The sequence below is a fragment of the Manis javanica genome, chromosome 3 (assembly GCF_040802235.1).
Source record: "Manis javanica isolate MJ-LG chromosome 3, MJ_LKY, whole genome shotgun sequence".
In the NCBI taxonomy this organism is placed as follows: Eukaryota; Metazoa; Chordata; class Mammalia; order Pholidota; family Manidae; genus Manis; species Manis javanica.
In genome coordinates, this window is record NC_133158.1 from 187,247,112 (window position 1) to 187,319,200 (window position 72,089).

The following is a 72,089-nucleotide window of genomic DNA, read 5'->3' on the forward strand; positions in this document are numbered from 1 at the left end:
GTGGTCTGAAAAGTTGGTTTGTAGAATTTCAATCTTTTTGGAATTTTCTGAGGTTCTTTTTGTGACCTAGGATGTGGTCTATTCTGGAGAATGTTCCGTGTGCACTTGAGAAGAATGTGTATCCTGTTGCTTTTGGATGTAGAGTTCTATAGATGTCTATTAGGTCCATCTGTTCTAGTGTGTTGTTCAGTGCCTCAGTGTCCTTACTTATTTTCTTTCCAGTGGATCTGTCCTTTGTGGTGAGTGGCATGTTGAAGTCTCCTAAAATGAATGCATTGCATTATTTATTTCACATATGCTGGTGCTCCTGTGTTGTGTGCATATATATTTATAATGGTTATATTCTCTTGTTGGACTGAGCCCTTTATCATTATGTAATGTCCTTCTTTATCTCTTGTTACTTTCTTTGTTTTGAAGTCTATTTTGTCTGATACTAGTACTGCAACCCCTACTTTCTTCTTTCTGTTGTTTGCATGGAATATATTTTTCCATCCCTTAACTTTAAGGCTATGCATGTCTTTGGGTTTGAGGTGAGTTTCTTGTAAGCAGCATATAGATGGGTCTTGCTTTTTTATCCATTCTATTACTGTGTCTTTTGATTGGTGCATTCAGTCCATTTACATTTAGGGTGACTATTGAAAGATATGTACTTATTGCAATTGCAGGCTTTAGATTCGTGGTTACCAAAGGTTCAAGATTAGCTTCTTTAGTATCTTACTGCCTAACTTAGCTCACTTATTGAGCTGTTATATACACTGTCTGGAGATTCTTTTCTTCTCTCCTTTCTTATTCCTCCTTGTCCATTCTTTATATGTTGGTTGTTTTATTCTGTGCTCTTTTGTGTTTCCTTTAACTGCTTTTAGCAGGTAGTTGATTTTATTTTTTGTGTTTAGTTAGTATTTCATTGGTCTGCTTTCTTTGCTGTGATTTTATTTTCTCTAGTGACATCTGCTTAGTCTAAGGAGTGCTCCTGTCTAGAATAGTCCCTCTAGAATACCCTGTAGAGGTCGTTTGTGGGAGGAAAATTCCCTCAACTTTTGCTTGTCTGGGAATTGTTTAATCCCTCCTTCATATTTAAGTGGTAATCATGCTGGATACAGTAATCTTGGTTCAAGGCCTTTCTGTTTCATTGCATTAAATATATCTTGCCATTCTCTTCTGGCCTGTAAGTTATCTCTTGAGAAGTCTGATGTTAGCCTGATGGTTTTTCGTTTATAGGTGACCTTTTTCTTCTCTTTAGCTGCCTTTAAAACTGTTTCCCTGTCCTTGATCTTTGCCATTTTGATTATTATGTGTCTTAGTGTTGTCCCCCTTGGGTCCTTTCTGTTGGGAGTTCTGAGTACTTCTGTGGTCTGATCAATTATTTCCTCCCCCAGTTTGGGGAAGTTTTCAGCAATTATTTCTTCAAGGACACTTTCTATCCCTTTTTCTCTCTCTTCTTCTTCTGGTACCCTTATAATGCGGATATTGTTCCTTTTGGATTGGTAACACAGTTGTTTTAATATTGTTTCATTCCTGGAGATCCTTTTATCTCTCTTTGTGTCCACTTCTATGCCTTCCTGTTCTCTGGTTTCTATTCCATCAATGACCTCTTGCATCTTATCCATTCTGCTTATAAATCCTTCCAGAGTTTGTTTCACTTCTGTAGTCTCTCTCTGGACATCTGTAATCTCCCTCCAGAGTTCATCCCTTAGCTCTTGTTTATTTCTCTGCATCTCTGTCAGCATGTTTATGATTTTTATTTGAATTCTTTTTCTGGAAGACTGGTTAGGTTTGTCTCCTTCTCAGGTGTTGTCTCTGTTATCTTTGTCTACCTCAAATTTTGTCTTTTCATGGCGATAGAGATAGTTTGTGGAGTTGGCACAAGTGATGGCTGGGAGAACATCCCTTGTTGGTTTGTGGTCTTCCTCTCCTGGGAGTACAGCGACCTCTAGCGGCTTGTGCTGGGCATCTGCATGCAGACGGGGCTTCTGATTCTTGCCTGGCTGCTATGGAGTTTATCTCTGCTGTTGGTGTGGGCATCGCCTGCCTCGGGCTGCTGCTTTGATATGGTGGACCTGCTTCTGAGGGAAACGGCTGGGAGGCTGTTTATCTCCATGAGGTGCCTCTGACCTGCCCTGCTATCCAAGGGTTTAGGGTTCCCGGAGTTCCCTGCTGCTGGGCTAATTGTCCCATGATTCTTCCATCCAGCTGTGGGGTCCCTGTCCCTTTAAGACTTCCAGAAAGCACTTGCTTTTGTTTGTCCCCAGGGCACAGGCTGTGGGGACCCACCCACAGGTCTTACTGTCCTGCTTCCCTAGTATCTAGGACCCCACGCATGCAGTATGTCTGCGCTCTGGTGTGGATAGCTAGTTCTGGGTGTTTAGCAGTCCTGGGCTACCTCTCCCTCCTCGCTCTGACTCTTCCTCTCCTGCTAGGAGCTGGGGTGAGGGGCGCTCGGGTCCCTCCAGGCTGCAGCTTGTGTCTTACCCCTTTCGTGAGGTGCTAGGTTCTCGCAGGTGTGGATGCGGTTTGGCTCTTATCCTGTGTCTTCTGGTCTCTCTTCTAGGGAGAGTTATATTTGTTGTATTTTCAAAAATATATGTGGTTTTGGGAGGAGATTGCCGCTGTTCTACTCAAGCCACCATATTGGCTCCGCCTCTCTCTACTTCACTGTTTTTAAAAAATATTTTCTGTAATTGATTGTTTTTTATTTTATTTTATTTTTCTATTTTTTATTTTCTAATTTGGTATCATTAATCTACAATTACATGAGGAATATTATGTTTACTAAACTCCTCCCGTTATCAAGTTCCCCCCAGATATCACATTGCAGTCACTGTCCATCAGCATAGTGAGATGCTGTAGAATCACTACTTGTCTTCTCTCCCATCTTATCATATTAGCCCTCCCCATGACCTGCACATTATACATGCTAATTATAAGGCCACCTTTCTTTCCCCCACCTCATCTCTCCCTTCTCACCCATCCTCCCAGGTCCCTTTACCTTTGGAAACTGTTACTCCATTCTTGGGTTCTGTGAGTCTGTTGCTGTTTTGCTCCTTCAGTTTTTTCTTTGTTCTTATACTCCACAGATGAGTGAAATAATTTAAAACTTCTCTTTCTATGCCTGGCTTATTTCACTTTGCATAATACCCTCTAGCTCCATCCATGTTGTTGCAAATGGTAGGATTTGTTTTCTTCTTATGGCTGAGTAATATTCCATTGTGTATATGTACCACATCTGTATCCATTCATCTACTGATGGACACTTAGGTTGCTTCCATTTCTTGGCTATTGTAAATAGTGCAGTGATAAACATAGTGGTGCATATGTTGTAGTGTAGGATGGTTCCCTTTTCTCCACATCCTCACCAGCATTTGTTCTTGTCTTTTGGATGGTGGCCAACCTTATTGGTGTGAGGTGATATCTCATTTTGGTTTTAATTTGCATTTCTCCTTTGACTAGTGATGTAGAACATCTTTTCATGTGTCTATTAGTTATCTGAATTTCTTCTTTGGAGAACTGTCTGTTCAGTTTCTCTGACCATTTTTTGATTGGATTATTTGCTTTTTGTTTGTTGACGTGAATGAGCTCTTCATATATTTTGGATTTCAACCCTTTATCATATCTGCCATTTATGAATATATCCTCCCATACTGTAGGATGCCTTTTTGTTCTATTGGTGGTGACCTTTGCTGTACAGAAGCTTTTCAGTTTGATGTAGTCCCACTTGTTCATTTTGCTTTTGTTTCCCTTGGCCTGGGAGATATGTTCATGAAGATATTGTTCATGTTTCTGTGCAAGAGATTTTTGCTTATGATTTTTTCTAAGAGTTCTATGGTTCCGTGGCTTACATTCAGGTCTTTGATCCATTTTGAATTTACATTTCTGTGTTGGGTTAGACAATAATCTGTTTTCATTCTAATACATGTAGCTGTCCAGTTTTGCCAGCACCATCTGTTGAAGAGACTGTCATTTCTCCATTGTATGTCCATGGCTTCTTTATCATATATTAATTGACCATATATGTTTGGGTTAATATCTGTAGTCTCTATTCAGTTCCCCTGGTCTGTGAGTCTGTTCTTGTGCCAGAACCAAATTGTCTTGGTGACTGTGGCTTTGTAGTAGAGCTTGAAGTTTGGACGTGAGATCCTCCCTGCATAATTCATCTTTCTCAGGATTGCTTTGGCTCTTTGGAGTCTCTTGTGGGTTCCATATTAATTTTAAAACTATTTGTTTCAGTTTATTGAAGAAGGCTGTTGCTATTTTGATAGGGATTGCATTGAATCTGTTGATTGCTTTAGGCAAGATGGACATTTAGACAATATTAATTCTTCCTAGCCAAGAGCATGGGGTTAGTTTCCATTTGTTAGTGTCCTCTTTAATTTCTCTTAAGAGTATCTTGTGATTTTCAGGGTATAGGTCTTTCACTTCTTTGGTTAGGCTTATTCCTAGGTATTTTATTCTTTTTGATGCAATTGTGAATGGAATTGTTTTCCTGATTTCTCTTTCTGTTAGTTCATCGTTAGTATATAGAAAAGCAACAGAGTTTTTGTATTAATTTTGTATCCTGCAACTTTGCTGAATTCAGATATTAGTTCTAGTAGTTTTGGAAAGGAGTCTTTAGGGTCTTTTATGTACAAAATCATGTCATCTGCAAATAGTGATAGTATGGTCTTTTTACCAGTCTGGATTCCTTGTGTTTCTTTGTTTTGTCTGATTGCCCTGGCTAGGACTACCAGTGTTATGTTGAATAACAGAGGGGAGAGTGGCATTCATGTCTTGTTCCCAGTCTTAGAGGAAAACCTTCAGCTTTTTCACTGTTAAGTATAATGCTCATTGTGGGTTTGTCATATATTGCCTTTATTATGTTGAGGTACTTGCCCTGTATACACATTTTATTGAGAATTTTTATCATGAATGGATGTTGAATTTTGCTGAATGCATTTTTGGCATCTATGGAAATGATCACGTGGTTTTTGTCCTTTTTGTTGATGTGGTGAATGATGTTGATGGATTTTCGAATGTTGCACCATCCTTGCATCACTGAGATAAATCCCACTTGGTATTAGAGTGATGCTGGCTTCGTAGAATAAGTTTGGAAGTATTTCATTCTCTTCTATTTTTTGGAAAACTTTAAGGAGAATGGGTATTATGTCTTTTCTATATTTCTGATAAAATTCAGCAGTGAATCTGTCTGACCCAGGACTTTTGTTCTTGGGTAGTTTTTTGATTACCGATTCAATTTCTTTGCTGGTATTTGGTCTGTTTAGATTTTCTGTTTCTTCCTTGGTCAGTCTTGAAAGGTTGTATTTTTCTAGGAAGTTGTCCATTTCTTCTAGGTTTTGCAGCTTGTTAGCATATAGATTTTGATAGTATTCTCTAATAATTTTTTGTGTTTCTTTGAGGTCTGTCGTGATTTTTCCTTTCTCATTTCTGATTCTGTTGTTTGTAGATTCTTTTTCTCTTAATAAGTCTGGATCGGGGATTATCTATTTTGTTAATTTTTCAAAGAACTAGCTCTTGATTACATTTATTTTTTTCTATTGTTTTATTCTTCTCAATTTTATTTATTTCCTCTCTTATCTTTATTATATCCCCTCTTCTGCTGACTTTGGTCCTTATTCTTCTTTTTCCTGTGTCAATAATTGTAACTTTCGACTATTCATTTGGGATTGTTCTTCCTTCTTTAAATATGCCTGGATTGCTGTATACTTTCCTCTTAATACTGCTTTTGCTGCATCCCACAGAAGTTGGAGCTTTGTGCTGTTGTTTTCATTTGTCTCCATGTATTGCCTCATGCCTGTTCATTGATCCATTGATTATTTAGCAGCATGTTGTTAAGCCTCCATGTGTTTATGAGCCTTTTTGTTTTCTTTGTACAATTTATTTCTAGTTTTATGCCTTTGTGATCTGAGAAGTTGTTTGGTAGAATTTCAATCTTTTTTAATTTACTGAGGCTCTTTTTGTGGCCTAGTATGTGGTCTGTTCTGGAGAATGTTCCATGTGCACTTGAGAAGAATGTGTATCCTGCTGCTTTTGGGTGTAGAATTCTGTAAATGTCTGTTAAGTCCATCTGTTCTACTGTGTTGTTTAGTGCCTTTGTGTCCTTACTTTTTTTCTGTCTTGTGGATCTGTCCTTTAGACCTTTAGAGTGTGTGGTCTGTTGAAGTCCCCTAGAATGAATGCATTGCATTCTATTTCCTCCTTTAATTCTGTTAGTATTTGTTTCATGTATATTGGTGCTCCTGTATTGGGTGCATATATATTTATAATGGTTATATCTTCTTGTTGGACCAAGGCCTTTATCATTATGTAATGTCCTTTATCTCTTGTTACTTTCTTTGTTTTGAAGTCTATTTTGTCTGATACTAGTACTGCAACACCTGCTTCTTTCTCCTTATAATTTGCATGAAATATCTTTTTCCATCCCTTGACTTTTAGTCTGTGTATGTCTTTGGGTTTGAGGTGAGTCTCTTGTAAGCAGCATATAGATGGGTCTTGCTTTTTTATGCATTCTGTTGCTCTGTGTCTTTTGATTGGTGCTTTCAGTCCATTTACATTTAGGGTGATTATTGAAAGATATTTACTTATTGCCATTGCAGGCTTTAGATTCTTGGTTACCAAAGGTTCAAGGGTAGCTTCTTTACTACCTACGTGTCTAACTTAACTCTCTTATTAATCTATTATAAACACATTGTGGTGATTCATTTCTCTCCCTTCTTATTCTTCCTCCTCCATTCTTTATTTGTTAGATGTTTTATTCTGTACTATTTGTGTTTCCTTTGACTGCTTTTGTGAGTAGTTGATTTTATTTTTTGTCTTTAGTTAGTATTTGGTTGGCCTGCTTTCTTTGCTGTGATTTCATTTTCTCTGGTGCCATCTATTTATCCTTAGGAGTGCTTCCTCTAGAGCAGTCCCTTTAAAATATCCTGTAGAGTTGGTTTCTGGGAGGCAAATTCCCTCATCTTTTGCCTGTCTGGGAATTGTTTAATCCCTCCTTCATATTTAAATGATACTCATGCTGGATACAGTATTCTTGGTTCAAGGCCCTTTTGTTTCATTGCATTAAATATATCATGCCATTCTCTTCTGGCCTCTAAGGTTTCTGTTGAGAACTCTGATGATAGCCTGATGGGTCTTCCTTTGTAGGTGACCTTTTTTTCTCTCTCTTGCTGCCTTTAATACTCTGTCCTTGTCTTTGATTTTTGCCATTTTAATTATTATATGTCTTGGTGTTGTCCTCCTTGGGTCCCTTTTTTTGGGAGACCTGTGGGATTACATGTTCTGAGAGACTATTTCCTCCCTCAGTTTGGGGAAGTTTTCAGCAATTATTTCTTCAAAGACACTTTCTATCCCCCTTTCTCTCTCTTCTTCTTCTGGTACTCCTATAATACAAATATTGTTCTGTTCAGATTGGTCACACAGTTCTCTTAATATTCTTTTACTCCTAGAGATCCTTTTATCTCTCTCTGCCTCAGCTTCTCTGAATTCCTGTTCTCTGATTTCTATTCCATTAGTGGTCTCTTGCACCTCATCCTGTCTGCTCTTAGGTCCTTCCAGAGATTGTTTTATTTCTATAATCTCCCTCCCTACTTGCTCCTTTAGCTCTTGCATATTTCTCTGCAGGTCCATCAGCATGGTTTTGACCTTTCTTTTGAATTCTTTTTTAGGAAGATTGGTTAAATCTATCTCCCCATGCCCTGTCTTGGAGGTTGTCTGGGTAATTCTGGACTGGACCAAATTCTTCTGCCTTTTCATGGCAATAGAGGTAGCTGAAGGCAAGTATCGCATGTGTCTGCTAGGAGAAGAAAGTCCTTTCCTGTTTTCTGGTCACCTTGCTCTTCTCTGCTGCCTGTGTCAGTTACCCGCACTCCTGGAGCAGCCTCCAGATTAATCCCCTAAGGTGCTATGGGCAGGGTCACTGTCAGGGTAGCCCAGAGCCCTGTAGGGAGTGGCAGGTGCACCAGGTGTGTTCTCCTCTGAAAGCATTGCCCCTTCATGCTTTGCCCCAGTTTCTTCTGCCTGTGCTGGGCAGCTGCACACTGGCGGCAGCCTTTGGTCTGGCCCAGGTGGCTGCACTCTGGGAGGAGATTCTGGGCAGCTGCTGGAGGCACGGCTGCTCCCCAGCTGCTCCGCCACCACTGTGGGGGCACACAACCCCTCCTTGTCTATTGGGCCACTCTGTTGGGGACCATACCAGCTGGGGGAATGACTGGCAGGCTGCTCATCACCGTGAGGGATTTCAGGGCTGCATTGTCACCTAGGGGGATGGGGTGCTTGAATTTCCTCAGGATTCCCAGGCTGCTGGGCTGAATGTGCCAGGATGCTTCTGTCCATCTGTGAGGCCCTTGTTCCTTTAAGACTTTCAAAAAGCATTCGATTTTCTTTTGTCCCAGGGGAGTCAGTTGCAAGTATCCTCTCACAGATTTTGTTTTTCCATTTCTCAAATATCCAGCACACCATGTAATGTGTGTCTGCACTCCTGGTGCAGATTACTAGAGCAGGTTGATTAGCAGTTCTGGGCTTCCACTCCCTCCCTGCTCCAACTCCTTTCCTCCCAGGGAGATCTAGGGTGGGGGGGCACTTGGGTCTCACCGGACCGTGGCTTTTATCTTACCCTCTTTGTGAGATGCTGAGTTTTTGCAGATGTAGATGTATCCTGGCTGTTGTACTGTATCCACTGGTCTGTCTTTTAGGAATAGTTGTAATTGTTGTATTTTCAAAAATATATATGGTTTTTGGAGGATATTTCTGCTTCCCTACTCATGCCACCATCTTGGCTCCTCCCTTCTCCTTCATTTTTGAAGGAAATTTCATGAATTTGGAAATCTAGGTTGCAGAGTATTTTCTTTCACTATTTTAAATATTTTGTTTCACTGTATCCTCTTTTCACAGTTTGTAAGGAGAAATGCTATGACATCTCATTCTTGTTCCTCTGTATATAATAATGTGAAGCTGTACCTCCCTGCACCAACCCTAGCCTCTTTCAAGATTTTTCTTTGTCTCTATTTTTCTACAGTTTAAATATGATATACCTAGATGAATACTTTTTTGGTATTTATCTTTCTTAGTGTTTTCTGAGCTTCTTGGATATGTGATTTGTTGTCTGGCATTAAGTTTTGGACATTCTTCAGCCATTATTACCTCAGTAATTTCTTCTGCTGTTTTCTTTTTCCTAGTACTTTTATTATACATAAGTTATATTTGTGGAATTTTCCTGTAGTTCTTGGACCCCCTGCTATATTTTCTTTATTCTTTTCATTTCAGTTTTAGAAATGTTTTTTAACATATTATCCAGCTCACTGAATAAAGATTTTCTCTGCTTTCCAGTCTACTGATGAGACCATCAAAGGCATTCTTCAGTGCTTTTTATTTCTAGCATTTTCTTTTGATTCATTCATAGGTTTTCCATCTCTGCTCTTACATTATCAATCTGTTCTTTCATTATCCACTTTTTTCATTGGGCCCTTTAGTATATTAACATTTTGTATGTTTTTATTTAAAACTCCTCACATAACAATTCCAAAATCTCTGCATTTCTGAATCTGTTCTAATGCTTGTTTTGTCTCTTCAGAATTTTCTTGCTTTTTACCAGGCCATGTAATTTTTGTTCAAAGCCAGGCATGATGTACTGGATTAATGGAACTGAAGTATATAGTCCTTCATTGGGTGAGTTCTTGTTTACCTCACAAGTATCCATAGTGTGTTTAATGTTGCTGCAGTTTCATGTGTCATAAGCTCCAATTTCCTCAAGTGTCCTTGTTTTTTTTGTCTGCTGTGGTTAATAAATTTCCCTATAAATTACTATTATTTTTTTGGTATTATTAATATTCAATTATGTGAGCACCATTATGGTTGCTAGACTCCTTCTATTATCAAGTGAACTCTTTAAATAGAGTCTGTGCCTTCCAGTTCTCTCAGCTATAACCTACTGTTATTAGCCTGAATCCCTGTAGTGGTGGTGGTAAAATATTGGGGTAAGGAAGCATTCTACAATCCTTTCATGAAATCTCTGGTTTTTTTTCCCATAGGGAAGTGTCCTTGGACTGAGACTTTAAAAATAGGCTTTTAGCCTTTTTTCTCATTCCACTTATTTGAGACAAGAGGGCTAGAGGGGGCTGGAATTGTGTGTAACTGACATTCCTATAAGTCAAATACACTTTTATAAAGTAGTTTCCCTTGAGGGGTAGCCTCTGTTACAAAGAAGGTAGTGAAGAACAGAATGTTGTGTGTTTCAAAATTGCTACTTTTCTCTTCCCTTTTCTAGAGGCACCATGGGGCTATAAACCTGGTAAGTCTCCTGGAAGTAAAACTCAGGACAGTGTAGGGCTCAGATAAGACTGGGCCATGAGTTTTCACTCTCTAGCCAGTTCATACTGAGGCTCTAGCCATTCATCATCACAGTTTAAATGACCTTATGATTATTAGAGGATTCTTATGCTCCTGGTAAGGTGTGATTCTCTGTATTCACCCACATCTCCAGTTTTAGGAGCAGCAATTTGGCCTGTGACCTCAATTCTCTAAGGAGACTTATTGATTTTCACTTCCAAGTTCTTTACAGGTCAGAAAGGGAACTAGAAAACACCTCATGTTTTGTGTTGAAAATAAAGTATATAATTTTTCATCTTTATTTACAATGTTCTCATATATTATTAATTTGCTTCAGGCATAACCTGAAGACAAAATTATTAATATTTTTATTTAAAATATTTTATTTTATTTATATTAATATTTTATTAATATTAAAATATTAATATTTTTATTAATATTACAATTCTTTTCTGACAAGAAGCACTGGGCAAAGTTAGACTGAGTACAGTTTTACTGAGTGAATCATGAAATATCCCCCCAAATATGAAAATCATAAGAGAAAATAAGCAACATGGCCAAATAATTACCTAAAAGACTGTTTTTCTTTTGTCTATGAACACTGGTAAAATATTTGTACAGTATTCAGTAGAGTTTTTAAGCTCCCATGTATCTTGAACATTTATTGAGTTCAATATTCAAACTTCTGGAGTTTTATTTTCTATTTTAAATATAATATTTTACCAGTAATTCTTAATGAGTATTACTTCATATATTTAGGAAAATACAATCTTGTATTCTTTAATGGTTCTTAATGACCTTTCAGCTAACTTTCTTGAGCTTTGCAGTTATGAATTATCTGACCCAATCATCTCATCTGAAAATGACATTTGCTTTATTTAATATTATAAAATACTATATATTTACAGTACATATTTGTTTAATACACACACACACAAGCATTAATTTTGACTAACTGCATTTGTTAATATGTCTAGGATAATATTACATGAACATGGTGATAAAAAAAGAATCCTTGTGTTTTTTGACCTTTAATAGGAGCGTTTCTAATAGGAGTGTTCATAATAAATATTATGCTTGCTCTTGACTCCTTCCCTCTTCCACACATTTCTCTCCTTCCTTCCTGGCTCCTCTGTCTCTGTCTCTGTCTCTGTCTCTGTCTCTGTCTCTGTCTCTCTCTCTCTCTCTCTCTCTCTATATATATATATATATATATATACACACACATACACAATTGGCTAGCTGTCACATTAAGGAAGGATTCATCCATTTTTGTCAGAATGGAATTGAAGAATTTGTCAAATGCTTTCAGATTTTATAAAAACAAAACAATATTATCCTCTTCTATCAAGAAAAATATTAAATTAGAAATATAAGTGTCCATTTAATTGCATAAAAATCAGCATTAATTTAAACATGGTGGTGGATTTCACTTAGATATAAAAATACATTGCTTACAACCTCTTTTGTACATTATTTCATTTAGTTGTCAGAAAAGCTAAGGATTGGAGTATTTACAAACCATGAAGAAAAAAAAATAGAGTCCACCTGCTATCTAATGAGGTTGAGACAAACAATTAACTCTAAAATTGACTGTGGTCAGTTATAAGTGTCAGAGTGCCTGTATTGTATTTTACTCTCATTCAGTATAAAAAATAAGAATGATATTTCTTCCAAATTTTCTTATTACTGAGGCTGTCTTTAGTCAACTGAAATATAAACTTTAACAATGAGGTTTATTTTAACTCCAAAGACTCCCACTGTTTTGCTTGAGAGTTTTTTAAAAGTCATATTTTTTGGACTGGGAGTGGTAGGAAAGATAGTGAATAAAATACAGTACCTGTTATTATTCACTGAATTTGTAAATGAAATCACTTGTCCTTTTTTTTTTGTTTTCTTTCATATCTTTATTCCCCAAAGAAGTTAATATACCTCTCCAACATTTCTTTGTATATTTTGAGGTGGCTGAAATGTGCTTTTTTTCCTTTGTCAAAAACTTAAAAACAAAGCCAATAAACATGTTTTTGACAGTTTCTGAACCTAAAAATATGTAAGCTTGGTTTATTTTTCACACAGTAGATGTAAGAATGTCTCAAAGCTCAGGGCTTGTCCCAGTTTGAGTTACTAAGCTACCCATTCTCTATAAGTTATCTCATACATGTCTTAAAATACCATTTGAAAACTGGTGATCTTAAAATATCAAATCTGGCCTTGCTCTCTCTTCTGCATTCTAGAATTATATATTCAGTTGCATTTTTGTCATCTTAGCATGGATATTTAAGGACAATATTGCACTTATCTTGACAAAACAAAATGTTAATCCATTGCCCCATAACCAGGGGGTACAATGTTCCATTATCAGCATCATTTTATCATGCAGCAAGATGCTCAGCTCAATTTCTCCAAAATTATTCTTTATTTCAATCTTTAGGCACATGCTGCTCAGTGATCCTGGACAACCATCACTTGGGAACTTGTTTGAAATGCATATTATGTGCCCTAGCTCAAACCTATAGATTCAGGATCTGGATTTTGAAAGGATCCTCAGATAAATCATATACATATTGAAATTGGACAAATACTGTGACAAATTATCCCATGCATCCAATTTACGTCTAGTTCTAAAACAAATGAAGGAAAAATAAAGTTTTTATCATTCCCATTGTTACCACTCTAATCTTTCTCACCTCTGAATTGATCTACTTCCCAATTTTACTTTTTCCTCAATAGTCCTTTCTTTTGGATGTTTGATTAGACATCTGTGTTAGACTTTCTTATTCTATCTTTCCTATCTCCTAAGTTCTCTCAAATTTGTTTATTTCCTTTTACATCCAGAAGTTATTAAAGCCACTTTACCCACATTTAAAGGGTTCTGGTTCAGTGTGAGAATATCTAGTTTTACCGTGCACTTTCATGCTAGTCAAAAACTTTGTCAACTAACTGTAGAATTGATATTGGAGATTGCCCACAGGGGTCCCACCACTAATGGACACTTCCTCTCAGTTTCAAGTCTCAGTTCACAATCTCTTCCTCCCTACTTTTTGTTTTTAGGAGACCCTTATAAATATCTGGGCTGCCATACCTCATTTTATGCTTAATATTTCCACTTTTTCTTAATTTCATTTTCACCAACTTAAGAAGATATAATGTGCATTCTATCATATTCATCCACTTTAACTGGACAATTTTATGAATTTGAAAAAATGTTGATAGTTTGTAAATACCACAGTAATCAACATTTAGAGCATTTCTATCATACTAAATATGTCCTAATTCTCTTTTAAATTACATGCCCTTCTCCTGGCTTACTAGCCCATGACAACCAATGATGTTCTTGTTACCACAGTTTTTAGATTTTTCTCTTTTGTAAACTGAATGCCATTCACTCAGAAGACCTAATTTTACCTGGGTTTGTACTTTATCTTGCTTTCTAAGAGGATTATTTTTATTGTCTCTTTCATTTTCAGTATTGCTAAAAACAATTACCTCTAGATTTATCCATTCGACTTCTCTTTGGCCTAGAGCTACCAAATGAATGAGATCCGGAATTTATTGCCTGCCTTGGATACAAAAGTGATGAAGAAAGAATGTCGCTCTTCCCCAAGAGTGTCTTCCCTTAGGTCTGTTTCTATAGGAGTGTGCATGTGTGTGTGCGCATGTGTGTGTGTGCATGCGTGTATGTGTGCGTGTGTGTGTGTGTGTGTGTGTGTGTGTGTGTGTGTGTGTGTGTGTTCGGATCACTGTTTCTTCAGGGTTTCTTTTACCTAACTTTAATTTTTACACTTATATCCAGGGCAGAGGAAGGAGATCTGAAATCTGCATGGAACCAAATGAAAGAGACTTGTGAAAATACAAAAATGTAAAAATGCCTTTCTTTCAATGAGCCTTGTCTTCAATAAGATTAAAACATGGGGTTTGGCATCTTCTTTGTCTGACTGCTGTAGTGTGTTTTCCTGGCTTGCTTGTATGTTTCCATTTTTTATTCTTATTAACATTAGTTTCTATGAGGGGGATATTTAGAAGTCTAGCTTAACTCCATCATGCAACCCCCCAATTTTAATTTAGTGGTTTTGAAATCACATATTGAAGTAAAAAGGGTTAAATAAATTGAAGTTAAAAAATGACAATAAATATTCTTTTAAATAATATCAAAGCGATTTAGTTTTGTAATTTCATCAGGAGAGCTTATTAAAACACTACCTCAGTAATAAAAAGATTTGTAAAGGCATTTTTAATACTTTTCTTTACATTACTCTCCAATTAGTCTACAGACCTGTCTCTATATTATGCTGTAATTTCTTTAAAACATGTATCTTTTGCAACCCTGGGACCTAGTAATGTACATGGCACATAATGTAAGTTTAATAAAGAATTTTTTTTGGTTGAATAGAATATTGTGATTTAAAGGGAAGTTCCACCTCTGGTGTTTCACATGTTTTGTAATTATAGCCATAGGCATTAAAAAGACATTATTTCTGTTAAATAAACACTAGAATTTAAACTGTACAAAACAGAAATATCAACTCCTTACATCAGTTCTGAGAAGGAATTTGCCACTAAATTACCACTAAATTACTAAAGTACCACTTACTACTAAAGTAGAAAGAATGAATTTTACTTGCAATCCTGACTCTTGGAAAACCTCTATGTGCCTGTCATCAGGCGTTTCCATTTTTGGATGACTGGAATGGATTCTACCCTCAGGAAAACCTTCAAAGACATATTTTAAGGATGTCAGAGCCTCTATCAGCCTAGATTCCTGAACCTTAAAAAAAAAAAAAAAAGATTTCCTATTCCTGACTGCTAGGAAGTGAACCAAAAATTAATGTGTCAGTTTTGACCTTTATGCAATTGGGGCCTATTTATTACCCTAGCCTACTTTAACTAATATTACTCCTGAACCTAGTACTATCAACCAGACCTTAGAGTTGCCATCTTGTTATTTAAAAATCTGAATTAAACCTGTTTCTGCTTGGGCATTCATCTATCTTTCTGGCTTTCTTTTATATATTATAAATGAACAATACACAAATATTTATACAGTAAAATATTCTAAAGAGAGATTATTTAAATACAGGGAAAATATAGGGAAAGGGCAGTAGAGATGAAAAAAGTTACCTCATATTCAGAATAAGCTAGAAAAAATTATGTTATTACTTATTACACAAGTGAATTGACATGTATATGTAGAACACGATGCATAGATTTTTTAATACATATATTTTAAAGGGATTTTAATTGTACTGAAAGATCATTGCATTATCCCAGCTTAAGTTCATTTATATTTGCAAAAATGAGTATTTGCAAGATCAAATATATTTCATAGGCTTATCTTTGCTGGGTTGTGACTTGATGACTAGAGAGGCCACCAAGTGGCATTGCGTATTTTTTTTTTGAAGTGTCATTGATGAACCATAGTCTATTGGTTTCAAATATACAACACAGTGGTTCAACAGTTACCCATATTATTAAATCCTCACCCTCACTAATGAGTTACTATCTGTCTACATAGCCATTATGTTCATGTTTCCTAAATATTTGCTTTACATAACATATGTTTTCACCAATATTAGACTTTGTCACAGGATTTAAATAAATTAATCCATTGATTAATGTCTCAGGCAAACTACTTTTGCTTCTGCTAAGAGATAAAAAGCACTTTCTTTGTAGTTCATTCTGAATCCTTATATAACAAAAAACGTGTCAAAAAAACTCAGAAGGTAGAAAATTGAGACTATAAGAATAGGCATATTCACTAAACAGTTTTGATACATCAGTGAAACTGTTCTCTATGGGGCAACAACAAGGCATTCAGCAGGACTGTGTCATTATTCAGGTCTTCCGCACATGATCATTAGAGGCAGCAGAGGACTCCTGTTCTATGGAGAACCGCTGTCCAAGGCGCTCGCAGCACTTTTCATCTCACTCTTTAAAGAGGAACATGCAAAATGACATGTGTACAGTTTGACAACTTGCCCACAGGGGCTTCATTAAAAGCATTTACCATGAAAAAATCTTGATAACAGGCTTTGTTGGAAAAGGTAGCTGAAAGCTGTCAAATTCTGGTCATTTGCAGTGTATAATAAGCTGCTGCCATTGCTACATTGTCCTGACTAAAGCTGGGTTTTAAATATTTCTTTAGGAATAAACTAACATTTGTCCAATTTTGTGTAATTTGGAAATTTTGTTTGGAATGTTTATTATGTCTCCCGCCTAAGCTCTGTTAGTTGTTTATCCTTAGCTCATCCCCTGATACAAAGAAAAGGAAAGCACAAAAGCATGCAAAGATGCTCTTCCAAAAATACACCAGCCTCTCAGCTGTGGTTCTCATTTGAGTTAGTGATTTGTTCCATACTTTCTAGTTCCTGTCGCTCAAGAGTTTGAGTTTAACTTGTTCAGTTTTCTTTGTAATAACCAGTTCCTTTATACTTTCATTGTACCTATTCTAATATAATTCACAACACCCCATCCTCCCAGAAACCAAATTTTTTTTCTTTCCCTTAAAATTGAGAAAAATACATTCTATTTTAATTCTTAGTCTGTGGCAGTTGGTATGTACTTAAAATGGAACGAGTAGTTTGAAATTCTTTATATGTCTGGAGCCATTTATATACACATACACACATATATATCTCAACTTGAAGACAAAACAGTTTTAAAAATGCATAGTCTTACATTTTTTATTGAAAAATGGATTGCATTTTCAATGCTGAGGTATAATCAGGCAGGAATTTTTTTCTTATATTGTAAATATCCTTTCTATTCTCTTAGTTTATTCTTGATCATTTCCTTAAAATAGACCTTATTTACTGTCACTGGATTTCCCTGGCAATGTCTCTTCAAAATTCAATCATCTCTTGCAGTGCCTTTACTAATATGTTTGGGCCCATCAGAACTGACAATTTATTGACCCTGTTGATGCAGGGCAGAGACCTGGGACAAGCACCATGGTTAAATTTTCCTGCCTCTTGTGAAAAATGCTGAGATATTAACAGTGTAATAAGGACAGGAAGGATTCCATCTTAAATGTAAGATTCCATTTTTAAAACCAGAAAGTTAGGAAATAAGATTCCTAATGTATTCTTTAGCAAACAGACAATAACTCAATCCACTTTGGGGGCAGGTGGGTGGTCTCAATTAATATGTTCCCAGAGGGAAGCTGCCATCCTAGAGAGGAACTGACCAATTTTTTGTGTTAAGTTGATTTTGCAGAATTACCTGGAGGACTGGTAATAGAAGAGACTTAATGTCTTTCACTGGAGATAAGCATTTTGAGACTGTTTTACAAGTCTCTACACCCTGGTCCTTTGAAAAATGCTTAAAAGACAGAAACTCCAATCTTTTAGCACACCTCCCCTCTGAGGACACCAACACTTTTTCTCTCTTTAAATGCATACTTGTAAATAAAGCTTTCTCACTGCTCAACTTACAGTGTTTTGTCCTTTTGCTATTTCATTCTGTTTCCCATCTCCATTTCACCCCTGAATAGGGCAGGGCTGCTGAGAGCTCAGATTTGGGCCTGTAAGTTCCCGTCACCTGGGGGACCCATATGGAATGGCAGCTACAGGAGTCTGCCTGAAAATCTCCTTTCTTTGCAAAGTTCTCAGAACATAATCTCACTCCATCCCATGCTCCGCAGCTCCCCGAACCCTGGGGTGGTAAGGGCTAGTCCCCACCCAGTGTAGATTCAAGTGGACATGGGACACCAAGTGACACTGGCTTTAAGAGATAGCAAGGGAATCTGCCTATACCAAGAAAACGTTAGACAAACTTTCCCTCTGCATCTCTGCATTTTCCTGCTCTCAGGTGCCTGCAAGGCTGCTGCCATTCATTTCTCCTCTCATTCTAATGAATCCCTTCCTTATCTACACTCTTCTGACCTGCTCAAATATTCTTTCTAGTTCAGAGTAAAGAACCCCCCAAACCTCCATCCAGGTTGAGGTTTCACCTGGTACACAAGGGGAAACCTCCCAGATGCAGCTGCCAACAGCACTGTCACTTATTTCCTAGTCCTTGTACCCATCCTGTTTTCACTTTTCTCCACTTCCATATTAGAATCATTGGCTTACCATTATTATCACTCCCTTGAAACATCCTCAGTAGCCTCCTAATCAGTTTCACCCATGAAGCTGCCTAGAGAAGCCACAATCGGGGAATCTACCATCAAATCTGTGCCTGAAGAAACATACCCAACCTTGTTGACTGGTCTCATTTTAAGTCATGGCCACTAACTTTGGGTGGGCCCTCAACAGGGGCTCTGCAGCCCTCCTGCAATCCCCAGTCCAGTACCTCTCCCACTCTCTCCAAAAAGCATTTGACGCCATCTTCTCTTTCCTCAAGATACTACACCACCACCACTATCGCACCTTACATTTCTTCCGTTCTACTGAGAAAATAGAAATAATCACAGAAATACACTGTAGTGGTACACATCTCATTTCTAACTCATCCACCACTGTTTTCACATAGTCTAACCTTACACCTGCTAATAGGATGGATGGTTCTACTTGCTCACTAGATCCCATGTACTTCTCCTTACTCAGGAACATAATCCCAAGAATCATTCCTTCATTCACTCTTTTACTCTCTTTACTCATTACTCATTTTATAATATTCCACAGAGAAAATATTTTTTACACCATAACTCCACCAGCTATAGCACATTACAGCAAAGATGATCACTATCTCCAGGTTTTCTCTTAAACGTATTAATTTTTACTCTTCTTACCCAACAAAATATCTTCATTTATATCCATTTTGATAAATTTGGTGGTCAATTTTATGCTCACATTTTACTTAATCTATCATCTTCACTTAATTTGACTGGGTTTAAAATACAATCTCTTTGCATATGACTGACAAATACTTCTAATTGGGCTGTTTTCCCAGAATTCAAGACTTGTATATTAAGCTAGTTACTTGAACATCTCCACTCAAGCACATGAAACTTGACTCCTGATTTCTATCTGAAAACTTTCAGTTTTCCACATAAATGGGTAGACAATATTTTCCATTTCATATGTATTTTGTTTGCTTTAATTAATTGCCCTTCTAAAGCACTCAGACGTGTCATGTGGAACATGTCAGAAACTCAACTTTTGTTAATGTTAACAGTCCTTTTAAAAATTTTCCTCCTTTCTCTTGTGTTCTGGTTTTACTCTACAATTACATTGACATGAGTGTCGTGTTAAAAATATCCTTCCAACTATTTTTCTGTATGTTACCTAATTAAAAACATATTTAATGATATTAACTATGATAGAAATAAGAAACAAAGAGAGAAGGAAGGAAGAGGAAAAGAGAAAAAATGGAAGAATTGAAAAATAACATTAGTAAAAGGACACTTTAAAATAAAATATGTAAAATGTGAATATCATCACATAAACTGAGAGCAACAAACTTGGAAGCTTGGTAACTTGTCTGAATGGTTTTGTATTAGCATCGGCTTTCTTCACTATACTTCCCTGCAGGGGCTGAAAGTCTTAGAATTATGTGTACAGACTTTCTTGCATATAATATTCTAGATGCAGCTTACATTCTGTCTTTGTGTAAGAGATTTAGAAGACAGTGGCAGATTATGTGAACTTTGACAGATGTAGAGTTTTTGTGTACAACCTCTGCCTGCCAGTTGCCTACTTCTGCCTTTCAGATGGAGTCAGCAGCAGATTTCTGGGGCATTCTGGTGGCAGCAAGCAACAATAATCTATCTCTTCATTCTCGCCCATAGCTTTTGCGGACACCACACTTTCTGTGTTAATTCCTTTCTGCTTTAAATGTCTATAATGGTTTCTGTTTTATTGACTGAACCCTGACTAGAAAAACATTCCTCAAACAATGTTCATATTCTTTTGATATCATTTTCCTGGTCCAGGGGGTAGTTGGTTTTCACCATATTTGAAGTAATTCTCTTTCATTACATCATCTGACTTTACACCATTAATTCTTTCCTTTGTCTAACATCCTGTTTCCAAAATTTCAGGCTTTCAGGGGAAGCAAGGGCAACATAATCTTCTTTTCAATCCCATATGAAATGATCCTTTAATCACTATATATTAAATTTTTTGCCCTTAAACTTTCTACTTGTCCTAAAGTTTTTTATATGTGATATATCTATTAAAATAACTCTTACCTATTTTGATTAGTATTTGTCTTCTATGTCTTTTTTCATTTTTTTTCCTCAGTATTTTCTGTTTAGATTATGTCTATGGTAAACAAAAGAGAGTTGGAATTTTGTTTAAATGATAAAATTTGATAATATTTTAGCAAGGAATTCTAATCCAGTAACAATTGTGATTAACAATATATTTTAACTTGTTTCAACTACAACCAAAAGAAATGAAATGGGCTTTCAACATATTAATTATGCAGTAATGAAAAAGGTAAGAGATTGCTGAAATTTAAAATATCATATCCTCTGGGTATGAATAACAAGGATGTCCTACCCCACTGGTGAACTGAGTACTTCTTTAACTCGTAGCAGCTCTCTCCCCTATGCAATTTAGAAAGACCTTCCTGTACCTTTTTCCTGACTTTGGGAATATATTTCTTGTCCATTTTCCTATATTGTTATATCTTGGGCACTGAGAGAGGTTCTCCTCCTCAGACATGCAAGTCATTTACAACTCACTTCGCTGATACAAATTTGAAAGCCAAGAAATAAGATCATAGATTAAAAAGTAAAAGTGACTAATCACTAAGCCTCATTTGGCAATACAGTTTCATCAATTATTTATGTGTAAGTGGGTGAGGAGTGAGTTCAATCTAGTTAAGTGTAACTGTGGCCAATTGTTTTATCCAAAAATACTTTTTCAGACCTAGGAGTCTTGAAACTTAACAGAGCCCTGTGCTTGTCTTAGCCCCCAAAGCTCTATCTAATGGCCTGGAGAGAACTGAAGCAGTAGCATCAGGAGGAGAGGCACCTAAGCACTCACTTTTCAATGGTTATTCAACTGTTTTTCACTGCACGTTCACCTTGTCTGGGGTTCTTTTCTAAGTATTAAAAGTACAGGAGTAAACAAAAGAAAGAAAACCACGTTCTTCCTGGAACTTAGAGGGAAATAGGCAATAAAAATTTAGCAAGTACCGTACAGTTTGTTAGATTGCAAAACATGTTACAGAAATTAATAAAGAAGGATGGGGCGTAAGAAGAAGTGTGAGAAGCAGTTGTAATCTAAGATGCACATTCAAGGATGGAACCCAGGATCACTCAAAAGTGGATAGTTTAAGGAGATGGAGAGGAACTAGCAAATCTACAGGAACTAGATTGGAAGTTACCAGTAATGAATGAAAACCAAAGTAGTGTGGCACTTTGGATTTAAGGGAAGAATGTGTCCCAGGCAAGACAGTGGCACCCATTGTTCCCCAGGCTGCATGGAGATCAGTCGTAGTATTCAATGCACAGTGTTGGTTTACCCACAGGGAAAAAGAGCTACTTGCACAATGTTTAGAAGATAAAGGAGGAGAATCAAGGAGAATACTCAGCATGGGCAATTCTTTCCATATGTTTCTATAAAGGAAACACAAACAGGATTGATCTGGTGACAGAAGTGGGGTCAATAGGGTTTATGATGATGGAAGAAATAACAGAATTTTTATTCCTGATGAGGATGGCAGAGCAGAGGGAGGCATTTTGATAATGCAGAAGACAAGAAAATTAATACAGTTCTGTCACTGAGTAGGTGAGAGAGGATGGTTTCATACACACAATTTGAGGTTTAGAGCGCAGATAGAAGGAGTACAGACAGGTGATCATAGTGTCAGAAGTGAAAAATGAGTGAATACATCAGGGATAAGTGTAAAATTCCTTTCTTATTTCTTCAATATTCTGAGTAAGATAGGACACTAATCCATAAATTGAGAGTGAGGAACAGTGAGGAACAGTATGGGGATACTGGGGAGTGACTAAAACATAAACAACATTTCTAAGAAGTGAGAATGAAGAAGTTAGGGTAATACAGAATGATTGCCAAACAGATTTTACAGTCAATTTGATATTCGTTGTTACGAATATAAAGTAGATGAGTCAGCTAAGGGACATGCCAACACCAGCTATAAGGCTGGTAAAGGGACCGAAGTATCCATGTCCAGAGTAAGAAGCACTTACACGGTGATACAGATGCTTCAAGCCAGTGAGCCAGAACAGGGCCCTGATTGCGAGGTGTGTCACAGAAAGACAGGGTTTATGGAGAAACTTCAGGGAGAGTCCTGTTCTTACCCCAAGGGTGGCCTTACACATGCCTGAATAGGAAACACAGCGACGGCCCTGTCAGCCGCTCCTCTACTTGGCTCAAGGTTCTGCAAGTTCTCTTGTGCCTATAAATTCTTAATTTCTTAGACCATAAGCTCATATCAAAATAATTTATTTATCTTTTATTTGTGTTTCTTCTGTCAATCACTGTCACTCTTATGGCAACCATAACATCTCTATATAAATACCCACAGTGTGTTTCTTCTTTAATTATAACTCCCACTATTGTTTATCCTTATTTTTAAATTTAAATTTATCTGCTGTTTAGCACTACTAGTTCTTTGCATTCTGTGACTTTTCTATTCCACAGTTATTTTTCAAATATCTTGAAAAATTTGAGACACAAGTTAGAAAGGCCAGTATAATTAACAGACATGTACTCATCACATCACACAGTTTGAGGAATAGAATATTAATACAGTTTCAACACTTCCTATAGCTTTCTGCTCAAAAGCTCTTCCCTCTGTGTAAAGCTATTATTATGCTGTACTTAGTGATCATATATCCAGGTACTTCTTTATATTTTAAATACATACGTTAACCGTCATATGTTATATTTTAACAACATGTTAAGGGAACTTAAGGTGTATATCTATATTACGCTATCTTTCTGTGTATTGTTTAATAAGAGTTCAAACTTTATATGAATGATATAATAATGCAATGCCTCTCTTAATCCTCCCCAATCCCCCACAGTGTACAATGAAGGCTAATTTCTGAAGTCCTTGAATTACCCTGAACTATTTGCTAAGGTTCCTGCATGTTACTAATTCTGGTCAAATCACGGCACATACTGATCGATAGTGTTCCTTTGTAATCATGGTGCAGAGAGTTCAGGCTGGGTTTGTATCAGCCTATCATCATTGTTGATTGATAACAGTAAAATTGATCATGGTAAGCCAGAAGACTTTACTATTAAATTTGCTGTAAAGCAAGAATATGACTATGTGACTGCTATGGTTTAAGAAACCTATTTTGCACTTGTAGGTTCTGAGGTATTTTGTGTGCACCTTGATGGTTTCCAATCCCAGGAAATATGTAGAAATATAATTATATAGTTTCTCCTTATTGAAGGAGGAAAATAGGAACTAGAGCCTGGCATCTCAAGACCACATGCTGTGAGACAGTTTGGTCATGAAATAAATCCTTAATTTAATGTTCTGATATTGTATCTTTTGCTGCAATAAATGGTAGATTTATAAGCATTGTCATTTTAGGCCCTGTAAGTGTTCTTTAGCAATCGAATTGTCTACCCACCACTGTGCACCTAGAAGCATTATATTTATGAAACTAATTCACATTGATAGATAAGCATTAATTACTTCATATTTCCTGTCACCTATATATTTCCATTGCAAGCAAATACTGCAGTTTATTTTTCCATTATCTTATTGATAGATATTTAGGTTGTATTTTATATTGAAAACAATGCCTCAATTAGTATTCTAGTGCATGTCTCTACTGTATTAGTGTAAGAATTGAGCAACTAAGTCAGAGGATATAAATAACTTCAGTTTCATTAAATTTCGCTGTAAGGCCAAGCTTCTGTATCCATTTATATATCCAGAAGCAGTATCTAGGTGTTCTCATACTCTTCATCCCAGGGATTTTTTTTTAGAGTTTTACATGTTGGCCAATCTGAGAACTGCTCATTGGGTTAATTCTGTGGTTTTCCTGGACTACTAGTAAACTTCCTTTTGTGTATTTATTGGTCATAAGCCTTTTTCTTTCTGTGAATTGCTTTTCACAAAAAAAAAGTAATTTTTTTCTTTTTTTTTTAACCTTTTACTTATTCTTTTTATTTAGATTATTTGCCTTTTTCTTTCATTTGTATAGTTTCTTTGCATAGTCTATGTGGCAAGTATTGTGTATATGTACAGGAAATGTATCTCCCATAAATCTGGGATTTGTGTTTTCACATTTTACTGTGTCTCTTGAGGATTTTAAAATTCAGCCTATTTTATAATATTTGCATTCATTTCTGTTTGATTTGTGTCTTGTTTTAGAAATATCCAGATGCTCTGGATATTAAAGACATTTTCCTATATTTTCTTAGAAATTCTAATAATCTTAGAGTTTCAAATTAATATTTATAATCCATCTGAAATTAACTATTTTTATGACAATAAATAAGAGTCACTTTTTTCCATACTAATAGAAAACTACATGTATCAGATATTTTTTATTGCCATTTTTCCTTGGAGATAAAAATCACATAAATTTTTTTTCACATGAATGTATTTTGTTTTATTAAAATATTCTTGTATTCTTGAGATTAAACCCAAGTTGGTCATGACATTCACTATCAATAGGCAGAAGAAAGGAAATCAAATGAGCATATTAATAGATGTTGAAAATCATTTGATAAAACCCAACACCATCCATGAAACTCTCAGCCAACTAGGAATAAAGGGAAATTTCTTCAACCTGATAAAGAACATTTATAAAAATCCACAGTTCACATCAGACTTAATGGCTAAGAATTATATGCTTTCCTCTTACAATCAAGAACAAAACAAGAATGTCCCTTCTCATGACTTCTACTCAACATTCTACTGGAAGTCTTAGCTAAGGAAATGAGAAAACAAAAAGGAAATAAAGGAATAGAGATTGGGAAAGAAGAAATCAAACTGACATTGTTCACAGATGACCTTACTGTCCATGTAGAAAATTCCCAAAGAATCGACAAAAAATTCCTGGAACTAATAAATAAATAGAATAACAAAATTATAATATAGTACAAGGTTAATATATAAATTCAACTGCTTTTCCATATACCGGTAATGAACAATTAGTGTCTGAAATTAAAAACAGCATACTAGTTACATTAGTCCTCCAAAAAGGAAATACTTAAGTGCAAATCTAACAAAATATGCACCAGGCCCATTTGAGGAAAACCATAAAGCTCTGATGGAAGATATCAAAAATTCAGATAATAAAGAACAAATAAAAGGCAGATAATTGATGTTAATGAATAGGAAGAATCAATATCACTAAGAAAATTTTTTCATTTGATTTATAGATTTAATACTATCCCAGTCAAAATTGTGCTAAATTATTCTGTGGTTATCAATAAACTGATTTTAAAGTTTATATGGAGAAGATTGGAGATGGTGGCATGAGAAGTGAGACAGAGGATTCCTCCTAAAATTGCATACAATTCAAAAATACAGTTGGTGCAACTGATCATGAGAGAGCAACGGGGGGGAGGACTGCGCCAGACCTCATATGCCTGGTGAGGGGAGCGGACCTCACGGAACAGGGTAGCGTACCAGGGCAGTGGCCCGGCGGGACCCAAGCCCTTCCCCCACCTCAGCTCACTGGCGGTAAGAAGAGAGACAGAGTGAGGAGGGAGTGGAAGGCCTGGGACTGCTGGCTATCTAGCTCTGGATATATGTTCTGGGAGCACAAACCTACATTTCATGGTGCTTTCATGATACTAGCATGATTATGGGGTTGGAAAACTAATACAGGCAGAATTTCTGGAGAGACTGGGATACCAGCAGCTTGTGGAAAGCAGGGATCCATATCTGGCTGCTCTGGGAGAAAAGCTTACACCTGTGTGCTCAGCCCACTGGTTCAGGCAGTGGAGAGAGGCACAGCAGCTGGGAAGCAGGAAACAGCTCTTTCCTCCTGCCAGGCACCAACACCACTCCCCTGTGACCCCCGACATTGCTTCAGGGGCTGAGCAGCTCCAGAGAGTAGAGCTTCTGGACACTAGAGGGTGCCATACACAAATATGAAATGCCAAAGGAATCTGGCCCAGAGTAAAATTAATATCACTATGGAGAAAGATTTAAATGACATAAAACTTATGACTATTCCTGAAAGGGAGTTCAAAATAAAAATCATCAACATTTTAATGGAGGTACAGAAAGATATTCAACAAATCAGTAATGAATTCTGGTTAGAGATCCAATCATTGAAGAGCACAATGGAGGGTATTAAAGGCAGGTTGGATATGGTGGAGGAGATGATAAATGAAATAGAAACTAGAGAAGAGGAATACAAAGAAGCTGAGGCACAGAGAGAAAAAAGGATCTCTGAGAATGAAACAATATTGAGAGAACTGTGTGACCAATCCAAACACAACAATATTCACATTATAGAGATACCAGAAGAGGAAGAGAAAGAAAAAGGGATAGAAAGTGTCTTTGAGGAGGTAGTTACTGAAAACTTCCCCAATCTGGGGAAGGAGATAGTCACTCAGGCCATGGAGATCCACAGATCTCCCAACACAAGGCACCCAAGGAAGATAACACCAAGACATATAGTAATAAAATTGGCAAAGATCAAGGATAAGGACAGACTATTAAAAGCAGCCAGAGAGAGAAATAAGATCACATACAAAGTAAAGCCCATCAGGCTAACATCAGACTTCTCAGCAGAAACCTTACAGGCCAGAAGGTAGTGGCATGATGTATTTAATGCAATGTAGCAGAAGGGCCTGGAACCAAGATTACTTAATCCAGCAAGATTATCACTTAAATTTGAAGGAGGGATTAAATAATTTCCAGATAAGGAAAAGCTGAGAGAATTTACCTCCCACAAACCATCTCTACAGTCTATTTTGGAGGGACTGGTATAGATGGAAGTGTTCCTAAGATATAATAGCTGTCACCAGAGGTAATAAAAGCAAAGTAAAGAAAGTAGAACAGCTAATTACTAAACAAATGCAAAATTAAATTAATTATCCCCAAAGTCAATCAACAGATAGACAAAGAATACAGAATATGATACCTAATATATAAAGAATGGAGGAGGAAGAAAAAGGAGGAGAAAAAGAAAAGAACCTTTAGATTGTGTTTGTAACAGCATATTAAGTGAGTTAAGTTAGACTCTTAGATAGTAAGGAAGGTAACCTTAAACCTTTCATAACCATGCATCTAAAGCCTGCAATGGCAATAAATACATACCTATCAATAATCATCCTAAATATAAATGGACTGAATTCAATAATCAAAAGACATAGAGTCACTGAATGGATAAAGAAACAAACCCATCTATATGCTGTGTTGGGAGCCGGGGCTATGTCCCTTCTCCCATGTCTGAACGCAGCATGGGAAAGCACAAGCCTGAGAACAGCCGATGCAGTCCTTGGAAGTTATCTGCCCACAAAAACATATATTGTCCTCAAAGACAAGCCAAGACTCCTCACTCTGAAAATAGGGAGAACTTGAAGATGTGTGGAAACACCACCCCTGCTTCTGGCTATGCCCTTCCCCCACTTGCTGATGTGGCGGGAATGGAGAACAAAGAACAACCTGGTCACGCATTCCATGAGCAACTAACGGAACTCTGCTGAGCCTACCTTTGCCCGGTTACTGCTGACGTCAATACTGTGCTTGATTGTCTATTGGATAATGCTATGTCTTGGAATCATGGAACCCCACTGCATTATATAAACCCTGGACCTTCAATAAAGTTTTGCTGGCGACGTGAAGAAGCATCAGCCCTCCCCACCTCTCTTGTATCCTTTATTCCGGTCTCCTCACTTCCTTCAGTAGCTCTGTTCGACTGTTGTGGCTGGACCGCGACAATGCTGCCTGCAAGAGACTCACTTTAAACCCAAAGACATACACAGACTAAAAGTGAAGGGATGGAAAAAGATGTTTCATGCAACTAAAAGAGAGGAAAAAAGCAGGAGTTGCAGTACTTGTATCAGACAAAATAGACTTCAAAACAAAGAAAGTAACAAGAGACAAAGAAGGGCATTACATAATGATAAAGGGGTCAATCCAACAAGAAGATATAACCATTATAAATATCTATGCTCCCAACACAGGAGCACCCACATATGTGAAACAAATATTAACAGAATTAAAAGGGGAAATAGAATGCAATGCATTCATTCTAGGAGACTTCAACACTCCATTCACTATGTAGGACAGATCATTCAATCAGAAGATAAGTAAGGAGACAGAGGCACTGAACAACAGAATATAACAGATGGACCTAACAGACATCTACAGAACTCTATACCCAAAAGCAACAGAATACACATTCTTCTCAAGTGCACATGGAACATTTTCAAGAATAGTTCACATACTAGGCTGAAAAAAGAGCCTCAGCAAATTCAAAGAGACTGAAATTGTACCAACCAGTTTCTCAGACCACAAAGGTATGAAACTAGAAATAAATTACCCTAAGAAAAGGAAAAATCCGACAAACACATGGAGGCTTCACAACATGCTCCTAAATAACCAATGGATCAATGACCAAATAAAAACAGAGATCAAGCAATATATGAAGACAAATAACAACAATAATTCAACACCACAAAATCTGTGGGATTCAGCCAAGGCTGTGCAAAGAGGAAAGTATATTTCAATACAGGCCAACCTCAAAAAAGAACAATCCCATATAAGCAATTTAAACTTATAATTAATGAAACTAGAAAAAGAAGAGCAAATGAGGCCCAAAGTCAGTAGAAGGAGGGACATAATAAAGATTAAAGCATAAATTAATAAAATTGAGAAGAATAAAATAATAGAAAGAATCAATGAAAGCAAGAGCTGATTCTTCAAGAAAATAAACAGATAAACCCCTAGCCTGACTTATCAAGAAAAAAAAAGAGTCTACTCACATAAACAGAATCAGAAATGAGAAAGGAAAAAATCACTATGGACACCTCATAAATACAAAGAATTATTAGAGAATACTATGAAAAATTATATGCTAACAAACTGGATAACCTAGAAAAAACGGACAACTTACTAGAAAAATACAACCTTCCAAGGTTGACCCAGAAAGAAACAGAAAATCTGAGCAGACCAGTTACCAGCAACAAAATTGAGCTGATACTTAAAAACATACCTAAGAACAAAATTTTGGAACAGATGGCTGCACCACTGAATTTTATCAAACATTAAGTGAAGACCTAATACCCATTCTCCTTAAAGTTTTAAAAAATAGAAGAGGAAGGAATACTTTCAAATTAATTCTATGTGGCCATTATCACTCTAATAACAAAACCAGGCAAAGAAAACAAAAACAGAAAATTACAGACCAGTATCCCTGATGAACATAGATGCAAAAATACTCAACAAAATATTAGCAAACCAAATTCAAAAATACATCAAAAAGATCATCTATCATGATCAAGTAGGATTTATGCAAGGGATGCAAGGATGGTAAAACATTAAAAAATCCTTCAACATCAACAAAAAGAAGGACAAAAACCACATACTCATCTCCATAGATGCTGTAAAAGCATTTGATAAAATTCAACATCCATTCCTGATAAAAACGCTCAACAAAATGGGTATAGAGGGCAAGTACCTCAACATAATAAAGGCCATATATGAAAAACCCACAGCCAGCATTATACTTAACAGCGAGAAGCTGAAAGCTTTTTCTCTAAGATTGGGAACAAGACAAGGATGCCCACTCTCCCCACTTCTATTCAACATAGCACTGGAGGTCCTGTCTATGGCAATCAGATAAGACAAAGAAATAAAAGGCATCCAAATTGACAAAGAAGAACTTAAACTGTCCCTGTTTGCAGATGACATGATATTGTACATAAAAAACCCTAAAGAATCCAATTCAAAACTACTCAATCTAACATCCAAATTCAGCAAAGTTTCAGGATACAAACTTAATACATAGAAATCTGTGATATTCCTATACAATAACAATGTCCTAGCAGAGAGAGAAATCAGAAAAACAATTGCATTCAAAATTGCTTCAAAAAGAATAAAATACCTAGGAATAAACCTAACCAAGGAAGTGAAAGACCTGTACTCTGAAAACTACAACACACTCATGAGAGAAATTAAAGAAGATACCAATAAATGGAAGCACATTCTGGGCTCATGAATAGGAAGAATTAATATTGTCAAAATGCCCATCTTGCCTAAAGCAATCTATAGATTTCATGGAATTCCTATCAAAATACTGACAGCATTCTTCAACAAACTAGAGAAAGTTATTCTATAATTCACATGGAACCACAAAAGACCCAGAATCACCAAAGCAATCCTGAGAAGGAAGAATAAAGTCGGGGGTTTATGCTCCCCAACTCCAAGCTCTACTACAAAGCCACAGTAATCAAGACAGTTTGGTACCAGCACAAGAACAGATTTATAGACCAATGGAACAGACTAGAAAGCCCTGATATAAACCCAGCCATATATGGTCAATTAATATATGATAAAGGACCCATGGACATACAATGGGGAAATGACAGCCTCTTCAACAGCTGGTGTTGGCAAAACTGGACAGCTGCATGTAAGAGAATGAAACTGGATCATTGTCTAACCCCATACACAAAAGTAAACTCTAAATGGATTAAAGACTTGAATTTAAGTCATGAAACCATAAAACTCTTAGAAGACAACATAGGCAAACATCTCCTGAATATAAGCATGAGCAACTTCTTCCTGCACCCATCTCCTTGAGAAAGGGAAACAAAAGTAAAAATGAACTCATGGGACTATATCAAATTAAAAAGGTTTTGTACGGTGAAGGACATCATCAACAAAACAAAAAGGCATCTTACAGTATGGGAGAATATATTTGTTAATGACATATCCGACAACGGGTTAGCATCCAAAATATATAAAGAACTTACACACCTCAACACTCAAAAAGCAGATAACCTGATTAACAAATGGGCAGAGGATATGAAGACATGGTTCATCCAAAGAAGAAATTCAGATGGCCAACAGACACATGAAAAGATGCTCCACATCACTAATCTTCAGAGAAATGCAAATTAAAACCACAATGAAATATCACCTTACACCAGTAGAGATAGTAGAGATGGACAGCATCGAAAAGATTAAGAACAACAAATGCTGGTGAGGATGTGGAGAAAAGGGAAACCTCCGGCACTGCTACTGGGAATGTAAGCCAGTTCAACCATTTTGGAAAGCAATATGGAGGTTCCTCAAAAAACTAAAACAGAAATACCGTTTGACCCCGGAATCTCACTCCTTGGAATATACCCAAAGAATACAACTCCTCAGATTCAAAAAGACATATGCACCCATTTGTTTATCACAGCACTTTTTACAGTAGCCAAGATATGGAAGCAACCTAAGTGTCTATCTATAGATAAATGGATAAAGAAGATGTGGTACATATATACAGTGCAATACTATTCAGCCATAAGAAAGAAACAAATCTTACCATTTGCAACAACATGGATGGAGCTAGAGGACATTATGCTCAGTGAAATAAGCCAGGCAGAGAAAGACAAATGCCAAATGATTTCCCTCATTTGTGGAGTATAACCATGAGGCAAAACTGAAGGAACAAAATGGCAGCAGACTCAGAGACTCGAAGAATGAAGTAGTGGTTATCACAGGGGAGGGGTTTGGGATGGCGGGTGGGGAGTGAGGGAGAAGGGGACTGAGATGTATTATGTTTTGTACACATGGTGTGGGGGATCACGGGGAGAACAGTGTAGTACAGAGAAGGCAGTCAGTGAATCTGTGGCGTCTTACTACACTGATGGACAATGACTGCATTGGGGTATGAGTGGGGACTTTATAATATGGGTAAATGTAGTAACCACATTGTTTTTTCATGTGAAACCTTCATAAGAGTGTATATCAATCATACCTTAATAAAAAATAAAAATATGGAAACACAGAAGATCTGGAATAATCAACAAGATAATGCAGAAGAGACTGAAGTTGGAGAATTGGTGCTAATTAACATCTTGAGGATCTGTCTGACAGAGTGCCTGCTATTATGATGTGCATGGAATAGATGATCCAAAATGTGTTAAATAATAAAATAAGTTTTTTGATCTGGCAGCACCTGAGATTGTTCTAGTTATGTGAACAGTTATCTGGAAAAATGGATAGTCCTGGAGTAGAGTATGGGTTGGCAAAGTAGTCTTAGGCTAGTTGAAAAGAGAAATGTCCCCTCTCTCTTCTTAATTTGGAAGTTATTATGAGAATCCTTGATGTATATAAAATTGCCCCTATCACATGATGGTAGTCAAGATCTAGGTGGATATATACTCAGAAAGGGACCCGAGTGGGGTGCCCTGAGAATGGGAAGTATAAATGCTTCCTCATTTTTGGTATTAAAATTGCTTTCAGTTATTTCTCGCTTGATCATTCTCTACTCTGGGATATTGTAAGTGTCATTGATCATGCTTTTTCCTCAACATACAAGGAGTGCCAACGATAAGGGAAATAACCAGATACAGTACTGTTGAATAGACAAGGCTCTAGAATCAAGCTACTTGGTTTCAAATCCTTGGAACACTGCTTTCTAGCTCTGTAAACTGCCTGAGTTTTCATCTGCAAAATTAAGATAATGTGGCAACTAGAAGCAATAATGACGTTTATGTATAAGCTAATCAACACAATTCATTCAGCTGGGCCACAGTGCTAATCTACAGAAATAGGCATGAGGCTTATATTAAGTCAATTAAAAACAAAACCAATTTTCATTCCTTATGGACACAGGAAGATGCAGCCCTAGATTTGACAGCAGCCATCCTGCAAACACAACAGGAGTGTGAAAGCAAAACTGGGGAATCCATCATGGTTATCAAACTGCATCTAATACCACTTTATCCCAAGTGTTCTATAAAATGAACTATTTTATTTAAGCAAATTTGGCTGGGTTCCATTCATTTTCAGTTTTAAAAACCCTAACATTGAACTTTATTTCATTAAAAATAAAAATTGGGGCGGAGCCAGGATGGCGGCGTGAGTAGAGCAGTGGAAATCTCCTCCCAAAAACACATAGAGCTATGAAAATATAACAAAGAAAAATCTTCCTAAAATAGAGACCATAGGACACAGGACAACATCCAGACCACATCCACACCTGCAAGAACCCAGCGCCTTGCAAAGGGGGTAAGATACAAGCCCCGGCCCGGCGGGACCCGAGCGCCCCTCCCCCCGGCTCCCGGCAGGTGGAAAGAAACCGGAGCGGTTTTTTTTTTGGCGAGTTCTTTTTGGAAGCCTTAAAGGGACGGGCCCCCGTTGCTAGGGAGGCAGGGTGGTGGGACTGGTGAGCAGGTGCCTGGGACCGGCGCCTGAGGACAAAGAATATCCCGCGTTTCTCCCTGCGGGACCGGCGGGCAGGTGCCTGAGACCGGCGCCTGAGGACGGAGGAAATTGTGCGTTTTTCCCCTTTTTTTTCTCTTTTTGGTGAGCGCATTTTGGAAGCCTTAAAGGGACAGGGACCCCGGTGCTAGGGAGGCAGAGCGGCGGCACTGGTGAACGGGTGCCTGGGACCAGCACCTGAGGACAAAGAATATCGAGCGTTCTTTCCCTGCGGGACCGGTGGGTGGGTGCTTTTTCGAAGCCTTGAAAGGACAGGGACACTGCTGCTAGGGAGACAGGGCAGCAGGACAAGTGAGCGGGTGCCTGGGACCGGCACCTGAGGACAAAAAAAAAAAAATCGGGTGTTTTTTCCTTTTTTTTTCTTTCTGTTCCCTCTCTCATTGTTGCTGTTGTTGTTTTGGTTTGGAGAGTGCTTTTTGGAAGTCTTAAAGGGGCAGGACAGGTCACTTAGACCAGAGGCAGGGAATCTGGGGATCTCTGGGCACTCTAACCCCCTGGGCAGCAGGGAGCACAGAGGCCCCTTACGGAGATAAATAGCCTCCCGGCCGCTCCCCCTCCAACGGGGCTCCACCATTTTGGAGGAACAGCCCCAGCCAGGCCAAGCCCACAGCAACAGCGGTGATAAACCCCATAGTAACTGGGCAGGAAGCAGAAGCCCTGTCTGTGCACAGCTGCCCAGCACAAGCCACTAGAGGTTGCTATTCTCCCAGGAGAAGGCCATAAACCAACAAGAAGGGAAGCTCTTCCAGCGGTCACTTGTACCAGCTCTGCAAACTATCCCTATCACCATGAAAAGGCAAAACTACAGGCAGACAAAGATCACAGAGACAACACCTGAGAGGGAGACAGACCTAACTAGTCCTCCTGAAAAAGAATTCAAAATAAAAATCATGAACATGCTGACAGAGATGCAGAGAAAAATGCAAGAGCAATGGGATGAGATGCAGAGAAAAATGCAAGAGGAGTGGGATGAAGCCTGGAAGGAGATCACAGATGTCAGGAAGGAGATCACAGAAGTGAAACAATCCCTGGAAGGATTTATAAGCAGAATGGATAAGATGCAAGAGGCCATTGAAGAAATAGAAGCCAAAGAACAGGAACGTATAGAAGCTGACATAGACAGAGATAAAAGGATCTCCAGGAATGAAACAACACTAAGAGAAATATGTGACCAGGCCAAAAGGAATAATATTCGTATTATAGGGATACCAGAAGAAGAAGAAAGAGGAAAAGGGATAGAAAGTCTCTTTGAAGAAATAATTGCTGAAAACTTCCCCAAACTGGGGGAGGAAATAATCGAACAGACCACGGAAATACACAGAACCCCAAACAGAAAGGATCCAAGGAGGACAACACCAAGACACATAGTAATTAAAATGGCAAGGATCAAGGACAAGGAAAGAATTTTAAAGGCAGCTAGAGAGAAAAAGGTCACCTGTAAAGGAAAACCCATCAGGCTAACATCAGACTTCTCAACAGAAACCCTACAGGCCAGAAGAGAATGGCATGATATACTTAATGCAATGAAACAGAAGGGCCTTGAACCAAGGATACTGTATCCAGCACGACTATCATTTAAATATGATGGTGGGATTAAACAATTCCCAGACAAGCAAAAGATGAGGGAATTTGCTTCCCACAAACCACCTCTACAGGGCATCCTACAGGGACTGCTCTAGATGGGAGCACCCCTAAAAAGAGCACAGAACAAAACACACAACATATGAAGAATGGAGGAGGAGGAATAAGAAGGGAAAGAAGAAAAGAATCTCCAGACAGTGTATATAACAGCTCAATAAGCGAGCTAAGATAGGCAGTAAGATACTAAAGAAGCTAACCTTGAACCTTTGGTAACCACGAATCTAAAGCCTGCAATGGCAATAAGTACATATCTCTCAATAGTCACCCTAAGTGTAAATGGACTTAATGCACCAATCAAAAGACATAGAGTAATAGAATGGATAAAAAAGCAAGACCCATCTATATGCTGCTTACAAGAAACTCACCTTAAACCCAAAGATAAGCATAGACTAAAAGTCAAGGGATGGAAAAACATATTTCAGGCAAACAACAGTGAGAAGAAAGCAGGGGTTGCAGTACTAATATCAGACAAAATAGACTTCAAAACAAAGAAAGTAACAAGAGATAAAGAAGGACACTACATAATGATAAAGGGCTCAGTCCAACAAGAGGATATAACCATTCTAAATATATATGCACCCAATACAGGAGCACCAGCATATGTGAAGCAAATACTAACAGAACTAAAGAGGGAAATAGACTGCAATGCATTCATTGTAGGAGACTTCAACACACCACTCACCCCAAAGGATAGATCCACTGGGCAGAAAATAAGTAAAGACTAACAGGCACTGAACACACTAGAACAGATGGACCTAATAGACATCTATAGAACTCTACATCCAAAAGCAACAGGATATACATTCTTCTCAAGTGCACATGGAACATTCTCCAGAATAGACCACATACTAGCTCACAAAAAGAGCCTCAGTAAATTCCAAAATATTGAAATTCTACCAACCAGTTTTTCAGACCACAAAGGTATGAAAGTAGAAATAAATTCTACAAAGAAAACAAAAAGGCTCACAAACACATGGAGGCTTAACAACATGCTACTAAATAATCAATGGGTCAATGAACAAATCAAAATAGAGATCAAGGAATATATAGAAACAAATGACAACAACAACACTAAGCCCCAACTTCTGTGGGATGCAGTGAAAGCAGTCTTAAGAGGAAAGTATATAGCAATCCAGGCACACTTGAAGAAGGAAGATCAATCCCAAAAGAATAGTCTAACATCACAATTATTAAAACTGGAAAAAGAAGAACAAATGAGGCCTAAAGTCAGAAGAAGGAGGGACATAATAAAGATCAGAGAAGAAATAAACAAAATTGAGAAGAATAAAACAATAGCAAAAGTCAACGAAACCAAGAGCTGGTTCTTCGAGAAAATAAACAAAATAGATAAGCCTCTAGCCCAACTTATTAAGAGAAAAAGAGAGTCAACACAAATCAACATAATCAGAAATGAGAATGGAAAAATCACAACAGACTCCACAGAAATACAAAGAATTATTGAAGACTACTATGAAAACCTATATGCCAACAAGCTGGAAAACCTAGAAGAAATGGACAACTTCCTAGAAAAATACAACCTCCCAAGACTGACCAAGGAAGAAACACAAAAGTTAAACAAACAAATTATGAGCAAAGAAATTGAAACAGTAATCAAAAAACTACCCAAGAACAAAACCCCGGGGCCAGACGGATTTACCTCGGAATTTTATCAGACACACAGAGAAGACATAATACCCATTCTCCTTAAGTGCTCCACAAAATAGAAGAAGAGGGAATACTCCCAAACTCATTCTATGAGGCCAACATCACCCTAATACCAAAACCATGCAAAGACCCCACGAAAACAGAAAATTACAGACCAATATCCCTGATGAATGTAGATGCAAAAATACTCAATAAAATATTAGCAAACAGAATTCAACAGTATATCAAAAGGATCATACACCATGACCAAGTGGGGTTCATCCCAGGGATGCAAGGATGGTACAACATTCGAAAATCCATCAACATCATCCACCACATCAACAAAAAGAAAGACAAAAACCACATGATCATCTCCATAGATGCTGAAAAAGCATTTGACAAAATTCAACATCCATTCATGATAAAAACTCTCAGCAAAATGGGAATAGAGGGCAATTACCTCAACATAATAAAGGCCATATATGATAAACCCACAGCCAGCATTATACTGAACAGCGAGAAGCTGAAAGCATTTCCACTGAGATCGGGAACCAGACAGGGATGCCCACTCTCCCCACTGTTATTTAACATAGTACTGGAAGTTCTAGCCACGGCAATCAGACAAAACAAAGAAATACAAGGAATCCAGATTGGTAAAGAAGAAGTTAAACTGTCACTATTTGCAGATGATATGATACTGTACATAAAAAAGCCTAAAGACTCCACTCCAAAACTACTAGAACTGATATCGGAATACAGCAAAGTTGCAGGATACAAAATTAACACACAGAAATCTGTAGCTTTCCTATACACTAACAACGAATGAATTGAAAGAGAAATCAGGAAAACAATTCCATTCACCATTGCATCAAAAAGAATAAAATACCTATGAATAAACCTAACCAAGGAAGTGAAAGACTTATACTCTGAAAACTACAAGTCACTCTTAAGAGAAATTAAAGGGGACACTAATAAATGGAAACTCATCCCATGCTCATGGCTAGGAAGAATTAATATCGTCAAAATGGCCATCCTGCCCAAAGCAATATACAGATTTGATGCAATCCCTCTCAAATTACCAGCAACATTCTTCAATGAATTGGAACAAATAATTCAAAAATTCATATGGAAACACCAAAGACCCCGAATAGCCAAAGCAATCCTGAAAAAGAAGAATAAAGTAGGGGGGATCTCACTCCCCAACTTCAAGCTCTACTACAAAGCCATAGTAATCAAGACAATTTGGTACTGGCACAAGAACAGAGCCACAGACCAGTGGAACAGATTAGAGACCCCAGAAATTAACCCAAACATATATGGTCAATTAATATTTGATAAAGGAGCCATGGACATACAATGGCAAAATGACAGTCTCTTCAACAGATGGTGCTGGCAAAACTGGACAGCTACATGTAGGAGAATGAAACTGGACCATTGTCTAACCCCATACACAAAGGTAAACTCAAAATGGATCAAAGACCTGAATGTAAGTCATGAAACCATTAAACTCTTGGAAAAAAACATAGGCAAAAACCTCTTAGACATAAACATGAGTGACCTCTTCTTGAACATATCTCCCCGGGCAAGGAAAACAACAGCAAAAATGAGCAAGTGGGACTACATTAAGCTGAAAAGCTTCTGTACAGCGAAAGACACCATCAATAGAACAGAAAGGAACCCTACAGTATGGGAGAATATATTTGAAAATGACAGATCCGATAAAGGCTTGACGTCCAGAATATATAAAGAGCTCACATGCCTCAACAAACAAAAAACAAATAACCCAATTAAAAAATGGGCAGAGGAACTGAACAGACAGTTCTCCAAAAAAGAAATACAGATGGCCAAGAGACACATGAAAAGATGCTCCACATCGCTAATTATCAGAGAAATGCAAATTAAAACTACAATGAGGTATCACCTCACACCAGTAAGGATAGCTGCCATCCAAAAGACAAACAACAACAAATGTTGGCAAGGCTGTGGAGAAAGGGGAACCCTCCTACACTGCTGGTGGTAATGTAAATTAGTTCAACCATTGTGGAAAGCAGTATGGAGGTTCATCAAAATGCTCAAAACAGACTTACCATTTGACCCAGGAATTCCACTCCTAGGAATTAACCCTAAGAACGCAGCAATCAAGTTTGAGAAAGACAGATGCACCCCTATGTTTATCGCAGCACTATTTACAATAGCCAAGAATTGGAAGCAACCTAAATGTCCATCGGTAGATGAATGGATAAAGAAGATGTGGTACATATACACAATGGAATACTACTCAGCCATAAGAAGTGAAAAAATCCAACCATTTGCAGCAACATGGATGGAGCTGGAGAGTATTATGCTCAGTGAAATAAGCCAAGCAGAGAAAGAGAAATACCAAATGATTTCACTCATCTGAGGAGTATAGGAACAAAGGAAAAACTGAAGGAACAAAACAGCAGCGGAATTACAGAACCCAAAAATGGACTAACAGGTACCAAAGGGAAAGGAACTGGGGAGGATGGATGGGCAGGGAGGGATAGGGGGGGAAGAAGAAGGGGGGTATTAAGATTAGCATGCATGGGGGGGAGGGAGAAAGGGGAGGGTGGGCTGCACAACACAGAGAGGACAAGTAGTGACTCTACAACATTTTGCTAAGCTGACGGACAGTAACTGTAATGTGGTTGTTAGGGGGGACCTGATATAGGGGAGAGCATAGTAAACATAGTATTCTTCATGTAAGTGTAGATTAAAAATTTAAAAAAAAAAAGAAAAAAAGAAAGAAAAGGGGGATTACTCCTTGACAGGATAAAACTATTGGTAAATCAAAGATCAATGCATGCTTTAAATATCCTTAATGTTGATCACTTAAAGGGTGTCAGATGATCAGCTATGGAGGTACTCTTTTCTGATAATATTCCTTTCTCTTAATTAAAAAAAAAAGAAAAAGCAGTTACTGTGTGCTGACCTCCAATGAGTTCTGCACAGTGGTATAGAGGGCATGTCAAAGTGTGGGCAAAGGATCTGTTTGTTTCTATGCGGAAGATCAAGGCCTATCTTGGATACCCAGAAAATGAACTAAGATACAATATGAGGAGGAGCTTCCGGCATCAGCACTCTCTGGAGGACTCGTGCGGGGGGATGATCATCAAAAAGTCTCCACAGGGATCCGGGCGATGCTGCAGTTGTGGCTGCGTCCATCCCACTGTTTCCTGGACTTGCCATTGGAATGAGGAGGGAGATGTCTAGGCTGGCATGTGCATACAATGAGACAACGAATTTGACCGGACCTGTACTGTTGGAACTCAACCAGGAGTTGGGAGGGGTGCAAGTTGTAGCACTCCAAAATCTCATGACTATAGACTATCTATGGTTAAAACAACATATGGGATGTGAACAGATCCCAGAAATGGGCTGCTTTAATTTGTCTGATGGTTCAAGTACAGTTGGACAATATCCATCATATCATAGATAAATTTTCACAAATGCCTAGGGTGCCTAACTGGTTTTCTTGGCTTCACTGGAGATGGATGGTAATTATAGATTTGCTTTGTTTATGTCACCATATTCCTATTATGTTAATATGTGTGTGCAAATTAGTTAGTAGTTTAAAACCTATACATACTTAAGGTACTGTACAAGAAGATATGTCAAAGAAATAATCAATCCTCCCATGTTTCCTTCATATGCTACATCTATAGCTTTTCTTCTTCCTTCCTAATTACAACCCTTAAATAGAATTCGTGCCTCATATCGAATTTACCAAGTATCATAATTCCTCCAGGTGGTAAAGATACCTCGAGACAAGTGCTGGGCATAGAAGCCACAGGGCATAAATCTGCAAAGAAGTAAAAAGCCAACCTTTGCAAACAATATGGCTTCTCTCTCACTTACCAACTTTACATTTCCCTATATGGCCCCGGAAGATGACTGGTTAGCCAGAGACGGGTAAGATTCCTCAAGGGAGGAACAACCTAAGACAGGCACAGTCGCAGGGGGGCCATCAGGTGAGAATTTGGGGATCAACAGAGGTGAGGCTCAGAACCTCACCCCCCCTGCTTTGAGAGAAATCTTCTGCATCCGTGGATGTTTTGCTGCCCTTGTCTAGCCTGGATTAATACTTGGTCCATAGGCACACACCTGATCATCTGATCATCTACATTTGCCCTCTTACAGCACTAAACTGTGTTTTCTACCTTTATCTTGCATCTACCTACAACTTCAGCATTTTATTAAAAATAAAAATAATAATAGTAATAGGAGAAATGTGGGATCAACATATAAATCAAGTACAAAAATCAAACAAACATTCATATTTGACCTGATTGTTTATAGGTCATAATGCGTGATCAAAACCGAAAGTTTCTGTGATGAATGCCCTTGTACTGTTCACCATGTAAGAATTTATTCACTATGTAAGAATTCATTCACCATGTAAGAACTTGTTCATTATGCTTCAGAAGATTGGAGACTGACAAGAATTAGGCTTGAGATGGATTAATGATTGTACATTGAGCGTTGACCCCCCTATACTGAATTTTATTGTTGTTTACAACCATTTGATCAATAAATATGAGAGATGCCCTCTCAAAAAAAAAATAAATAAAAATAAAAATTAAGTCAAATCAAAGGACTTAGAGGCAAAGAGCAAAGAAGCCAAGGATTTTGAACATCTTATAGCATATCTAATAATTATTCAATGTAACTACATTGTATTAAAATTAAAAGGCAAAAATAAGATTTTAAACTTATACTCCCAATCTTTTTCATATCATAACATAAACAGAAAAGCATAATATTTCAAACAAAACTGAGATAAAAGGACAAGACTTCTCACCCCCAGAGAGCTGTGAGCTCCAGCTGTCCAGTCCTACCCTGAGTTTTTCTGATAGGAAGGGATTACCATCTTATTCACATCTGTAAATCATGCATGCCACACCTTCATGGAGTGGTACAGAGCTCAGAGATTGTACTCTAGAAAACCTTAACAGAGAAGGAGTTAAGCATTGAAGGAAAGGAAAAATATGCAAAGATTTCTGTCTCATAATGAGGAATACAGCAACACTTATCATTTATTTTTTGTTGCCATAAAAATATAACATATAACAATGTAACCTAATATTTGTAGATAATTACTTAAAGACTATAGCTGAAATTTATAATTTCTAATGGGCTCAAGCACTAATTAATAGAAGGGAAAGAAAATAAATAATATTTGATTACTTCAAAGATGAGGAGAGAAAAAAGACAATAGAAAAATAAAGCAGAGACAAAATGTAAATACGATAGCAGAAATCAGTTGAAATACAACAGTAATAATTAAAGTGTAAATGAGGTAACCTTTATGTTAAAAGGCTGAGATTATCACACTGACCATAAAATATTCACTGATATGTAATATGCTAGAATATTATCTAAAACAAAATGAAAATGATTGAAAAATAAAGAGATGAGAAAAACATTACAGCAGACAAGTACTTACCAAATATAGTTATCATATCAATATATAATATAAAAATATAAAGAGGGATATTGCATTTAAACAAGGAAAAGTTCCACAAAAATATAAATAACATTTATGTACATAACAATATAGGATCAAATTTTCTAAAGAGATAACTATCATAATTACAAAGAATTAAAAACAAGACTGGCATAATAAATGTGATGAATACAACTTTCAAAGACAATCATAGTTCAAGAGGGCAAAAAATAAGTACACAGAATATCAGAAAAATGTGACCAGTCTGATATAATAGGTACAGAGAGAAACTTTAACCCAATAAAGAATAGGCATGCTTTTAAAATAGACATTGAACATTTGTTAATAATGACATCTTACATTCCAGAAAAGATGGCTCAAAAACCTCTGGACACTCACTGTTATATCATCTAATAACAAAGCAATAAAATTGGAAAGAATTAAAAATCAGATGGTTAAAACACATTTAAAAACGGAAAGTATAGCCATAAATTACCTGTGAGTTTTAATGGTAATTAGGATATATTTAGAACTAATTCACAGTGAAATTGTTACATCTCAAAACTGTGGAAAATAGACAAAACTGTTATTTATGAATAATTTTTGGTCTTTCATCCATATAGAGAAAGCAAAAAAGAAAAAAAGAAAAGTGGAGTAAACATTCAAATTAAGAAAGTAGGGTGAAATATATGCATAAATTTGATGGGTCAGAGAAAAGAAAAACTATTCCCAATATAGAACAAAACCAAGTAATAGAATTTAAAAAAGAAACCATGGGATAAACTAATAAAAGCAAAACCAAACTAAATCAAAACCCAGAAGAGCCACCAACAAAATCCAACAAGTGTAAACTAAGGATGTCAATAATCTGTACACACACTAGGGAAAAGTCACAGGGACATTTTGTGAAATGCAGGAATCTCAATTCGAAAATATAAATAAAGTGGATACATATCCAGATAAACATAAATGATCAAATAAATTCAAGAATGTAAAATTTTGAAATTGTCCAATGAACAGAATTTGTATAAATAGGCAAAATTTCACACACATGCATATATACACACAGAGCCAAATTTTAGCACTTCAAGAATAAATAATCCTTAATCTTTACCTTGCACAAACTTTTGAAGTAATCTTTATACTAAAATCCATAAAGGATTGTACAAGAAAATTACACAGAATATTACAAAGAAAATACACACTATATTAGCATTAATGGAAATCATTCTTATAATTTAGCAAATAAAATCCAGCATCTTATCCAAGATGAATCATGGTCATTAGGCTTTGTCCATAGAATGTTAGAAGGTTTATCAAGAGAGTTAGGAGGAAAATATCACACTAATAGGTTACGAGAGAAAAATAAATGTGATCAACTCAAAGGCAGGAATAGCATTTTCTTAAGTCACTGATTTGGTGAGTTGCTAAATTAGGGTGTGTGAGTTGAAATCCAAGCTTGATTTACTGTGCTTCTAAAACTGTGTGGCAGCTGAAGGAAAAACTTCAAAATCCTATTTTTATGATTCCATGTACTGTTTTGTGCTTGCATCACACACCAATTAATATGAATCTTCTAGTCTCTTCTCCTTGTTGGTCTTTTAATCATTTAATTTGACCCTTCCTTTCCATCTACCATGCAGGATATAATTAATTGTCTGCCTTCTTTGACCTCTGTTTTAACTGACCTGCCAGGACTCTGAGCCCCTGTATAAAACAGATTCGTATACAGAAGCCCATGTTCTAAAACTATTTCAGAAATGCATCAAGAAGGCAATAGTACATCAAGCTATAAAATATTTTCAAATTTTCTTAACTTGTAAAAGTAATTCCACTAAAATGAATTAAAACTAATTAGAAATTGAGCCTCATGTAAATTATCCACAATATAAATGTAGTCAAACTTTCCTTATTTGAAACTAATTTATTAAATATATAGTCACTATATAGGTTTTTACATGAAATTTATTTGCATAGACTTCTAACTTCCTTAGAGACTATTTAGCATAGACTCTGTTGGGAATTTAAACTTAAGAGTTAATAATTACCTATTTCAGCATAAAATTTAAAGCAACCTTCTTTAAGAAAGAAACCAACCAAGAAATTACAACAAAAAATTATGCCCCCAGTTCTCAGTGTGATTCCTACTGTGGAAATAGACCCAGCATCAAGAAACACAATATTTTATGTGGCTGAATTTTCAGGGAGAGGGTGCAGCAGTGCCTGAAGCTGTAATTTGTAATAGCATACTAAAAACTATTCATCAACCACAGATGGAGCTCAAATTATGTGCAGAACAGAAATGGAAATACCTGTAACTTAGAGGTAGTTGAGAAGGTAATAAAGGTTGGCAGATTCTTCAACCAAATGTTCCTTCTGGAGTCCTGTCATCTCTCTTCAAAGATAACATCGTCTTTGCCAGATTTGGCATGTTGATCTGGAGAAAATCTCCCAGTGTATTTTCCTGTACTGGCAGGAATTTAAAAGTGACCATGCATTTTCCAGAACAATGTAGCTTTGCTTACATTGCCATAAATGTTTCACTACAGATTTTATTTTTTATTTTTTCTTTAAGGGCTAAAGATGAATAAGTGTCTGTAGAAAGTATTTTTGGTTAATGTTTACTTTAGTTGACTTAGGGAAGTTTTTTTTTGAAACTATGTTAAAAACATTTACAGTTTCAAGCTAAAAAAGTAATGTAAACCTTATAAAGCATTTATAAATATTCATAATTGTTACATCATCATTAGAAAATTAATAAAACGTCATGGGAAGCAGTATATTAAACAAAGTTTTAGCCAGAAAGACTGTTAAAAAAGGTGGGGAGGTGATTTACTTTTTCCTACCCTTTTTTAGCATAACATTATAGCTTATGCATTCATCTCAAATATTTTAAGAGGAATTTCAAACCAGTTAACATTAATACATGAATGGACATATTATAAGTGAACCAATCAATAAATGTATGAAATGCAGAAAGATGGTCTCAGTGAATGAGAACAAAAAAATATAGAGCTAAAAAGAGATGACGTATTTAAAAGACTGTGTCTCCAAGTATTATCACTAGAAGAGTAGAGTGACAAAAGCATCAACTGGGTACTGTTAGGAATGCAAATTTTCAGGATCCTTCTCAAATCTACTGAATCCAGAACTCTGTTTTTGATTCTATAATCTGTGTTTTAAAAAATGTCTCCAGGGAATTCTGATGCACAGTCAAGTTTGAGAAGCATTACGCTACAATCACCATCTACAGAACCTCATATCCCTCCATCCCATTCACCTTCTATTCTCAAAACTATTCTGTGCCTTCTCCTTATTCCACACACCTCCAGATCTTCTCTTCCATTCTCATTCTAACTGGATCGTTGTGTTTCCTATGTAAGGAGAAACCAAAAAATATCAGAATTTCCTCTTGATAGTACCACCCCATTCAGTAAAGTACTCACCTCTGTCCATTCACTTAGCTACCCCTCCTGTTGCTGAGGAAGTACTACGTGTGCTCGTATTGAAGGCAGGGACACTCTTGTGCCTTTGGTCCCATCCGCTCCCACCTGATCAAGGACATAACTCCAAAAGTTACCACCCTCTCTTGCATCATTTTCTTTTTCTCTTTCCTGGAATATCTTTAATGGCACATACAAATCTTATGATTTCTACATTTAAAATATTCTTCCTGACCTCATATAATATGTTTCTCACTTCCTCAAATCTTTATTGTCATACCTTACTTTTCTCTTCCTTTTTCCTGCAGTCACACTGTTTTCTTTATGATTCTTTAAGTATTCCAGGCACATCAATCCTAAGGATCTTTGCTCTTAGCTGTATTCTCTGATGGAAATTTTTTCCCACAGTTAGTTGGCTGATGGTCTCATCTTCTTCAAGGCTAAACTTAAGTCTCACTTCATCTGTGAGACCTACCTGGATATGCTGTTTTAGCATGTCATCATCCTGAGCCTTCTGTATTATCCTCTTATTTATACGTTTTTTCTTTGGTTCTACAGCATTCAGTATGTTCTAAAACTATTCAATTTACTTATTCACTATTCCATTAAAACATAAGATAGAATATAAGGTCATTAAAATTAAAGATAATTAAGGTGGCAAAAATCTGTTTTATTTACTTATGCATCCATATCTAGATCAAGAACTAAACCCTCACGTGATTAACAAGCATTTGTTGAATAAATAAATGCAAAGAATGAAATACACTAGTATCAGGATTTTTCTTTAGCATTTAACATGAACAGATATTGAAGACAATATAGAAATTTCAGTTAAAACATATTTGAAGAACAAGAATTTTATATCCAGCAATATCCAAGCACAGAGGTAACAGTTATTTCCTGCTTTTGCTATGTTTTGTGGTGGTTTATCATCCATTCATAAGCTCTCTCAAGTCTGTCTTTACTTTTGTAATTATTCCCAGAACCATTTCGGGAGGGGGGTTAACTTATCTAAGTTAACAGAGTATGAAACATCCACAGTCCACCTCTTATCAACTACACATCCATATTAAATATCTTCTTTTAGCTACTCTTCACTTCTAAAATGAGCAATATTTAAGTCATTTCCACATAACATAATGCAATTATTCTTTGTACTTTCATCATAGGACTTGGGAGTCCTGAGCAGTGTCTCACAGATTATCATTCATTCCAGATTTACAGCTCCTTACTCCCATTGTGTAGCAGGAACCCAATTTCTTTTTGAAAGTGAAGGTTAATCACTCTGTTTCAATACAGTGACTCCCTTCTCTGCCCACGGATTTACTGAAATGAGGAGCCCACAGAGGCCATTTGGCATCTCAGTTTCCATTTTAATAGCACCACTGACATGTTCCTTGCTGAAGGCATTCCCTGCATTGAAACTAAATCCTGGTTATCTGCAGAGACTCGAGTTATAGAAATGTAAAATAAAAGGATTGGTGTTCAGTTTTTAGGGATAGTTATGAGAGAATCTGTTCCCATTTCATCCATTGTAGTTGTGGACCTGTGACCACTGATTTTGGGATAAAGAGCACCATTTACGGGTTGTTGACTTAGAACTTTACATATGCTAGATTACATTATTCCAGCCCTGCAAGATACTGCCATCAGCTCACACTATATGTGAATTTTCAAAAGGCCATTTGCTGTTCTACTGAGAAAGCTATCTCAGGGTGAGGTTGAATATGGTAAAGCCAGTCAGTTTTATGAGCACCCACTTATTGTTAAACTTACTCTTTTATGAGTCCTTTAGCCAAAAGCAATGCCATAATCATGAATAAGTCATTCTATAACATGTGAATAATGTTTTGGGCAGAAACACTTCAGGCAGGGAAGGTAAATCTACATAGAGGGCAAGTGAAAACAGCTTCTTTTAAGGTGGAAGTACTCAAGGTAGGCAATCTGTCACAGGTAGCTAGATGAATCCCTTGGAGAAAGATGCCATATTGTAGGGTCAGTGTGGCCACTGAGGATGCACACAACAATGTTAGTTTGCTCCTGGCAAGTCAGACACTCAGCACTGGGCATTGTTTAGTAAGCCCATTCATAATTCAGTCCCTGCTGTCACAGACAATTTTTTCATGAGCCAATTTTATGAGGATAGAGTGGTTGGGAAAGGTAAATGATATTAACAGAACAAAAAATTTTTATCCACCTATACTGAGATCCTCTGCTACTGAGACTGTTTCTTTGTTAACATTTGTGTTGGACACAAATGTCTTCACACTCCGTGAATTTGGAGAAGTCTATCCACACTTCCTTTCAACAAAATCCTTGTTTCAAGTTTCCTAATTGTATCCTTTCCAGGTTATTCCCCATTCACCCAATTTGCCACTGTTCATCTATCAACGTTGATATTGATATATATTTTTATTAATCTGTCCTTCCAACCTGGAAAAATCTAGTACACCAGTGAAAATTTAGCCCACTGGGGAGATTTTCCTTTACTTTTGTTCTTCAGAAGCATTCACATGTGAGACCGTGGTACTGCAGCCATCCATTTCAGATGATGCCAATACGTCTCCAAAACCATATGTAAACTATGCTCACCTTTTATTTCTTCCTCAGTCAACTGGCCATAGAGAATTCCTGATGAAGATACAGGTGCAGATTGAGAGAAAGAAGGCAATGTAAGAGCAATAAAGTCTATAAGCAAAGGATCCCTTGTTAACGTGCTTACACTATGTTAAAAATTGTGAGTATCATAATTTACAAATGAAGAGTTTATATTATCAAACTGAATAGTCATTTTAGTCTTTAACATATGTTCTTGGTTTACTTTACTTCATGCAGCTTTTCACAATGGTAAGACACTTTCCTTATATGGGCACAATTAAAGTTTTACTGAAATGTTTTCTGTTTCAGATCCACCTCTACAAGAAATTACTCCTAAAATAAAATCTCATTTATATTCAAAACTGCAGAAATTTATGACAGTTTGAATCATCACAGTTTTTGTCCTGACTCTTGAACAAAGACAAAACAAAAACACCTTGTCACATATAGAACTTTGGTCAAAACAGATGATAACATTCATATATAAACAGATACAAATGTAGACATATATAGATATATTGGAACATTCTCTTTATTTATTATAATAGTTTCCAAAAGATTAAGAAAATAAAATAATAGCAGCTATAACAGTAATCTTCCTTATACTACTTACCCCTGTTATCATGATTCTGTATTCTCAGTGTGTGGTTATAATATAGAAATGAGGCTATTTGAATGTATCATAAACTTGGAGCAATAAAGGCTGTTCCAATGGGATAAATTATTTAAACAGTATATGGCATATATTTTCCTATTCTGGTATATTCTAAATTCTAAATATTCTATTCTGGTATATTCTCAATTATTTGACTTAATGGTAAAGAAACTTTAACATTTGGTAGTATTGAATGTAACTGTTTTCCTTTTAGTACCAGCCTGCTAAGTATATTTTGTGAATAACACTCCTAGAGATTCTTTTCAGCATCTTCATGCTGTTTGCACAGGCTGCCCTGCTTCTTCACATACTCTTCTTTCTCGTGTGCACACGAGTCTCACCATAATCTCAGTTCCTTCAGTTGACTCACCCATTCTTACATCTCACCTGCAATATACTTAACTCTATTAAATATGCTAGCTCCAAAAGCTGAAAAAATGCACAACTACAAATGATTTCTTCATTATATTTATAGCACAAAGACAGAAGATAATACTTTTTGCTTCTAAAATTCTTGTTTCAAAACATTGCCAAGTCCTGGTAATTCCTCCATGAACAGACCAAAATATCAACTTGTTTCATATGTAAAGTACCATTTATAAGTGCTAACTCTATGCAGTGAGAACTTTAATGGAGCTTATGTTTTAGTTCTTGGAGACATAAATAAAAAGGGTAAGTAGGAGAGATGCTTTACTTCAGAGTATAACAATTACTATAGAACATAAGGTTGTAATATTTGATTATAATAGCTGACGTTGTGATGAAAAGAGAATAATTTAAGACATGCTGTCTTCAAGACATCACATTTAAGCTGAAGCAAAGAATGAGAAGGGGCCAGTCATTCAAAAGTCTGGGCAACACAGGTTCTTGATAAATAAGAAAAGCTTGGCATGTGAGAGAAACAGCATAAATGTCAGTGTGGTGAAGACACAGAAGGAAAATGTACAACAAAGAATATAGGCAGTAGGGTGAGGGCAGAAACTACAGCCTTCAATCTTAAATAAAGTGTTTGGATAGTTTTCCTATGTGTCATGGGAAGCCACTGAAAGATTTTAAGCATGGTAGATATATAACCTATTTTAAATGGAATATGAAAGACAAATTATGAGGCTATTAATTACAGAATTCTAGGTATGATATCTAGTGATTATACTGGTGACAATGAGGATAAAAAATAGATTTAAATTTTATTTCTGGAGTAAATTTATGGGTCTTGTTCATGGATTGGGAGAAGGTTATGATCATCTGGAAGAGATGAAGAAATAGTTGTTAAATCACAGATAACAGCATCATGTACTGTGCCCTTGCTCTGTGTTTCCTATGTGCTTAACACATTCATGTGTTCTCTTTTAACATTCATGCAAAATTTAGCATTCATGCCTCTTTCCAATAACCATTAAAGTATACATTCATAAATGTATTGATCCATTTGATTATTATGCATTTCCTGCACATTAGGCTATTTTCTCTTACATTATACAGCAATTCATGTGATGCAAGTCCAAATTAAGACAATAAACAAATAGCAAAAATAAATCCAGTTTCATAAATATAAATTATCTTAGTGAAATATCTTACGATTGTGGCCTTTTGCAGAACATCCTTAAATTCAAAATTTTACAGTTTTCAGCAGTACATCTTTTGCAGGGATTAGTAGATGGCAAATTTGGAAAATAATGATTAAGAATTTGACAAGATAAAATTAAGAGTAGATAGCAGATCAATTTTGAAAACTTTCTTTAAAATCTAAAAATAATGTGATAGATAACAAAATGAATCCTTACAAATAATGTTTAATGCAGCCAGTTCTTTGGATTTTAAGAACACTTAAGTAGAAATAATAGAACAGAGAGGAAAATGAAGTAATTTAAAGGAAGTTTTAAGCAATAGGGTAATAAACATCTGGCATTAAAAATTAACTTGCCTTCAAGAATGGCAGCCATTATGAATTCTCACACATGGGCCAAAAGTGAACCTGCTGGATTTTCATACATCAAAATTCATAACTAATGCAATAAAAAAGAAAAAAAATAAAAAGTTAACCCTAAAAGGCCAAAAGATGAAAAAAAGGATAATTTGGACCAGTCATTATTTTTAGATACTATAACATTATTCGAAATGAGACATTTTAACAAATGTACCTTTTTATTTAGTTCCCTTTTATTCCCAAAGCTATTGAATTATATTATTAAGGTCTTCTGTAGTCATATTACCTGCTTTAGACATTCACAAACTCTTAACTTACAGTTAGTGTTCACAATAATTTGTAGAATCATTACCTTAATTTGTTATTTAATTAATTTTGTGAGGTATGTAAGATGGCAATTTCCCTTCCCTGCCTACAGCTTTGGTTAACAAAAGACAAAATTTATTAATTTATTTATTTTAAGCTTAGCATCTATATGTCATTTCTACTTTGTGTTTCCTTTTTTCTCCAAGAATAGAAACTAAAACTGCCATGACAATTTTGCTGTGAAAGGATGACTATAGTTTCTGTATAAAAACATTTAGAATAATTTAATGACAAGGCAGAAAAATCTTACACTGAAACTAGACAGGTAATATAGTTCTATCATTAAAGCATTGTGCTCCAGCTTAGTCTTGTGACTTTTAAGTATTTAATCTATGTAGATGATTTATCATTTCTAAAATATATATAATTCATGCACCTAACTTGATAGAATTGTGTGAAAAATAAATGAGAAAATAAGGCAAAGCATTAAAAATAACACCTGGCACAGAGTAAGTGCTCAATAAATGTTAGCTAGCTTTAGTGAATAATGAGTACCTAGACTTCTTCCCTTGCTAAACTCCAAGAACTCCCTGAACAAACATTATTAGTTAATTAGGATCCTTTTGGCAGATGGAAGTCAGCTGCACTGGGACAACTAAACTGCCTCAGAGAAAAGACCTAAAGATACTTTTATTTTGGTTTTCTAAATATAACGGCCCTGCCAGATAGTTCTTCAATCAAATTCACACTTGATAAAGCACATCAGCACACAAAGGTGATCCCCAACAGCTTTTTCATGCACAGTTTTAGAATATGTTGAGTTAGCAAAAGAATCCAAGCACCTGAGGAAAATAAAATCTAATAAGACAGAAAGCAAAAGAAGCAAATAGAAAGTAATAACTTAAAAAAATATGCAAAGGCAGGGAAAGGATACTTTAAAGGTGCTATTAACAAAGTAGCCTGTAAAAGCTGAGATGGCATTGCATCTATGAAAAAAAAACAGGCTTCTGTTATAAAGACCATTCATAGAAAAAAAGAGTGATTGAAAATAAAAATATAATAGCAAAAATAAAAATTCAGTAGAAAGATTGGAAAAAAGATAAGGACAGAATAAAAAGTCAAGAAGAAAAACATGAAAAAATGGTAGAATACCTATAATAAAAGTTGTTTTTTAAAAAAGAACACTAGAAACAGAGGAAAAGATTGCCAAATAAATTATTCAATGAAATTTTCAGGTAAGAAACATTTTTATGATGTCAAAGATCTACCAAGTAAGTAATTAGAACAGTAAAAATAAATGAATCCAAATAAAGAGACATATTTGTGAATTCTAGAATATTCAGAATGATGAAGAAATCTTATTTCAGAGATAAAAAAATTACAAGGAAATGACCAAGGATGCATAAGACATCCATATTCTCAACTGCAACATTGGAAGGTAGAGAACACTAAAATGATGCCTCAAACTTTTCCAAATAAAATTTTATGTCCATTCTAAATTTAGTTAAATGAGAAAAGATCAAATATATTGTCACTCAGTATCTCAACAAATGCCTCTAACCCAAATCTTTCTCAGAAAGTACTAGAACATACATTGCACCAAAATAGGAGAGTAAATTGAAAAATAGAAATAGGAGATCCAGGAAATAAGAAAATTCTCCAAGAAAAAAAGTGAAAAATATCAATAATGACCAATGGAGATCCTAGGATCTACAGCAAGACTAGAAAATGTATATATAAACACTAGAATGTGTATACATACATATTTAGTTCATAGTATACATTTGAAATATAATTATATGTTATTATGAATACCTAAAATTTATACTTACATAGACACCAAATGTTCACCTAGCCCAGATCATAATGGGAGGTTTTGGAACCAGAAATGTATGTGATTAGAAAAAGTGGGATAAAAATTAGCTGACTTCCTTCTTTTATAGTAAAGCAAAACCATAGAAAAAGGCTTAACATGGGAAAAATAGAGAATATTAGAAGAGTGTTATTTAGCAAAACAAGAGTTAAAATCCCCTAACATTTGGTAAACAGTTTAAAAGTTGCTTTTGAGGAGCAAGAAATAACAAGTGGAGTGGGAAAAGACAATAGCTATTGTTTTCTTGTTTTTTGGTCGTGAGCCTTATAAAATAATTTAACATTTTGGAATGAGTTTCGACAATTGTGTTAGGGTTCTCCAGAGAAACAAAACCAAGAGAACATTAAGATGTGCACATACGCACATGAGTATCGATCTGTCTGTCTGTCTGTCATCTATTATCTAGAATCCATTAATCTATGGAGAGATTCGTTCTAAGGAACAGACTCACATCACTGTGGTGCTGGCCAGTCTCACTCTGCAGGGCAGGCTGGCGGGCGGGAAGCCTGGGGCAGTGTTCCTGTTGCTGCTTCATTTGAAAATCTACAAGCAGAATCACCTCTTCCTCAGGTGACATTAGTCTTTTTCTTTTAAGGGCCTTAACAAATTGGATGAGACCCACCCACATTATGGAAGTAATCTGTTTTACTCCAAGTTGACTATTTCAATGTAAATCTCATTTAAAAAATATTTTCATAGCAACATCTAGACTGGTGTCTGATGTAGTTAAGTGGACACATGAAATTAACTATCAGAACAACTTTGATTAAAATAACACTCAAATTCAGGAAACTAATACATTATATATGATTTAGAAAAATTCATTGTGCTAAGCAGGTCTTCTGAGTGCCCTAATAATTTGAGTCAACTTTCATATTTTCAGGTCATTCAGCCTGAATTTATCATCCCACTTTTGGATTTAGCCCACATGGCAGTTGATGGAGCCCTCAACATACACCCTTGTAAAAATTAATCTTTGAATAAATGTAAAAATCCAAAAAATTCATTTTCCTCAGTGTTAACTGTCAGTATACATGTTCTATGTATTTTACTATGAGTTAGAAGAATAAACAATGAAGAACTCTGTCCCTATGCTCATACCTAAAAGTACAGTGATTAAGAACAGTGATTGGAATCCTTTGCCTATTTTTAATCAGGTAGATTTTATCTCCTGTTGAGTTACAGAAACTCTTCATATATTCTGGATACTAGAATTAAACAGATATATTATTTGTAAATATTGTCTCCCATTCTATGTATTGTTCTTTCACTCTATGGATATTTCTCCAAAGAAAATATAATACAAATGAACAATCAGCACATGAAAAGATGCTCAACATCATTAGTCATTAGAAATGCAAATCAGAAATACAATGAGGTACAACTCCACACCCACTAGGTTTCAATAATTATCAGCAGTAGCAGCAGAAAATTACAAAAGATGGCAAGGATGTAAACCAATTAGAATCCTCACACATTGTTGGTAGGAATGTAAAATGGTACCACAACTGTGTGAAATACTTGGACAGACCTTCAAAAAGTTAAATATAGAGTTACTATATGATTCAGCAATTATACTTTTAGGTATATACCCAAAATAATTGAAAACAAGTATTCAAACAGATACTTGTATATGACTCCCCTTGCAACACTTGCCACAAGAGCCAAAAGTGGAAACAACCCAAAAATCCATCATCTGATACATGGATAAATAATATTAAATAAATGTAAATGAATATTACTGAGCCATAAAAAAGAATGGACTGTTGATATATACTACAGTGTGAAGAACACTGAAAACAAGCTAAGTGAAATAAGCCAGAAACAAAAGGTAACATATTGTATGATTCCATTTACATGAAACATAAAGAATATATAAATGCATAGAGACATGAAGATAACTTTGTAAAGACTGGAGAATGGAGAGTGACTGCTTAATGGGTGTGGTGTTTCTTTCTGGGGGTGATGGAAATGCCTTGGAACTAGACAGAGGTAATGATTGCATGAAATTGTGAATGTACTAAATGCCACTGAATTATACACTTCAGATGATTAATGGCTGATTTCATATTATGAAAATTTTACCTTGATACAAAAAGAATGGTAATTCAAATACCTAAAATAAATGTGAAGGGGAGATTCTGGGAAGGTGGTGGAGAGAGACTGAATCCACCTTCTCCTATCTATGCACCAAATTTACACCTTCATCTGGAGCATTTCACCCTGAAGGAAATCAGACTGAAGCAAACACTTTCTACACAATGAGGGGCAGAAAGATCACACACACACAAAAAAAACCCAAATGGCAGGAGAAAAATCAACATAGCAACCACAGGAACCCCACCCCCAGTGCAGCAACAAGAAGAAGGGAGGCAGAGGGGTATCCCTGTGGAAGCCGGGCATGGACTCCTTGCTCTGAAGTGCAGGGAAAAAGGCTTGTGGTTCAAATCACTACTCGACACAAGCAAAAGAACCCAAGCTTCATAACTAAACTTCCAGAAGTTGGGGAGGAACCTCCTGGAGGCACTCCAGGGTCAGAGGAACCAGTCGGTGCCATTGTTTGCACTCCTATACATCTTAGTGCAGCCAAGAGCAAGGTCTGGGTGCACAAACCAATCTCAGACTTGGTCTAGGCAGTCCCCTAACCCCCACCTATACCCAGTGCCCTGCAGGAGATCCAGCAGTTCTGCCTTGCTGCTCACTGTTATCCACTTGTCCAGACTCCATCAACTGGACCAGAAAGTTCCCCAGGTCACAGGGACGGTGCACAAATCTGTGGTCTGGTGACACAAGGCAACTCCCCAGAGCACTGAAGGGAAACATACGTGCAGGGCTTATCCCCAGCCCCCCATGGGACCTGGAAGGAACCATTTCAAGAATTCCCTGGGGCAACCCAGAGCATATAGGAGCTAAGAGTGAAAGTGTGTTTAGTGGTTGATTCCAGCCTCCAGTAGGACCAGAGGATGCCAGTGTGGGGATTCCCTGGAGCAACCCAGAGAACATGAGGCCATTGGAAAATGTTTGTGCACCCAGTGCCTGATCCTGGTCCCCAGAGGGGTGTCAATGTGGGAATTCCCAGAAACAGCCCAGGGTGCACAGAGACTGAGGAGGAACATGCACAGAATCTGATTCTATGCCTCCAGTGGGATCAAGCAGGCTCCCAACAAGGGAATTCTCGCAAGGGTCCCATGTGGCCCAGAGCATGCACAGGCATATGGGTGAGGAGGCATAGGGGCCTCAACTGGTGCCAATATGGGAGTTACCTGGAGAGTACCCCAGATCTGCTGCTGCTAGCCACCACCTTTGGCTAGTGCAGAACCCAAGAATAAATGGAAATCAATTTCATGCTTATGGACAGGAAGAAGCAATATTGTTAAAATGGCCATCCTGCTTAAAGCCATTTACAGATTCAGTGCAATCTCCATCAAAATATCAATAGCATCTTTCAATGAACTAGAGCAATGAATCCTAAAATTCATATGGAACCACAAAAGACCTCAAATAGCCAAAGGAAACTTGAGAAAGAAGAACAAAGCTGGGATACAATACTCCCTGATTTCAAACTATGTTACAAAGCTACAGTGATTAAAATATGGTACTGGCACAAGAATGGGCCTACAGATCAGTGGAACAGAATAGAGAGCCCAGAAATAAATCCACATATATATGGTCAATTAATATATGACAAAGGAGCCATGAATATACAATGGAAAAAAAGAATCTCTTCAATAACTGGTGTTAGGGAAACTAGACAGCTACATGCAATAGAATGAAAATAGATCACTGTCTTGCACCATGCATGAAAGTAAACTCTAAATGGATTAAAGACCTATATGTAAGGCATGAAACCATAAAACTCTTAGAAGAAAATATAGGCAAGAATCTCATGAACATCAATATGAGAAATTTCTGTGAATAAATCTCCCCAGGCAACATAAAAAAATCAAAAGTTAACAAATGGGATTACATCAAACTAAAAATCTTCTATAGAGCAAAGGAAACCTTCAACAAAACAAAAAGACAACCAACAGTATGGAAGACTATATTCATAAATGATTTATCTTATAAAGGGTTAATGTCCAAAATATATAAAGAACTCACATGCCTCAATACCAAAAAACAAATAACCTGATTGAAAGTTGGGCAGAGGACCTGAACAGACATTTTTCAAAGTAATAAATGCAGATGGTCAATGGGCACATGAAGATGTTCCACATCACTAATCATCAGGGAAATACAAATCAAAATCACAATGAGATATCACCTCATCCCAGTCAAGAAATAAAAAGTGTTGGCAAGGATGCAAAGAAAAGGGATCCCTCCTACATGGTTGATAGGAATCAAATTGATGCAGCAGCCCCTGTGAAAAGCATTATGGAGTGTCCTCAAAAAACTGAAAATAGGAATACCATTTTAACCCAGTAATTCCACTTCGAGGAATTAACCTAATGAAAACAAAATCCTCGTTACAAAAAAGATATATGCCCCCCTATGTTTATAGCCACATTATTTACAATAGCCAAGATGTGGAAGCAACCAAATCAATAGATGAATGGATAAAGAAGAGGTTGTACATTTACCCAATGGAATATTATTCAGCCATAAAAAAGAAGAGACTCTGCCATTTGCAACAACACATATGGACCTAGAGGGTATTATGGCCAATGAAATAAGCCAGGCAAAGAAAGAAAAATACTGTATGAATTCACTTACATGTGGAATCTAAAAACAAAACAAACCAAAATGTACAAAATTGCAGTAAACTTAAACACCGAGAAGTGATGGGTGGTTACTATAGGGGAAGGATTGGGATGGTTGGGGGAGGGAGGGTGAAGCAGATAAAGGGGCACAAAATTTCTCAATCATAATATAATTTGATCACAGGGATGGTATGGCAGAATTGTGAATATAGCCAAAGATTCTCTATCATCTTCCTGTGTTGACAGATAGTAACTGCACTAGTGGGGGTGATATTTAAAAATATGGGTAATTGTTGAACTACTGTATTGTATATCTGAAACCAATATAAGATTGTCTATCCACTATACTTCAATAAAAAACTTGAATGATTAGGTAAATTATGTTTTAATGTAAATTCACAGCTTTGTATTCATATAAAATATATACAAGTGTTTCCTCAGATTAGTTTCATATATACCTCAGACAGGGATGATAAGATAAAGAAGCTCTGGTGGCTATTAAGTCATTATTTTTGGCCGATAGATGTATTTTGATGGAAACACCTGAGAAATGCTGCACTTAATCCCAATAAAAATTGTATCTAAAATTACATCCTGATAGAAAAAACTGGGACACATAAACCTTTCTATTAAGCACACCCAAACATACACTGTGCCCATTGAAATTATAAAAGTATTTTTCACTCAAAATTAAAATTTTTCCTTAATATAATATATATTTAACTTTTTGCTTACACTGAGAACCAAAAAGTACACTGAACTTGTTCAAATATTTGATTTCTTAAATGGAAAAGACATTTTTCAAATTTTAAAACCTCAATATTATTACACATTATTACACATTTATTCTGGGTAAATTGTATAAATTTGTATAGATAATTTAGCACCCTCTCCACTTGCTATTTATTTCCTGTTCTTATTTTAATCTTTTGGAAGTAACTTAATCAAGGAATTTCAGGTTTGTATTCTATGTAAAGAACACTCTCAGCCCAGATAAAAATACCATTAGGGAGTGCCCTGTAACCACTGGATTGATGAAATGCCAGTGTGAAGGCTGAGGTTACCAAGTAGACATGGTTTATAAAAAAAATTAACAGACCTGAAAATGTTAGAGAAAACCTGTGCATTATAGTTAACTATTAAATTAAATAGTCCACAAGCTCTTTCTGTAGGCTATGAGAAGTATAATGCAGCTTTCATTAAAGGTACAATCCATGCTTTATCACTGCTTTCCCTTTTCATACAGCATCACTAAGTTCCTCAAAAGCACCACTCCTCCTTCTACTGCAAAACAGAATAAAGCAACACCACAGTGAGAAATGAATTTCATGAATAAAAGATAGGCATGGGAGAGGGAGATCAGAAGTTTGCCTCTTTAAATCTGTTTGTATCCTCTCTCATCCTGAGATCACGAACATAACATATTCACCTTACCTATTTATTTCAGGATACCAAAATCAGTTAGCTACAAATATTTAAGTAGTGTCTGAAATATGGAAAGCATCATGAGTTACGTTGAGATGTATGGCTTTTTTTTATAATTTTTTTTTAAGTAATCAATGATAACTGGGCTCACTACCAACCAGGTGGTATAACTAATTGGACAATGTCTTGGAAAATGAAAAGTGGTAATTTCCTGAAAGTTGCCCTAATTTTTGGTCTCCCAGAGATCACAATGTGTCATACAATGGGTGGGAGAAGAGTTCATGTGGAAGCCTTATACCCACAGAGGTAGAATTCAATGTTTTTCATAGGGCTGTTGGCATCATAGGGTGATTTCAATTCCTATCCACACCACTGTACCTTGGCACTGACAATACCACAAGAATAATTTTTTCTGTCATTAAAAATACAAACACACAAACAGAAAGTCTGAAGTTGTGCAGTTTCAGCATAATATAATAAATTAGAACTAATTTGAATGTGGGTTTTCCTAAATAAAATATATTCACATGTGAATTTTAGCATGTTGACAATCAGTCTTGGTTGATTCTTGACAATTTGTTTCTATTCCTACCTTATAAACTCTATTACTTTTGGAAAGTTTGTCAGTGTACCTTTTTTCTTTTCATTAAGCATTTCAACTTTCAACATTTTAGTGGAAATTAAAACTGGGACAGTGATTGGTATTTTGTTAGTGCTTAATAAATTTGTTGATTGAGAGAAAAAAACAAATACTTTACTTCACAATGTTAATCATTTTAATTACCTATCTGAACTTCAATTTTCATAAGTGTTTCTCTATAACACTTTATTTAAGAACGTAAATTATATTCATGTCTACACAATGTTAATTATTCTGATAACTAAGTTTAATTCAGGTTTGCGTTCTCTCATTTGTAAATTGAAGACTTGGGACTAAACAGCCTCCAGTAATATTTTTTAAATATTTATAATATTTTACACTTAGGAAAAGTATGAGAAAAGGTACAATTGTGCTGTGGCATATTCTTATAATATAACCCCCCAAAAACCCATCCTTTCTACTGATGACACCTGAAATCTCTGTTATGAAATACAAAAAAGTAACTACCCAGAAATTTTAAGAGTAATCAAAAGCAGATGTAATTCTGGAGAGGTGTCAAACTCACATAGGGATAAGTTTTCCGTTTTCATGGTTGTTATTGTGTCCTATCTTAGGGCTTGACCCCAAAGGCAGGAACTAGCTTCAGAGAAGCACAGCAATATGGAAAGACTAGCATAAAAATCAGAATTCCATCTTTCCATCTAGAGGAACCAAAGAAAGGATTTTCTGTAGGCATAGTGGATAGCATAATCCCGGACGGAAGAGAATTAAGGAAATTCCCTAAAGCTGTGTATAAACTCATGCACATATTAGCCTCGCGTCTAAACTGCATAGCATGAGATCCAAACAGCATAATGAAACCTTTGAATGCTGAACTGATATTTGAACGACACACAGAAATCTCAGACAAACCTCTGAATAATTCATACACATGCACACCAAAACCAACATAGCAAAAATTCAGAGCAGTAAAGGCAAGCAAACATGAAATTAAGAAAAAAAAGCAACAGGAATTTTTACCAATGAAAAAGAAACTATAATAAGAAGGCAAGTGGAAAATTTGAATGTGACTAATAAAAAGTGTGTGAGGAGAGAAAAACCTCACTGAATAGGCTCAATAGTAGAATGTAGATGACAGAAGAATCATTAATTTAAAATTGGCCAGAAAAATTTTTACAATTTGAAAAACAGAGAGAAAAAAAAAGGTTGATAACTAATGAAGAGATTTTCACATACCCATGGGAAACAATCAATAAGTCTAACACTATGTGTAGACTCCCAGAATGGAATGAAAAAGAGATTATGGGTAAAATCATATGTATGTATATGTATACATATATATTTATCTTTATACTTATATGTAAATATATGCACACATGGCAAATACACACGTATATATATATATGAAATAATGGCTGAAAACTTTGTAAACATGGTAAAAGACACATATTTACAGATTTAAGAAGCTTAGGATTCTAACAGAGTAAATTCAAAAAAAACCAAACTTAGACACATCACAAACTACCAAAAACCAAAGACATATAAAAACTCTTGAAATAGACTAGAAAAAAATAAAGGTTACACTGATTATTAAATACTCATTAGAAATAATTATAGCTAGAATATAGTGGAAGATCTTTTATGTGCTTAAATAAAAGAACTGTCAACAATCTAGAATTTTATGTTCCATGAAAATGTCCTTTAGATGTAAGATGAAAGTAAAGGGAATTTCCTTAAGGAAAATTAATGCTATTGGTAGTGCTAACGGTGTTCATCAAATAAAGGTAAATGATGCCAGAGGGAATCTCAGATCTTTGAGAAGAAGAGAAAACAACAGTATAGTAAAGATCTAGGTAAAACAAAGACATTAAACACATTATTTGAAACATGCTTGAATGCTTAAAGTAAAAATATTACAAAAACTTCTTATAGAGTTCTAACTGAACGTGAATTTATAATTATAATAATCATAGCATGAAGGTCAGTGGGAAAGTAAAAAGATGCATGTGTCTTCAAGGATTGTATATTTTATTTGAGGTAGTGCAAAGTTAACCATTAGCAGACTGAGAAACTTACTTCAATATTTTGCAGTTTTTAGAGAAAACAAAAAAAAAGATAATTACAATGGAATACTAAAAATCATATACAAATGTAACTGCGGGGGGGTGGGGGGGAAATATTTTCCCAGCCCGGGGCAAAATACCTTTGAACTGAAATCAGTCAAAAAGGAGAAATAAAGTGGGAGAAACCCGTTTATATCTTACAAGCAGTCTTCCACTTCTGCTAGCCCATGTCTCTCATGACCAGCCTGCAGAAAGGGACCCCACACAACTTTTCTATTCCAAATATGCCCTGCTCCCCCTTGTAATTGCATATTTATATGGAGATGGACTAGTTCTCTCCACACCTTAGAAACACCTGCTGATATGGAGATGAACTGAAGCCAGGTGAGAATTCTGGAAATTTTGCAATTTTACTCACAACAAATAATTCAAAATAAGGAAGGAAATTAACACAAAGATACACAAAATAGGGAAACAAATTAAAAAATTGTAGGTCTAAATCTTAACTTACCAATACTTATACTAAATGCTATTATTTTAAAATCTTCAATTTAATTGCAAAAATAAAGAAGGTAAAAAAGAAAGACCTTACAATATATTGGTTAAAAATGAACACACTTAAATATACTGAAAAAAATAAGTTGAAAGTAAACACATGAAATACAGTACAATTAAATTCCTCTTTAAACGTGGCTTTGCAGAATATATTCTATTCTAATTACACTAATTACAATTAACTTTTAAATACCCTCTCTGTTTTCTTTTTAGATTCAATGTTTGCCACATGGGGAGATGTGGAATAATATCAAAACTAAATGGAAAACGAAAATCTCATATAGCCCCTGCCATTATAGAAAGCATAAGAAACAGAGATCTACAATGTATCCATTACTTGTTAACTAAAGCAGCGATTTTATGTTTTGATAGGAAAACATAAAAACTTACATCCAAATATTATCTTGTCAAACTCTCTCACAGTATGAAAATTAATAAGATATTTTGAAAAATTCTGGATAAACTTAAGTATAATTCCTAAAATAATGTTTGCAGTGCAAAAGATGACACTGACACTGACACAACTAAACTTATTGAATTACTTAAAAGTAGGCACACTCCATTTAAAATTACAGAATGTACACGTGATGATTTCAGAAATGGAATTTAGTACTGGAAATACAAATTAATATAAAAATCTGAATCTTTTGTATGAGTCAGAATTACTGACTATGTGAAATCAGAATTCTTGGGACTTTATTAATATATAAAGGAAAGTCACCAAAACTACTTCGAAACTTATAAGAGCTATTTGCTTTCCAGGAACAATGTAAGTCAGGAAAAGAAAGACAAATATTGTTTGATCTCACTTACATGTGGAATCTAAAAACACCAAACTCACAGGAAAAAAGATTAAACTTGTAGCTACCAGAGGCAGAGGGTGGGGAGAGAAAGAATTAGAAGAAGGTGGACAAAAGCTACAAACTTGCAGTTACAAGATAAATAAATATTAGGATGTAATATACAGCAGGATGCCTGTAGCTGACATTGCTGTGTGATACATAGGAAAGTTATTAAGAAAGTAAATCCTGAGTTCTCATCACAATAATTTTTCTTCTTTATTCTTTTCTTATTTCTTTTTTTGTATCTATAGAAGATGGATTTTATCTGAACCTGTTTAACAATATATTTAAATCAAACCATCATACTGTATGCTTAAACTTATACATCAAGGTATTTCAATTATTTCTCAACAAAACTATGAATTTTTTATAAGGGAGGAATTAAGATACAAATAAAAAATACAATAAAAGATATGATAAAATAAATCATCAAAGTCATATTAAAGTTAGGTTCAAGTTTAAATTTGAAATCACCTTGGAATTTAAAGTTTAAACAATTGATGAAAATTTTTTGAAGCCATAGACTTAAGCTATGGACAAATATATTTCAGGTTGAAAAAGGCAGTCAGCTTGAAAATGTGCCCTTATGGAATGACAGAGTCAAAGATGTCTTATAAATTTCTCAAAAGTAATTCTAGAACAAATGAATTGAGAAAATGATGTCAAACTGTCAATATTCTTTAAAGTTGGTTGATAAAAATTGGAAGCAAGGATGAGAGTAATTTGGCCATTTCCATGGTTATTTCCCCCCAAATTATAAAGATGATACCTCTAAAACTATTTTATTTACACAGAATTGTCTGGTAAAAATACATAAGGAAATTTTCAAAAAAAGATGTAAAGTTTTATGTTTGCTGATTATTCTGTGATACAGTATTGGTTAGAAAAAAAAAGTCTACATAAGTCCAAAGTAAGGGCCAGCATACTTATGCAAGGGCATGAATTCCATTTTAACAAGAGTAAGTTTCATGCAGTTACGTGTATTAGTTTAGTGGTATTGGCTAAGACATCAGTTTGGAGATAGGGGATATAAGGATTGAGACCACTGGAATGAAAGATACACCAGAGGAAATGTATAGAAAGATAAGAGCACAGAGGAATCACAAAATTTTAAATTCAAGTAAGGGAGAAAAAAGCAAAGGAGACTGAAAGCAAGCTACATGACTTGAAAAGCCAGAGGAAAACCAGGGTGGGAGAAACACAGAAGCGAAGTGTTAAGACTTAGGAGAGAGAATGAAGATTTTAATATCTCCCTTTATTCAAAGAATATGAAAATGCAAATAACTAATTGATAAAACATAGAAAAATCCTTTTCCAATGACAAAGGAGGTGGGTCAACCACAGAAACAAACAGTAGGTGAGATGAAATTGTCTGATGATATGCAGGGCTAGCTTTGGAGCAACTTCTTATTGTTATTAAATCCAATTTCCACAGAAACACTACAAATGGAGAAATGGTGTACAAATTCCTGTAACATCTTATTAACACATCCTTACTTCAAGACTATATAGTACTTAGAATTGAAGAGAGAATCACTGAACTAAAACTAAAGAAAGAAACATTGAACAATGAAGGAAAAGTGGAGAGGAAAGTTTAAGTCTGCTAACTCTGGTATATAAAATTATTAAGAGATCCATTAAAAGAATTAATGTGTTGGTAACACAGTTTCCCAACAGACCATAACTTAACTGGAGAAAATTAGAAAAAGCAATCATTTAAATTTTCTGGGATTTTCAAGTCTCTGGAAAAGAGCATGTAGCAAATGGAAAAAGCATTTATTTAATAAAATCCACTAAATCTCAGTGAAAATCAGGACTTTGGGGCCCTTGAGCCACAGTCTTTGATTGGTAAGTGTTTTCTTTAGATGGAATTTTCTAATAAGGTCTAATTTAAGAAGCAGAGACTGCTTTCTAATTGGCTTTTAAGTACACCAGGCAATCTTGTCTCTGTCTCTTGCTACATGCCTGGGGCTTTTCCAGGCTGGGCAAGGTCAGTGGGGATTTCCTTTTTCAACAGGAAGAGTGCCTGGTCCACGGCTTTAGGGTCTGAGTCCCATGCAAGCAATTTCTCAGTTCCTGCTTTGGTCACTCTCAACTAGATTTGAGAAGTTGGCCAGTATTTGGGTGGCTATGGTATCCCCAGATCATCTATTCTAGGTCTGCTAACTGGACTAAAATTCAAGAAAACTGGGTCTGAGTGCTGGTTTTCTAGTTTGGCCTTTGTTACTATGGGAAATTTTGAGTAATTAGGGCTCATCTCATCTAAAGAAAGAATAGTTGGAAGAACTGATCTCAGTTAACTCCTGAACATAAAATTCTAATAATCTATCACTGGATACATTTAATGCAAGCTTGCGCCTAGATTTCCTTGGTAACTTTATTATGCAAACTTAATTTATTAAAGATTCTTCTAAATGTTAAACTTAGCTTTTATTGCAGTATTTTCATATAGACTTAATTTGAACATTCTAGGTTATATAGCAAACTAATTTTTCCTGTGGAATTTTCCACTATGTGCAGTGATTCAACATATTTTAATGCTAACTCCATTTGCTAACGGACAACAAATCATCCTAATAAGCATGTAAGTCAAGATGGTTGTATTCTTTTATTACTTTTGTTTATTGCTTTGCTTTGAAACACTGACATCTTTTATATGCTTTCTTATTTTCACTCATTACATGCTTCTAACATGAGCAAAAAAGTTGTAAAGACTTATTTTTCATGCTAATGAGCAGCTCTGATGAGTGAATCAGTGTAAGGAATGTTGCCAATTTGACACAAAATTCAGTGATTATAAATTTTCTATTATTGAACAAGGTAAAAATTCTGCTGCTCTTTTAAGAGTTCCTGTTGAACCCATTTTGCTGTATTTGTTATGTTTTTGGAATCTTTGTTTTGATATGAACATTTCTTTATAGATTATTCAATTTATATGAAATCAATGAATACACATCCTCTTTAAGGTCAAATTGCCATGGTCATTACAAGATAGAGAAAGTAATCATGCAGTTATTCAAATGATTTCTCATTATTGCAGGTGGAAAATGAAATAAAAATTTTACTAACTTTCCTCACAACTTAAAACTTAAATATACAGGTAGCACACAAAACTGAAGCTTCTCTTGCCACCATCCATTTTTAATAATACACATATATATGATCCTTAAAATTGTAGATGTAAGTAAAATCGATCAATTTTTGCCCAAAGTGTATCCAAAGAGAACATCAATCCACACCAATTTAGAAATTTTTCAACTTTTAAGTCTACAGATCAATTATTAATGTCAAACTCAGAAATTCACCAAAAGCTCATCACACTGAAAAGAGAAACTTGGTGAATACTACAGTATAGAATTTATATGTTGGGTATGGTTTCTGAATTCAGCACATATTTAAACTGCATTTTTCCCTTTAAAAAATAAATATGGAACATTGTCTTTTCAGTTAAAAATAAATAAACAGAATAGTGTTTATCACCTGTTGTATTTAAGGTATCATTCACTTGGTAAATGATAAAAGTATACTGAAGTATTTTGTAGTAGTTTTTAAAATTCATAGTGAATTCTCACTTCATACTCTGTATTTTTGATTTTTTATATTCCCTCAAGTTCTTGTTTTTATTATCAAGTAATGTAATGAATTGAGCACCAGTATTGCAACTGACATCTAAGGAGGAAAATTGTTTGGATAAAGCAACTAACTCAAAGTTTCATGAGATGGGGAAAATCAGTTCCTAGTTATATAATGAGATGGATCCTGATACGACACTTTCTGAGACTCTTCAGGCAAACATTTAAATCAGCAGTTTAACACTTAATTCCTTGACTGATGTCAGGAATACCCTGACCACATCTGTGGCGATATCTGTGCTTTCTTTGACTAGACTCAGTTGGTTTAACACCAAGCTACTGCTAGACCAGAGTCATAGTCCTTCCGTTAAAATATCAACACATTCCTTCTTCTAGGGAAAGCATATATCTCTGAAGTAGCCTAAAACTCTAGAACTAGTCAACCATTATTTTAGACAATTATTTAAAACACACAATTGGTTGGGTTTTTTAATTTTTTTTGGTACTAGAGTGAAATTTTAGAATCTTCAGTGACTTTATGCCTGAAATGTCTCTTTTAAGAAAATTTATAAATATACTTTAGAATGATGTTCTTCTAGCTTCCTCCACAGTATATCCTTACTACTCATATATGTTCTTTATCTTTTAGCTCCAAAAACTGACACAGGATCAATTAAATTTATGGTCACAATTCCCTAGAGCTTGCTGGGATTTTAATAGATGATGAAAATATACTGTTTTACTTAACTAAACTTTGAAAGAAATGAAAGATAATCAGGAAATCAGTCAGATGGGGAGTAAAATGCTAATAAGTTTTCTTTTTCCCTTGATGTTTCTGTTTTAGAACATAGTGTAGGTGTACAGGAAACGTGGGCTTGCTAATGCTAGACATCAGAGTTATTAACTTTCTCCAGAGTAGGGCCAAGTACTGTGAAGTTCAGTGCAAGTCTGAGAGCAACCCAGGACCCATGGTTTCTACAGACAGAAAAGTCTTCCACAGAGAGGGTCTGAGCCACATTTGCTGGGAAACTTGTACAGTATCCTCCCTCATGACCAAGTCAGTACCTGAAAGAACAGAGAGAGTCCAAGAGTCTTCAGTTAATGGATATCCCTCTATGTAGGAAGTAATCATGAGAAATGGAAAACATGTATCCCCTAAAAAGCCCAAGATTTTTTTAAAATTCATTGTATTCAGCCATTAAGGCTATGATCAAAAAGGATGAATCAGAAGAAAGGACCCCAAAACAAGTATTGTTCCTTATAAATGTTCTTAGAAAACACAAGGGCCTGAAATGGGCTATAACAACACATTAATTTAGCTGTAAGGCCATTGAGATAAAATGATCTCACAGTTACTCCAAGACAATGCACCAAAAAAGGTTTCCCCACATTTGAATTAAATACCTCTTATTATCAAACTATTACAAAGAAATTAAAGCCACAAATTGAATTCTCTTGAGAATTAAAGCCCAAATGAATTTAAGTGCAAAACAATTCCTTTCCCTATGGATCCAAATTTTTTTTTAAAGTACAAAATGTAGCCTACACAATTTACTAATAAATTATTTCTTTTCTAGAAAAAGTATCAGTTCTTAAGTAGATATTTTGCTCTTTTCATGCAGCTGCTGCCTAAGCTGCTTTTAAATGATTTGAATGCAGTTCACTTAAATTTTCAGGACGTTAGGCCAATGGCAAGGTTACAAGGTTACTATGGAACCACCAAGACAAGCACTGAATTTATAAAACAAGTAAGTCTCCAAAGCTTCGAGCATTTGCATTACCAGCATTATGTGATGCCATATTGTGTTACCAAGATCCAATGCTTAGGGAGTTTGCTTTGTTAGTATGCCATCAGCCAAAGCTACCCCGCTAGAATGCACCCAGATGATGAGGGTACATGTATGTGTAGGTAGGTGTGAGCGCAGACGTGAAGGCTGGCACTCAGAGAGCACATTGGAGCCATTTCTGCCTTCTTCTGAAGTTCGGAAGTTTAATATGGAGACAACTCCATCACTGGGCTTTAACTGAAGTGTATTTCATTTTCTTTTTTGTGTATTTAAAAAATTTTAATTGCGTTTTCCATTTAGCCCTGTTTTTCTGACACTCAAGTATTACATAATCTCAATGTTTGTTTTAGTTTAAGAACTATTCACAGGAGTTTCTTGAATTTAATCTTTTACTGGTGCTTCTGAAGCTTATGCCCCATAGTCATAAGGAAAACTGATATCCCTGTTATGTGCTCCTCAGAACACTTTAATTTGGGTTTTTGAATTTGCAGGCCATGGTCAGAGGTTGTACAGTCAAAGCAAAACCCAATTCATGATAGGCTGTGTCATAGCGGTTTGTGGCGGATGGAAATGTTCATGACAGGGCTGTGCACAGTGCGTGGCTTGCTAAGATATAGACAGAAACTTCCAGAAGGCTTCATGGGACTACTGGACAGGGCATAGACCCTTGGATTTCCGGGGTCTGTGTGAAGAGTCGGTCGTTGGAAAGCTGCGAGAGTCCCCTGCTCCTTTTGTTCCCATGAGCCTGAAGGTGTTTTTCACAAATGCTGTTTTTGCATAGTATAGTTCTAGTCTAACCAAGCACATAGCACACCTAGAGTTCTGCTTTGTGTCTCTGATAGTAGTCAACTCATGAAAACCTTCGATTGTATAAAAGGTTTAAGATTAATCACATCTTGTAACTTTTTGCACTCTTGTGATCTGCACCTGTGGTATTTTTAATCATGATGTAAAGACTTGAAAGCATACAATAAATACGAGAGTGATCAGAGGAAAAGGGTCTTCGCCTCTGAGGGCTGAGCCCTTTGCCTTCTCCTCTTTTGCTGTAAAGTAAGGTGTGGAGTAATCCTTCACCCAGCGTCTCAGGGATTGCTGGCCATTCCCTGCAGGGGTGAATCTTGTTCTGTGAACAAGCAGCAGAAATCCAAGGTCATCTCACATAGTGTTCATTCTCATTCCTGAATGCAGAATGCAATGTGTTAAGGCCATCTAAATAATTTGAATCCAGAAGCTCACCAGTCCTCTGTGGCTCAGGCAGAGGTCAGATGCCTTTATATTTGATACTTATCATAGAGATATGGCTAGTAGAGGAAAACAGTAGAGTTTCTTCTTTTGCAAATGTATCTTAAAATAATTTCTACTCACAACTCACCCTCACAAAACAGTACAGGCTACATACTTTTTCAATTTAAAATTCATCTACAGTAGCCTGTACCATAAGGCCCCTAGCCTGTGTTTTGACCTTTTTACATTCAACTCTATTCAAATGCATCCTTCTCTTTATAAAAATGAACACTAGCCTACATAAAAAGAGCTGCAAGATGCAGGGAACTGCTGACATCAAACTCCCACGTAGTCTACTTGCTTAATGCCTAAAGTTTAAGGCTACAGAAATAAAAACCAACCATGTGACTGAGAAAAGAGTCACATTATGGCACAGTAGAAGCCACTGTAAGCCTTCCAGGGAAAACAGCCACCACTAGTAATTCAATGGCAGCCACAAGCCCTTCATTGCCTGTCTTAGGTCAGTGCCACCTAAGACAGGTCCCTTCTCTGGAAGCACCAGAGCCTCAATCATGCCAAGCCACTTTGATCAACACAGTTCTTTACTTAAGTCTCAAAGTTCCTTGATTGATATACAAGTTACTAACACTTCACCTCTGATTTGAACTTATTTTCCCCAAACTGCAGGCATACCCTGCTGAGGGACCTTTCCCTATAAAACCCAAAGCACTAAAGAGACTAACAAAAATGAGATCAAAATAGCACATTTAATACTGCCTGTGTCTGAGATAATTATGGACTTCCAATAGTGAACTGCAGAATTAGACAGACAACCTACCCAGACACAGTCATACTGAGAACCTCTAGGCATCTGCCAATTAGACAGAGCTTTGACTTCTAAGCTTCTTTTGGTTGGGAGCAAATCAGAGGACCTGCTCTCCGCAGGCAGGAAGCTTCACAGACTGAAGTAACTGAGGTGCCTCGTTCTCTGTACCAAACTCAAAAACACAGCAATCATTTCACTTCCTTGGAGGAAGAGTGAACGAGGAGAGAGGCAGCAGAGAGAAGAGATGTTCTTCTACATGGAAGAAAACATCAGTAATTGAGAATAAGTAGCTCCTCTAATAGGACTCATGGAAATATGTTACAGGTCAGATCTTTAAATAGGGCTGTGATGCCCGTGATCGGAGACTTCATTTCACACAGGCTTCACAGAATTGCTGTAACTCAGTGGGAGCCCAACTCAGTTGAACAAGAAAGTCCCACGTAACTAGCACCTTCCTGAGTTTGTTCTTACAACACTGTACTATGATCCAAAGATGAGGAATGAATGGTGTTTGATCTCTAGGAGCTCATGACAAAGATGAAGGAGAAATATGTGCAATGAAAATAAGATGTTCTGAGACATGTAATAAGTTTGTATGTAAACCAATGGGAGCACTAAGAGAGGAAATCAGGTGCGAGAGCAGGTGGTCAGGTTTTTGACCATAAGAAAGCCTTCACAAATGATAGAAAATAATACAATAATGCAAGAGGATACTGAATCATAAAAAGACTTTTCATAGATTTACTATGAACATCTTATGTTTAACACATAAAAAAGTTGATGTTATCATATGTATCCTAGTTCTTTTATCCTCACACAGGCATTTGGGAACATTTCCAATGTTACAAAAGTAATACACAATTTTGGAACTCCTATGTAGTAATCAGATGGATGGGTTTCTGTTTAATTCTATGGGTCAGTATTACAGAGCACATTGACACTTTCTCTTTATTTAAGCTACATCTTCCAAGTCAGTTAAAAGGATAAATATAAATAAATGTAAGTTGGTAGAATCCTAAATAACAAAAGTAATAAAATAATTTTAAAAAAGTTAGCACCATAATCTAGACCAGGATTATAATTTGATATAGACCTTATTCTTTCATTTGTACTTTTCCACAAGACTTCTCAATGCTAAAAATCATGCAGTAATTATGCTATTTTATTTTTGTCTATGTATGTGTGTTTAAGGTAATTGTTGTTAAAATATATATTCTGTGGTGTTGTATAATATTTATACTTTTATAACTTTAAACTGTTATATTCTTTAATAACTTTTTTGTTAGACTTACAAGACTGAATCAAAACAAAAACAAAGTAAACTTACTAATATGTTGAATAGA